Here is a 72,089-nt window from a genome sequence, read left to right as displayed (position 1 = left end):
GATCAGTTTCTGTGCAGAACTGTGCAAATGGGCTCATTCAGCACCCACTCCCCCCTCTTTCTAGCTTGACTTCTTGTACCATAGAAGCTGGGAAGCCTAAAATTGCAGGCTATATAATATAGTAATTGATTTGCTCCTAATGTTAACAGGAATGCTCCTAAGAGCACAGATTCTGGAGCCAGACAGTCTGGGTACAAATCCAACTCTGCCATCCATTAGCTGTTTGGTATGGAGCAATTACTTTCTGTGTCTCAGTTTTCTCATATGGAAAATGGGGACACAATAGGATCTTGTAAACAATAGTTAATATCTGTAAAAGCACTGAGAACAATGTCAGGCACTCAATAAGCATTGCATAGCATTAGCTATTATTGTTCTACTTCTCAGACTCCCGTGCAGCTAGCATTCAGCATTTGACAAAAGTTCTATCCAGGAGCTATAATTATGTATCACTGGGAAGGCAGAAGTGGGCACCATGAAGCAGCAACAGTGCCCAGGAAGCTTGTTCTTGTGGCAGAGACACTTGATTACTCTGGGGTGGTGGTTGTGGACTGCTCTCCAGTCCCCAGCATCCAGCAGTAACGGATTCCCCTAGAATGCTCCCATGATGTGATTGGGAGGTTTTGTTGTTGTTTTCTTTTTGTCTGTCTGTGTTTCTGTCAACTGTTTGGCAACCAGCCCTCCTGGTAATTCAGTAAATTACCTTAAACTCCTTAGTAAATCCCTCTCTACTTAAAGCAGCTAAACTGGCTCTATGTCTGACCAGTTCAGATCATTGCCTTATGTCAAAATAAAACCCAGATAATTAAGGATTTGGTTGTAAAAAGTAAAGCCATTTAAGAAACAATTAGAAAATAAATGTCAGCTCTTCAGTGACCTCAGCTTGAAAAAATGAAAAACTGTAAATATAGAAACACTGGAAGAAAATCTTAAGAGATTTGACCACATAGTTTATATGTTAAAGATCATAACTAAAATTAAAATACATGGAGAAGATCAAGAAGATTTCAAGAAATTTGACAATGGTCATACTCTTAACACATTAAAGTTTATATAAATTATTATAAATATATTAAAGCAGCAATAAAAATAAATCTAAAAAACAGCATCAGATAATTTATATCAAAATAAATGCAATATATAAAAAACATGTATTTACTGGTAACTTGAAAATGCAAATTAGAGCAAGGAACCATTTTTCTTCTTTGACAAATTGGCAAAGAAGCCAAAAAAAAAAGGGGGGGGGGATTTATCCTTATTCTGGCAAGGAGGTAGGAGGAAGTACTCTCATTCTCTGTTACTGGGAATATAAATTGGTAAAATCGTTTTGGAAGACAATTTGGTAATATTTACCAAGGCTTTATGCGATCTACTCCTGGCTTTAAAAGCAGGCTCCTCAACCATGCTTCAGGCTGTGGCTGGTACATAGAAAACAGCTTGAAAATAAAATGTTTCAGGCAACTGCCTACATCCACTCCTGGACTATTCTGAGTGTGGCCTGCTGCAACTCTCCATGGCCACTGAATCCCAGCTCCAAATACCAACTTTGGATTCAAAAGCTTTTGGACCCTCAGTTATACCAAACTGTCCAATCTTCTATGGTTTTCAGATTCAACTTGACATCTCACCCAGTCCTAAGCCCTCAGTGCTCTAGTTCCCCAGCATCTCCTTCCGTGTAGGAATGATGTCCCCTTCAATTTTCCCAACCTCATCTCAACTGGCTGGCCCATCCAGCTGGCTGACTTCCTCTCCTTTCCTCTTTATCCTCCTTCTCCTGTTAGGCATGGGATATTTGAACAGCCTGCACTCTAGATCCCAAGTTGATTAATTTTTTCCAAAAGCTAAAGTTGATACTATATATCTTCTAGAATAAGCATAATTGAAAAGGCTTCTTACATGCTAAATGGTGTTCTTTCTTCATTTTGATACTATCGTATATGATTGAGTCACTTATGTGCTGTCTCTTCTTGACCACTTTCAAACATGCAGTGTCTTTTACTGTGTTTTCTGCAGCATCTCTCTAAGCTTTTGAGGTGATTACCATTCCTCTCAAATACTTTTGGATCCCTCCTGCTCTGGGGAAGTAAAATTCCTCCCTTCTCATTTATAAATCAGTGGATTTTGTGAGTTCTTGCTTTAGCAATTTATTTTTTTAATTTAATTTTTTTATACAGCAGGTTCTTATTATCTATTTTATACATATTAGTGTATATATGTCAATCCCAATCTCCCAATTTATCCCACCACTACCACCACCCTACCCCCTGCTTTCTCCCCTTGGTGTCCATATGTTTGCTCTCTACATCAGTGTTTATATTTCTGCCTTGCAAACCAGTTCATCAGTACCATTTTTCTAGATTCCACATATATGTGTTAATATACGATATTTGTTTTTCTCCTTCTGACTTACTTCACTCTGTATGACAGTCTCTAGGTCCATTCATATCTCTACAAATGACCCAATTTCATTCCTTTTTATAGCTGAGTAATATTCCATTGTATATATGTACCACATCTTCTTTATCCATTCGTCTGTCAATGGGCATTTAGGTTGCTTCCATAGCCTGGCTATTGTCAACAGTGCTGTGATGAACAATGGGGTGCGTGGGTTTTTTTGAATTATGTTTTTCTCTGGGTAGATGCCCAGTAGTGGGATTGCTGGGTCATATGGTAATTCGATTTTTAGTTTTTTAAGGAACCTCCATACTGTTCTCCATAGTGGCTGTATCAATTTACATTCCCACCAACAGTGCAAGAGGGTTCCCTTTTCTCCATACCCTCTCCAGCATTTGTTGTTTGTAGATTTTCTGATGATGCCCATTCTAACTGGTGTGAGGTGATACCTCATTGTAGTTTTGATTTGCATTTCTCTAATAATTAGTGATGTTGAGCAACTTTTCATTTGCTTCTTGGCCATCTGTATGTTCTTTGGAGAACTGTCTATTTAGGGCTTCTGCCCATTTTTGTATTGGGTTGTTTGTTTTTTTTAATATTGAGCTGCATTAGCTGTTTATATATTTTGGAGATTAACCCTTTGTCTATTGATTCCTTTGCAAATATTTTCTCCCATTCTGAGGGTTGTCTTTTCATCTTGTTTGTAGTTTCCTTTGCTGTGCAAAAGCTTTTAAGTTTCATTGGGTACCATTTGTTTATTTTTATTTCCATTACTCTAGGAGGTGGATCAAAAAAGACCTTGCTGTGATTTATGTCAAAGAGTGTTCTTCCTATGTTTTCCTCTAAGAGTTTTATAGTGTCTGTCCTTATATTTAGGTATTTAATCCATTTTGAGTTTACTTTTGTGTATGGTGTTAGGGAGTGTTTAACTTCGTTCTTTTACATGTAGCTGTCCAGTTTTCCCAGCACCACTTATTGAAGAGGTTGTCTTTTCTCCATTTTATATCCCTGCCTCCTTTGTCATAGATTAGTTGACCATAGGTGCGTGGGTTTATCTCTGGGCTTTCTATCCTGTTCCATTGATCTATATTTCTGTTTTTGTGCCTGTACCATATTGTCTTGATTACTGTAGCTTTTTAGTATAGTCTGAAGTCAGGGAGTCTGATTCCTCCAGCTCCATTTTTTTTTTTCCCTCCAGATTGCTTTGGCTATTTGGGGTCTTTTGTGTCTCCATACAAATTTTAAGATTTTTTGGTTCTAATTCTGTAAAAAATGCCATGGGCAATTTGACAGGGATTGCACTGAATCTGTAGATTGCTTTGGGTAGTATAGTCATTTTCACAATATTGATTCTTCCAATCCAAGAACATGGTATATCTCTCCATCTGTTTTGTGTCATCTTTGATTTCTTTCATCAGAGTCCTATAGTTTTCTGAGTACAGGTCTTTTACCTCCTTAGGTAGGTTTATTCTTAGGTATTTTATTCTTTTTGTTGCAATGGTGAATGGGATTGTTTCCTTAATTTCTCTTTCTGATATTTCATTGTTAGTGTATAAGAATGCAAGAGATTTCTGCGTGTTAATTTTGTATCCTGCTACTTTACCAAATTCATTGATTAGCTCTAGTAGTTTTCTGGTGGCATCTTCAGGATTATCTATGTATAGTATCATGTCATCTGAAAACAGTGACAGTTTTACTTCTTCTTTTCTAATTTGTATTCCTTTTATTTATTTATTTTTCTTCTCTGATTGCCATGGTTAGGACTTCCAAAACTATGTTGAATAACAGTGGCAAGAGTGGACATCCTTGTCTTGTTCCTGATCTTAGAGGAAATGCTTTCAGTTTTTCACCATTGAGAATGATGTTTGCTATGGGTTTCTCATATATGGCCTTTATTATGTTGAGGTAGTTTCCCTCTATGCCCACTTTCTGAAGAGTTTTTATCATAAATGGTGTTGAATTTTGTCAAAAGCCTTTTCTGCTTCTATTGAGATAATCATATGGTTTTTATTCTTCAATTTTTTAGCATGGTGTATCGTGTATCACATTGATTGATTTTCGTATATTGAAGAATCCTTGCATCCCTGGGATAAATCCCAGTTGATCATGATGTATGATCCTTTTAATGTGTTATTGGATTCTGTTTGCTAGTATTTTGTTGAGGATTTTTGCCTCTATATTCATCAGTGATATTGGTCTGTAATTTTCTTTTTTTGTAGTATCTTTGTCTGGTTTTGGTATCAGGGTGGTCATGGCCTTGTAGAATGAGTTTGGGAGTGTTCCTTCCTCTGCAGTGTTTTTGGAAGAGTTTGAGAAGGATGGGTGTTAGGTTCTTTCCTTTCATCATTTAAAATATATTGTGCCACTCCCTTCTGGCTTGTAGAGTTTCTGCTGAGAAATCAGTTGTTAACCTTATGGGAGTTTCCTTGTATGTTGTCATTTTTCCCTTGTTGCTTTTAATAATTTTTCTTTGTCGTTAATTTTTGTCAATTTGATTACTATGCGTCTTGACATGTTTCTCCTTGGGTTTGTCCTGCCTGGAACTCTCTGCACTTCCTGGACTTGTGTGGCTATTTCCTTTCCCATGTTAGGGAAGTTTTCCACTGTAATCTCTTCAAATATTTTCTCGGGTCCTTTCTCTCTCTCTTCTCCTTCTGGGACCCCTATAATGTGAATGTTGGTGCATTTAAAGTTGTCCCAGAGGTCTCTTAGGCTGTCCTCATTTCTTTTCATTCTTTTTTCTTTATTCTCTTCCACAGCAGTGATTTCCACCATTCTGTCTTCCAGGTCACTTATCCGATCTTCTGCCTCAGTTATTCTGCTATTGATTCCTTCTAGTGTATTTTTCATGTCAGTTATTGTATTGTTCACTTCTGTTTGTTTGGTCTTTAATTCTTCTAATCTTTAAACATTTCTTGCATCTTCTCGATCTTTGCCTCCATTCTTTTCCAAGGTCCTGGATCATCTTTGCTATCATTATTCTGAATTCTTTTTCTGGAAGATTGCCTAACTCCACTTCATTTAGTTGTTTTTCCTGGTATTATCTTGTTCCTTCATCTGGTACATAATACTCTGCCTTTTCATTTTGTCTATCTTTCTGTGAATGTGTTTTTTGTTCCACAGGCTGCAGAATTGTAGTTCTTCTTGCTTCTGCTGTTCGCCCTCTTGCTTTAGTGATTTAGAAACTTCCTATCTTCCTTTTCTCCAAATTTTGAGCAAAATATGAATTGTCTTTAAATGGAGAAAAAAGTGGTAAAGGCACTTTTTATATTTATCCTTTATTCTTCACTGTAGCTGCACTTAATACAGGTCATTTTGTAATGGTTAATTCTCTGTAGAAATCAAAATGAATTTTGAAGAGCTAGTGAATGGGTTAGATTAAATGGCAAGTATAGCCAGTCTGACAGGTATCTCTACTTTCTCATTTCAGCAGCCTTAATAGTCTTTTTGAAGTATTCTGTTGACTGTCCTGTGGGGGGAGAGTTACTTGTGGTATATTTATCTGAAGATTGCCCACTTTAGAAGTTAAAATAGGAGAATAATCCCTTAGAGGGGACTTACCTCACTTTCTTAAATGCTAAAAACAAACAAAACAAAACCAAAACCAGAAAACATCTCTCTGGTCAAAATCAGCTTCCTCTTACTTTAGTAAAGTTTTCATATATATCAAATATCACAGTAGCTAGCCCATATTTGTGTTTATCTAAATTTTTACTGAGTAAACTTAAATAGACTCTATTAATCAAGAAGCAAGAAAATGAACTGATAAAAATAATCTGCAGCCAGCCAGGCTGTGCAGAAGCAAGGTTCATTATTGCTAGAGGCATATTCGTTCAGTCAACAGAAAGTTGCCAAATATCTTCTAAGTGTCAGTCACAACATGTTGGCAGGGGAGGGGAGAGGTGAAGCTTAAATGCAGGAAGTGTTACAGTTGAAATGGGCATAGAGTGTTATCAGAGTGGAGCAAGGTGGTGACCATTACTCCAGATAATTCTGCAGTTTTACAGATGACATTTGATGTAGAGCAGGAGGAGTCCAACCAGAGAGTACAAAAAGTTTACTGAAGAGAACGGGAATGCTGGAGAGTGGAAATGGCAGAAGCCATGGCAGAAAGGCAAGGGAGAATGACTTCTTGGGGCAATTTGTAGTAATGAGTACAGCCTCATGAAGGACTTCTGGGCAAAATAGATCAACATCCAAAATGTGTCCATACCCTTCTATCCTTTAGTATCCTTCCTAGATGACTATATATAATGTAAAAGAATAATAATAATAATAATAAACCAAGATGTGCAAAGCAATTAATAGCAGGTATTTAAAATAATAAAATATGAGAAATGATCCCCAAGTCCAGCTATTCAGAACACTTTATATTAAAATAAATATTATAAAATAAAGAGTTTGCAGTTTCATTAGAGTTAGGAAAGATTGCCCCACATGAGTAAATAATGGTGTGACTATTATGGGTATAGTTGTACAAAACCTAAAAGCAGAAGGATTAAAAGTAGGAAAGAATCATAAATGTTGCCAAGATAAGGAGTCAAAGTAGTTCTTTGGTTTTCATCTATAAGGTTTTAGGATGGTTTAATAGTCAATTTTTAAAACAGTTGTTACAGTCCACAAAAGAAGAAACTTCAGTCTAGTGAATTCTAAACTGCTGGACTTGGACTTGTACCTTGAGTCTAAATTTCCCATTTAGGGTAGCAGTCAACTATTAGTCAACTATAAACATTGTTTCCAAGTGCATATGACACATTCACCAAGATATACTCTATTGGTCATAACTTAAGTCTCAATACATTTCAAAGGATTGAAATCATACAGAAGGTATTCTCTTTTCAAACTGGAATTAAACTAGAAATCAGAAACAGTAAGCTATCTTGAGAGTATTTGCAAACCAAGGGACATACTTCTAAATAACTCTCGGGTCAAAGAAAAAGAATAATAAACCCACTAAACACAAATTATTAGGAGTGAAGGGGGCACATCACTACAGAGTCTACAGATATTCAAAGACAATGAGTATACATATAAAAACTTTATGCTAATGAAGTTAACAAATTACTGAAATGGACATATTCCTTGAAAATCTTCATAGGTGATTGTAATGCACAGCCAAGTTGATAATCGCTGGTCAAAAGGATGCCACATATTCATGTGACTGGTATCAGGCCATTTGTGCAGTATATCCCACCATTCCTCCAATCTGTTCCCATCTCTTTCTGACTTAAAATCTTTAAGGGTTCTAGTTTGCCCACAGGATAATTTCCTGTCTTCTTAATTTGAAGGTAAAAAAAACCAAAAAAAAAAAAGAAAACCCACACACTTCATGACCTGTTTCTTACTTACTTGTCCTGCTTCTTTTCTTTTCATTCTCTCCTGTATCTTATGTTCCAGCTATAAAACATACTAAAAATTAATTACCACATTTAATTGATTCTAAAGTATACATTTTTCACATTTCCATATCTCTGATCTCTGATATTGTGATGCATTTTGTGATCAGTGGAATCATACAACTAATTTGCACATTGTTTTTGTCTTAGTGGTACCTATAATAATAATGAAACATGCTTAGATGTTATGCTTTTTTCATGCGTAGTTGATTAAACACATAGAACTCTATCTGTCTTGCTTCTTTTTCCTTATTTTATGCAACTGAGCTGAACTCTCAACAGTTATCACAAATGTCATCTCCTATTTCAAATTTTCCCTAACAAAAAACTGCTATTTATTGAGTATCTATTATGTTCTAGGCTCCATGCTACATACTTTGCTTACGGCATCTCTTTTATGTATTATGATGACTTGATGAGCAGGAGGCATTGTCCAAGGTTCACAGAGGTTAACTAAGTTTCACAAGGGTCACATAGCTCACTAAAAACATGGCACGATTGGAACTGAACACAAGTCTGTTTGCTCCTAAAGCCTTTGCCCTTCCTATGACACCACAATGCCTTTCCTAAGAAGGCCCCGTTATTCTTCAAATTAGCCATACTTTTCTCAGAGTTCTTACAGTATCTATTTCACTGTATTGTAATGATTTTTCCTATCTTTCTCATTTATTAGGGAATAAAAATACTTTATTACTACGTCCTTAAGACTTAGTCGAATGCCTGATATATAGCAACACCAAAGAGTAAATATTTTAACGAATGAATGAGGTATCTTGACCGTGAGATTTTCCTGGTTCTTATGCTTCTTCCAACCACACACACTAGAGATAGCATCAGTGACACTGGAAAATTAAACAATTTAAAAATAGGATTATAAGCTAGAATTTAGAAGCCTAGACTTTTAAGGCAGTGGTAACAAATGACTTTCATCCCCATACTTACTCGTATCTATTGCTAGTTTATCAGAGTACTGGGCTCAGAAGGATTCTGAGGCTGTATTAGCTCAGTGAGAAGTACAGGGTTGATATCTGCATTGTCTCTCTTTTCTGTGCAGGGGAGGAAGAGTGGCAGTGTTCCTATGATGTGTTCACCATCAGCACTTGAGTCAATCTAGTTCTCTCCATCCTCGGGGCCTTTACAATTGCTGTTCTCTCTACTTGGAAAGATCTTCCTCTAGATATGACTCTCGGTCACTCCCTGATGTTCTTGAAAATTCTGGTTACATATCCATTTGTCAGAGAGGCAGACCCCACCATTCATTCAAAATAGCACAGTTCCCACCCCATCACTCACTATACCTTTTTAGTACTCTATTATTATTTCTTGCGCTTATGGGCATTTTGCATTATATGTGTTTTTTTGTCCACTTATTGTTTGTCTCCCCCATGTGAGCTCTATGTGGGGAGAGACTTTGTTCTGCTCACCCAGGCACCCCAAGAGTACCCAGCACATGGTCCATATTGAGTCAATAACAAAGTCGTCAGTGTGGTAATCTTTCTGTCCTTTTCTCTCATAGCCATAACAGCAGACAATCAGTATGAGAAAAGACACCTACTGTCCTTAAAGAATTTCTCATGTTTAAGGTAGATCAGTTTGTAAGTTGCATCGCCTTGGTGTCTGATACATCCTGGATCTCTGACCCTTTACAATTCTCTTATTCTTCTCTAACTCTTATACCTCTTACCCACCTTTCTCTTTACTGTTCTTTACCATTAGAGACTTTCTGTTTCTCCAACAAGAGAGAATTTCAAGACTTGTTAACTATCCAGTCCAAAGAACAGCCCTCTTTATTTCCTTAATGGATGATTTTAATGATTTCAGATGATTAACCCCTGCATTTTCAATCATTTTCTTTCCCAAGTATTTCCTATGAAAACAGTCCACCAACCAGCCCAGATTATGGTAAATTGGGCTGATTGGCCAACATCTCAAGGTTGGCGTGGGTAGCAACTCAGATGTTGAATTTTTTTCTTTCAATGTTGGGCCTCCTGCAAAATGCAGAACCAAGTTCAGAAGAGAAGAAAAGCAGTCCTGTCTTGAATGTTAACATCAAATTAAAAAACCTTAAGAAAGAGGATAGTAGAGTTGCCCCATTCAACCTCTATATTACAGATACTCTCCAACCATGGTGCAAGATTCCAATAACACATTTAAGAAGTACATTAGTTAGAATATAGTTTCTGTATCTTGTGACAAAAGTCCAAAGTGACAGTGCTCTACACAAGATAGGAGTTATTTTGCTTTTTCTAGAGGTCTAAGCTTCTATGGCAACTGTGTATCATGAATCTCTCAGGACCCCAGGCTCCCTTTCTCAACATTCTCTAATATTCCAAGGGATTTGTCTCTGTCGAGAAGGCCACATTGCTCACTACTTCATCTACATCCCAGCCAGAAGGAAAGGGAAAATAGAGGTAGAAGGACACACTGGTCCCTTTAAGAGCCCGGGCATGACGTTGAACATGTCATTTCTACTCTCCTCTCATTTGTCAGAACTTGGTCACATGAACACACCTAGGTGCAGGGAAGGCTTTGACACATCGTGTTTATTCTTGGAAGCCTTGTAGACAGCTAAATATGAGAGTTGCTTCTGCTATAGAAAGAGAGAAGGGTTATGGGCATACAACTACCAGATTTTGTCACAGGAAAAGAGGGTGGATTTTTTCTAGAGTCCAGAACCATCTGTGGAATACTTGAAATCCTTCTCATTGATCTCACTTGTGGTTCAATGTGTGTGATGGAGCAGTGGTTTCTACGACAACTAGCTGGTCATTTAGATGGAATCACTAGAAACTGTTCCTCAATTTTGTAGGTTTGGAGATATATGGGCATAGATTTATGCAAAACAGACTCTCAAAAGTTTAATATATAAACCAGATAAAGAATGTGATTTAGAATAAGAAACACATATAACTGTTAATTCACGTAGATAGTTTGTGTCAGGATCGTATGGGAAGCTACTAGGAAAGCCAAAGGGTAACTGGGAAGTTTTGCTGGTTGAGTATAAAGAACAAGAAAAGGAACCAGCTCTTCCTAACATTCAATAAAAGTTCATCAAAAAGAAGAAACTTAAGTGACTTCCTGGAAGCTCTTATAATAAATACATCGTCTTAGAACTAGGAGGGTATTTAAAGATTGTTTAATTTAGTCTCCAATTTTTAGAGATTAAAAACAGAAGTTCAAAGTGGGGAAATGACTTGCAGCAAAATAAATCTCATAGTTCATTAGAGGCAGAACCAAGGCAAAAACCAACCAAACCAAAATAAAACAAATCTCCTTATTTCCAGTACAAGCAAGGATTTTTTCCAGTTGAATTTACACTGGATGTCATTCATAGTTTCATTTATTTAGTCATTCATTCTGCAAGTTTAAACATTAAAAAACAACAGAACTTATTTATTTAAGTAGCAAAAAACACAACCCCATAGTTACCACCCAGATTAAGAAGTAGAATGTCATCAGCACCTCAGAGGTCCTCCTCATGCCCCTGCCATTCTACTCCCACACAAAGGTAACCACTATCCTTATATGTAACACTGTAGGTTAGTTTTGCCTGTTTTTTAACTTCTTCTTTCGGTCAACGTTAAGTTAGTGAGATTTATCCATATTATTGCATGTAAGTGTAGTTCATTGATTTTTATTGCTGTAGAATAGGCCATTATTTGGACACAGCACATTATTAATGCACTCTACTGCTGATAGAGGTTTGAGTTTTTCCCAGCTCTTTGCTATTACTAATAATACTAGTATTAATATTCTTGCACACCTCTTTTGTTACACCTGTGTATGCATTTCTAGGATCTTACACTTGTGTGGGATTGCTGGGTCATATTGTATGAGAGTTTCTAAATGTAGTAGAAATGGAAATTGTCCAAAGGGCTGCTGTCATTGTAAATGCCCATCAGTAGTGTTGATGCCATTTGTTGACAGGGTTCCAGGAGGTTTACATCCCTACCAGCCCTTGGTATTGTCAGTTTTTTTTTTCATTTCAGCTTGTGGTTTGTGTATAGTGAAAGTAGAAATAATAAGAACTTCCTTAACTCAGTAAAGAGTTTCTACTAAGAACCTACCTCAAACACTATATTTAATGTTGAAATTTTAGATACTCTTGTTTTAATATCAGGAATGATGTGAAAGTTCTTGTTAACATTGTTGGTATTTAATCTTATGCTGGGTGTTCTATTCAGTGCAGTAAAACAAATGCAATGAAATAAAAGAAATAAACAAGAGTACTGAGGAAACTTCTGAAAAGGAAGTAATGAGAGAGGCTCAGTCCTACTGCCTATTAAAATCACAATACACAGCTATAATAATTTATATAGCATAGACCTGAAGCATTAAAAGACAGAGTGACCAATGGAAAATAATACAAAAATCAAGAAATAGACCCACATATATATACCAAAAATGTAGCCTATGATATAGAGGGCATTTCAAATCAGTAGGGAAAGATGGCTGGGTTTATTCAATGCATAGCCATTATGATAATAAACTTGGATTCATACTTCACACTTCACACCAGAATAAACTGTGAATAAATAAGATATTTAAATCTAAAAAAATGAAAATATAAACCTACTGAAAGAAAGTACAAGAGAATTTCTTGAAAAGAAGAACCATTCTAAGTAAGTTACAAAATACAAGATTGATACATTCTATTCCACACTAGTATGGCAAACTCATCACAGTGCAGGGAAAAATATGTACAACTCATTCACAGACAAAGGTGTAATTTAGTCCTTTGTTCATAGGCAAAGGATTGATTTTCCTAAGATGTAAAGAGCTCCTATAAATTTCTAGGGGAAAAAATAGACAATCTTATTTTTAAAAAAGTTATTATAGTTGACAAAGTTTAGAAGTAAAAATAAAGATTTAAGATTGTTGGATATAAGATTGATACATAAAATTAATAGCATTTATCAAAATAGAATTTGTCACCAATTTTATCTTATTTAAAATTTTTATTGGAGTATAGTTGATTTACAATGTCATGTTAGTTTCTGCTGTACAGCAAAGTGAATCAGTTATACATATACCCACTCATTTTTAGATTCTTTTCGCATAGAGATCATTACAGAGTATTGAGAAGAGTTCCCTGTGCTATACAGTAGCTCCTTATTAGTTATCTATTTTATATATAATAGTGTGTATGTGTCAATCCCAATCTCCTAGTTCATCCCTCCCCCGCAACCCTGCTTTCCCCCCTGGTAACCATAAGTTTGTTTTCTACATCTGTGTCACCAATTTTAAATAGGTACATTCACATTAAATACAGCAAACTAAAAGATCTAGGACTCAAACTAGCAAAGAATACCACAAGATTTTCAGAGACAAAAATCTAAAATTCTATTAAAAATGTAAATATATCATTAATATTTATAATATATAAATCATTGAGAAAAAACTAGGATCCTATTAGACAAATGGACAAAGATATAAGTATGCAAATCAGACTAGAGAAACACAAATAACTAACAAGCACATGAAGAGATTCTCAAACTCACTGATGTTTAGGGAAATGCAAATGAAACCTTGAGCTCTCACTTTGCCACTGTGAGAGTGGGATAATTAGAAAGTTGGATAATGCCAAGTGTTGGTGGTAACTGTGGATACAGGAACTTGCGTGCTCTGCTGTGCGGGGTATGGATTAGAGCAATCACTCTGGAAAACAGTCAGGTAGTGCTTAGTCCAGTTTGATTTATGTCTACTCTGGGACCCAGCATTCTCTCTCCAGGTATACATCTTACACACGTCCATGGAGGGCATGAACAAGAAGTTTCTCCCCAGTGCTGCTGTTGTAATAATAGAAGTAGAGGCAAGCTAGGGGAGTCCACTGGTCAGAGAATAGAGCAGTATAGCAGGATGGATGCACAGGACAGAATATCAGGCAGCGCTCAGAAGTCATGGGCTAGATCTACACAGGACAACATGGATAGATCTCAAAAACAGTGTTGGGTGAAAAAAGTTAGTAATAATATGGGGCCCATAGCACAATATTATTTGTGTGTGTTTAACATATGTGCACACAAAATAAAAATGCATGCTTACATGACCACATACAAGTAAAGGAATATATATATCAAGCATATTAGACTGCTCTCCTATGGTAAGCAGAGAGGTAAAGGGAATGATTACTAGAAATAAAACGAAATCAATCAATCAATAAAGTTTTCACAGATCAATGATGATGTGCCATGAGCATAGACGTATGATAAACCCACCCTCCACAGCTGAGCATCCTTACTTATTAGCTCTTTTCATGAAATTGTGTGTGTGTGTATATCCTGAAATCTTTCGTATCCATTTACCCAGTAGCTCCATATCCAGAAATATATTTTAAGGAAAGAACTCAAAATATAGGAAAAAAATGTCTACTCAAAGATACTGCAGCATGGTTTTCAATACCGAACAGTATAAACAATGCAAAACTTAATGATAAAGATAATGATTAAATAAGCTATGACATATCCACTTAATATAATGATTTGCAACCATTAAACTGATGTTTACATGGAGTTTGTATTGATACTGGGGATGCTTATAGCATATTAACAATTAAAATATATAATATGCAAATTTATTTCTATGAATACAGCTAAAATGGAGATGTTATTTAATAGCATCTAAATATTATTAGAGGAAAATACATACAGGTGGATAGTGATTTTATATGGGTGGTAGGACTATGGACAACTTTTTTCTTTCTTCCTGCATTTTTCAAATATAATTTAATGAATAATTATTACCTTCAAAAATGTAAGACAAATTATACCAAGAAAAGCAAGCATTGCTCCCAGTTTAAATGCAAATTTCCTAAGAAATATGACCAATTATGAGCTGTCAGTACTTTTCCTGAGCACAAAGAAACAGAACAAATTATGAGCCCCCAGGGCTGGGGGAAGCCAGTGGATGCTGGTTTCTTTAAAGTGAATAACAGAGGGTAAAACTGGATGCTTTGACGAAGCCACTGAGATAGAAAAGAAATGGAACACTATAGTGAAAACTAGAAAAACACTACTGTAGTTGGCAGAGAACTGGTTTACAACTCTTAAACTCACACTGAGGACATTCAAGGGGAGAGGATTTTTAGGGGCTGCACCAGCAAGTCATAAGTCGTTCCTCCCACCCTGCCCCCCCCAAAAGGAAGTGGGATGGAGCAATCCTGCCTGACCTCAAGGGCAAAGAAGTTAACTGCAAGCATGGTGCCCATTAGCAGCAGGGAACACAGATAAGAGTGAACCGGTTCTCTATGAAGGATGGGAAACCAATTCCTGGAAAGTTCTCTGACCACAGAAACACACCCACAGGTGGTCCTTATAGGGTTCCATGCAGCTTAGACATAATCATTGAATAAAAAATTGGGTGGAGGTATTTGTCCTTCCTTTAATAGAATAGTTACTATTTCCATTTAAAAAGCACCCCCATTCATCTTCCTCAGAGTACTTGTATTTGGATGAATTTCAGTAGCCCTCTGATTTTTATCAAAAAGGTTTTGAACATCTACTACATACTTGAAATTATGCTAAGGGGGATAAAAAAGAAGTAAGACAAGATCCATTCTCTCCAAAGATTTACTATCTGCGTGGAAACAAGGCAAACCTATTCAGGAGTTAGAAAACCTGTAATCTCAGTGGTTAAAAAAAAAAAATTCACTTGATATCTTAACTGAGATTCACCTGATTCAACTGATTGCTTTTTATATGCAAAACACTGTGGGTGGACAATTTTACATCCATTTTAAAATTTAACTTCATCCTAACCCTGTGAGTTAGAGCTCATGATGTCCTTTTCAAAGGCGAAGGAACAGGAGCCCAGGGCAGTGATTTGTCCAAGACCACACAGCCAGAAAGCAAGGAGTCAGATTTATAGCCATGCGGTTTTCAAAATCTAGTGTCCCTTCTATTATGCCATCCTTCTGCTAGATGGTTTACTTACTGAATTGTATCTGTTCTGGTGTCTTTTGATCTCTAGTGAGTTCATGGTTCATGAGGAAGAACTAATCCCATTCAGAAATGGAAATGCCATGGGTTGAATCATAAGATATTCTTTCATGAGACTGACCATATGGATAACCATCGATTCACTGCAGTGTCTTATGGTAGCGCTCTCCTAGCTAAGTTAAACAGGCCTCTTTACATGTATAAATATGTCCTTCAGCCAGATCTCTGCAGAGCCTGACTCATGCCTTACCCTGCTGCTAGGACCAGCCAGCCACTAAACAGCATTAATTTGTGTATTACAGGCTATTGACAGAAAGATTTCATTACAATCATGCAAACATTTTTTTAAATCCAGAATTTTAGACTTAGAAGGAATTAGAAACATGGCATATATTGATTTGTTAGTGATGGTGTTCTACCTATTTTTGAAAGAGATTTCCCCCAAACGTTATAAGCAGCATCATATTTATTGAACAGTCCTCTGAGGACTGCCTTGGACCCTGGTGATAGATACAGACTCCCTGAATATCATCCAGTGGGTGTGTCTCTTTTTCTCAAGTTCAGGATGAAAAACAAAAGAATCACAATATTGAAGCTTGATTCCATTTTGGCTTTTAGACATGCATTTGAGACTCCATTCCAGGAGACAGAATATCAAGTCTAGGTGATTAGTGTATGTGTTATATGGCTGGTCCAGGGTTTGAATAGGTTTGTCCTTTTGAATACCCTAATACGTACTTCTCTTAGATACGTTACTTTGAAAAATGAAGAGTTCATCTTTTAAAATTGTTTTTGTTGAAGTATAGTTGATTTACAATGTTGTGTTAGTTTCTGGTGTACAGCAAAGTGATTCAGTTATGTACATAGATGTAGTTTTTCATATTCTTTTCCATTATGGTTTATTACAAGATACTGAATATAGTTCTCTGTGCTACACAGTAGGACCTTGCTATCTAAGAGTTCATCTTTGTTCATCAACTGCCACCAGAGGTTTAGTCTAAATACTCCCACATGTTAACTGGAAATATTGTGTGTTTTCCCTATGAGAACATAGTGGAAGGAGACATTTGATTATTCCAGGAAAAGTTTGTGAGATACAAAAATGTAGTGGCTTTGGATCAGAACACCTAAATTAAAGCACCGGTTCTACTAAATACAAGATGTGTAACATTGAGTTGAGTGTTTGCTCCCACCAAGCCTCAGCGCCCCCATTTGTACACAGGAGATAGTAAAACCTGACTGACACAGGTTGGTTGTGAGGATGACAATGGACTATGTAATCTACACTTCTCTGAGCAAACGTCAGTAGTTACTCTTCTGGTGATGTCAACTTATTTGCCTCCTTAGATGCATTATTATAGACAAATCGAGTATTTAGGACCCTATTGTAGGTAAAGAAAGAGTTTGCAAAAGAAACAAAATCACCCTGGCTTTAAAAGGTTGGAGACTTAGATATTATGTTAGTATTTGTTACTTAAAATTACTCTGATGGAAGGATTCTTGCTCTAAGTAGCCCATATGAAATTCCAAATGTAGCCCTATTGGAAGAATAGAAGTACAATATCAGCAGTTCTCCTTGAGGGGTCTTGTCAATTTGACAGATTTGACAGGCAGACAAATTTAATTTATTAAAATATTCTGTATGGCATTTTTAAAAGACAAGGGGTTTTTATACTGTAAATGGACTGTTTTCACAGTCTTATTAAAATAAATGCATAAAGTCAGCTGTTTTTCTTTGGAAATCATTAGCATGAGATTCGACACTTAAAGAATTGCTGTCCAGTCACTGGTACTTGTATACTTGGACATTTTGGCTATTTCTCAATCTTTGTTTATAATCTGGGATGTCTCCCTTTAAAGCAAATGGGAATTGCACATAAGAAGGAACATTTTGCCTGTATTATACGTTCAATTTCATGGAGATATTTACTGAAATTATTAGAAGCATTTAGAAAGCGGATGCTTTTCACCAAAGGCCATTGGGAACACCTAAGTAAATTTAGGGTTTCTTTAGACAAGAGGCTTAGGTTTGTTTTTCTTCAAAGAAATTCTATTATTTGTATTGAAGGAATATTGTCAAAGTTAATAGATTTCCTGGTTTTTTTCCCAAAGGTCATTTTAAAATTAAACACAATATGTTATAAATTGAAATATTTATACAGAGGGTGAGCCAGCATCATTTCTTAGAGTTGTCGGTTTCCTCTTAGCAATAGTTTCATCTCAACTGTTAATTCTATCTTGGAAAAATGGCCTTAATCTTGGCACATGTTTGCACACTGCATCCGACCAGTGTCCTCATGGCTTCTGACATTTTGGCTATTTTTTCTCTATAGTCCACCTTGTCGCTCAGGACTGACCAGTGGCCCTGTCCTCCTGGCTGTGGCCTTGGCCTTTCTCCTTGAGTGAGAGCTCCATCTCTCAGGCGGCCTAAGATCATCACTGCTTTGGGCCCAGCCTCACTCCAAGAAGCCCCTCATTTGCACAGCTTCTCATTAGAGAATTTGTCCTAACCCTGTGAACTAAATCTTAGGCAACCAGTGCATCAATCAATCAAAGATCTTGCCTACAGAGATGTGCTGGGAGGTGAATTAACTGGTAAATTAAATGCTAATAACCTGTCAGTCTCAGTAGTTCCACAGCAAAAAGGCATTGCTTCAATATATTTAAATCTCAATTCTATAGAATTTGTAGGACCAGACACTCTAAAAATAGCATTTTACATAAAAATGACAAAAGGCAGTCTATTACATTTACATAACATGAAAAATTGGTCTATCTTCTCAACTATTAATAAAGACTAAACAAAATTGTGTAATTATCTTAAAAACATCATTCAGCTCTTCTATTCCAGTCAATGACTTTCATTTCCTGAAGTTGATGTCTGCTTCCAAATGCTTCTTCCTTTGACCTTCTATGGTATTTTTTTTAAAAATTATATCTTTGCAATGACCTATATTCCAGGTTGTAGTGGATTATGGCTAATCGTGTGCCTGCCTCCTTTACCAGATTGAGTTCTTGAAGTCTAGACCGTGCTTTGTATCCAAATGACCTAAAACAAGGCTTGCCTTTACTAGGGACCCAACAAATGTTTAGGGAGTTGATCTCCCATTAGAACATTAATTTAAAAATAGCACTTACTGTTCTTGTAGAAGAATAGTTGCCTTTGAATTAAGTTAACTGAATTCAATTAAGTCAGCCTTGGTTGAGCATCTAATATGACCAAGATATTAGCTACTAAGGAACCAGAGATCAAAATGCCAAGATCCCCGCCTCAAGATAAAAAACGATTTCAGAAGGTAATCTGGTTCCCATTAACTTAAATAAATTGTATTTGACCTAGGTTAGGGGCTGAAAATCAGAATATGAAATGGGTGGAATGAATGTTAAATGATGGGTAAAGAGCCACAGAAGCTCAATGAGAAAGGAATAATTTGGCCCGCTGTTGTCCAAGTAGTGGGTGTTTCAGGAGAAGGAGAGTCTTCATAGAACAGCTGATATATGAACTGGGTCCTGAAGGATGAGGAGGATTTTGATATAAGGTCAAGGAGGGGAGAAGGATGTTCCACACAAATGAAACAGCATGAACAGAGGCATGCAATGTCATGGCTTTTGGAGAGAGGCAAGTGGTTTAGCACAGTTAGTGAGAATGTATGGTGAAGAGTCAGAGGATGAAGCTTCAGAGGCTGGGGCATAGGTGGCAGGATGGAGGAGAGCTCAAAGGATGCCATGAAGTCTGGATTTTATCTGGTAAGCTATGGAAAGTCCTTGAAGTCTTTAAGGATATCACACAGGCAGAACATACCTGGGCCGTCAAGCACTTATTTTGTTGGTCTGTAGAGGGTGGAGTAACTGCCTCTGCTCCCATTGCCTTGTGTAGACCCTGTCTCATAAAATTATACACCAATAAAACAGATGCCCACGAGGGGCACTGATTTTTTAAATCAGAATGGTGAGGCTGCATAAAGAAAAATCTCACCTGCTGTCTCCTCTGGAAATTGCTCTCTGGGCAAAAGCAGTGTTTTACCATAACCCGTATTTACCTGTATTTCTAATCCCAAATTAGTAATCTTTCATTCTCAAGATGTGCTCCATTCTTAAGTTTTAACACTTCTTTTCTCAACAGGATATTATGGTTTAAAATCTCAAACTAGAATGTTTTTCTGAAGTACAGATAACCGTAACCATCACCAAAACCATATTAAACTATATTAAATGTCCAGAGGTGCTAAAGAGAATAATAATTCCCTGGAGAAGCACGGGATGCTCTTCCTAAGAGTTCCAGGGAAAATATAATATATAAAACCATATATATTTTATAAGACATTAATTGAGTTACATTTTTAGCGCTCAGCTGCATCTCATATCATTTCAAATTATTCTCGCTGTTCAACCAGCCTGGAGGTCCACACATCACCTATCAGAGGGGGCTGGTTTCCCTCTGCTCCCTCTGCTGGAATATCAGGCAAGGGGATCCTTTTCTTCCTTCCACACGTGCTATAGGCGCATTTGCTTAGTCTAAGACTGGGAGAGATTTTACTTCCCAAAAGGGAATGGGACTGGGGTTTTCAGTAGACATTTTCTGTACTGACTTAACATGGCTTTCGAGGACCCATTTACTGAAGTGGCCCACATGGGAAATGCCTTGTCTCATCTTCACGTCTTACAAGTCACCCCTCCGCTGCCTTCTAAATCTGCAACTCTCAAAGCTGTCTCACCTAGGCAGAAATTAAATTACCAAGAGGAAAAACATCTGTATTTCCATCATAATGAAACTCATAAAGTTCATTCATTAAGAAATGCTTGTACAGGTATAACCAGGGCAGAGAAAACTTTGCAACTACATAAGGCTAATCTTCCATCATTTGTAGGGTAATATAATGCAATGTAGACTCCTCAGAATTCCAGCTAATTTTCTAAATAGAAACGAATTTTCTACTGCATGGTTCTCAGGGCGAAGTACGTATAAGTTAATAGGTCTTTATAGCCCATTCAGAGTGAGCTGGTGGGCCGATACGCTCACATACTTATGGAGCCAACTCTTCTCCCTTCCCTACTTCCTCCGTGCATCCAACAGACTCTGACTGGACGCCTAACACAAGAGCTTGACTTTGCAGCTGCAAGAATAAGTAAATCCCAGGGCCTTTTCTAACAGAGCTCAGTGTAGGGAGAGACAGGTGTAAACAATATTTACAGTCGAGGCAAGTCTGGGGGAGCTGTAAGCAAATTCAGTGGGAACACACAGAAGGAAATTACTAAAACCGTGCTAGGGGTAGTTTAGAGATAGGCCAGGAAGGGTGGTTGAATAAGGGTTTTCCATTCAGGAATCAAGAACGGCCATTAGGTAAAGGGGAACAATGTAGAAAGTCATGAAAGAATGAATGAACACTCCATGTTCTGTAAAACCCTGTGAGTCGAGAGAAATGCAGCTGGTTGTACATAGGGGTCAGACCATGGAGCACCCTGACTGCTTCCCCCTAGGACCTTGGCCTTTATCTTGTGAGCAGTGGGCCTGTATTGAGAAAGAGCGCTATGGCTGCAGGTGTTTGGAGAGAGAAGCCAGGGGGAGAGAGACAGGTGAGGAGGCTATGAAATAGCCAGGTGTGAGGTGAGGACCCAGATTGGGATAAGTAGCAGGTGGGATTAAAAACAGTGGCGTAGACACTGTTTTAATAGTTTAATACACCATATTAACAAATTGAAGGAGAAAAACCATATGATCATCTCAATAGATGCAGAGAAAGCTTTCGACAAAATTCAACACCCATTTATGATAAAAACCCTGCAGAAATTAGGCATAGAGGGAACTTTCCTCAACATAATAAAGGCCATATATGACAAACCCACAGCCAACATCGTCCTCAATGGTGAAAAACTGAAACCATTTCCACTAAGATCAGGAACAAGACAAGGTTGCCCACTCTCACCACTCTTATTCAACATAGTTTTGGAAGTTTTAGCCACAGCAATCAGAGAAGAAAAGGAAATAAAAGGAATCCAAATCGGAAATGAAGAAGTAAAGCTGTCACTGTTTGCAGATGACATGATACTATACATAGAGAATCCTAAAGATGCTACCAGAAAACTACTAGAGTTAATCAATGAATTTGGTCAAGTTGCAGGATACAAAATTAATGCACAGAAATCTCTGGCATTCCTATATACTAATGATGAAAAATCTGAAAGTGAAATCAAGGAAACACTCCCATTTACCATTGCAACAAAAAGAATAAAATATCTAGGAATAAACCTACCTAAGGAGACAAAAGTCCTGTATGCAGAAAATTATAAGACACTGATGAAAGAAATTAAAGATGATACAAATAGATGGAGAGATATACCATGTTCTTGGATTGGAAGAATCAACATTGTGAAATGACTCTACTACCCAAAGCAATCTACAGATTCAATGCAATCCCTATCAAACTACCACTGGCATTTTTCACAGAACTAGAACAAAAAATTTCACAATTTGTATGGAAACACAAAAGACCCCGAATAGCCAAAGCAATCTTGAGAACGAAAAATGGAGCTGGAGGAATCAGGCTCCCTGACTTCAGACTATACTACAAAGCTACAGTAATCAAGACAGTATGGTACTGGCACAAAAACAGAAAGATAGATCAATGGAACAGGATAGAAAGCCCAGAGTTAAACCCATGGACATATGGTCACCTTATCTTTGATAAAGGAGGCAGGAATGTACAGTGGAGAAAGGACAGTCTCTTCATTAAGTGGTGCTGGGAAAACTGGATAGGGACATGTAAAAGTATGAGATTAGATCACTCCCTAACACCATACACAAAAATAAGCTCAAAATGGATTAAAGACCTAAATGTAAGGCCAGACACTATCAAACTCTTAGAGGAAAACATAGGCAGAACACTCTATGACATAAATCACAGCAAGATCCTTTTTGACCCACCTCCTAGAGAAATGGAAATAAAGACAAAAATAAACACATGGGACCTAATGAAACTTAAAAGCTTTTGCACAGCAAAGGAAACCATAAACAAGACCAAAAGACAACCCTCAGAATGGGAGAAAATATTTGCAAATGAAGCAACTGACAAAGGATTAATCTCCAAAATTTATAAACAGCTCATGCAGCTCAATAACAAAAAAACAAACAACCCAATCCAAAAATGGGCAGAAGACCTAAATAGACATTTCTCCACAGAAGATATACAGACTGCCAACAAACACATGAAAGGATGCTCAACATCTTTACTCATTAGAGAAATGCAAATCAAAACTACAATGAGATATCATCTCACACCAGTCAGAATGGCCATCATCAAAAAATCTAGACACAATAAATGCTGGAGAGGGTGTGGAAAAAAGGGAACACTCTTGCACTGCTGGTGGGAATGTGAATTGGTACAGCCGCTATGGAGAACGGTATGGAGGTTCCTTAAAAAACTACAAATAGAACTACCATATGACCCAGCAATCCCACTACTGGGCATATACCCCGAGAAAACCATAATTCAAAAAGAGACATGTACCAAAATGTTCATAGCAGCCCTATTTACAATAGCCCGGAGATGGAAACAACCTAAGTGTCCATCATTGGATGAATGCATAAAGAAGATGTGGCACATATATACAATGGAATATTACTCAGCCATAAAAAGAAACGAAACTGAGCTATTTGTAATGAGGTGGATAGACCTAGAGTCTGTCATACAGAGTGAAGTAAGTCAGAAAGAGAAAGACAAATACTGTATGCTAACACATATATATGGAATTTAAGAAAAAAAAAATGTCATGAAGAACATAGGGGTAAGACAGGAATAAAGACACAGACCTACTAGAGAATGGACTTGAGGATATGGGGAGGGGGAAGGGCAAGCTGTGACAAAGTGAAAGAGCGGCATGGACATATATACACTACCAAACGTAAGGTAGATAGCTAGTGGGAAGCAGCCGCATAGCACAGGGAGATCAGCTTGGTGCTTTGTGACCGCCTGGAGGGGTGGGATAGGGAGGGTGGGAGGGAGACGCAAAAGGGAGGGGATATGGAAACATATGTATATGTATAACTGATTAAATTTGTTATAAGGCAAAAAATTTAAAAAAAAAAAAAAAAAAAAAAAAAAAAAACAGTGGCGTAGAGTATTTTTGGTTGTACGGGAAAGTATTGATCATACCCGCCAAGATAAAGGGTGGCGTGTCCTATAAATATAATCAAAAAGGTATAAGAATAGAGACACAGGAAACACGCCCCCATCCCCACCTACACATACACACAGCCAACTCTCTCAATGACTAGGGAGCCTGTGAACTCTTCTTCTGAGGCTTTTCTTGGACTGTATGCTCGTTCCTGGACCTGAATCTGGCTTTGGCCATAAAGATACGTGAGCAACCTGATAAGACTTCCATGATGTGGGTAGCAGGTGTGTCCTTTGTTTGTCAGCTCTAAAAATGCAGAGGCCTCTGTCTTCTTAGAGATGGTGAGGTCTTCCCTGAGTAGGGCTGCCAGATAATATATTGGACAGGAAGTTTTGTTAGAATTTCAGATAAACACATCATTTTTAGTATAAGTAGGTCCCCAATAGTACATGGAACATACTTATACTGAAAAAGATTATTCCCTTTTTATCTGAAATTCAAAAGTAATCGAGTGGCCTGTATTTTTATTTGCAAAATGGGGCGGCCCTATCCTTGACCTCAGTTAGCCTCTTTCTGGCTCAGACCCTGGGCAAACACTTCTGCTGAGAAGCACTAAAGTGTGTGCTGTTAGAAGTTGGGAGATGCTTTACAAAATCGCTGCCAGATCTGCTCATTCCCCAGGAGAATCTGATACCTGAAAACAGTGGGCTTCGCACTGAGCAAAGAGCTGGCGTCTTGTGGGACTGCTGGAGGGAAAAGTGATTGAATTTTAGAAGAACTTCTTTGTTAAAGCAAATATCAGTATATTTCTAATAAAGAAGCCCTCAAGTTTACCATTGTGGCCTGAGTAGAACATTAATGTCTATTTCACAGATGGATGGTAAGAATTTCCTTAGGAAGCGTACGAGCAGTAAGACCTTATATGATCCTTCCTATTTTTTGGAACACTGAATGTATTATAGCTGAAATTAACTTCTGAAGCATTTATTTTATGCTTAAAATTTAAGTCATTGGCTCTATCCACACCTAATATTTTACAAGCCTCTCCCCTTTGAACCAAATTAAGCTCAGAACTCATGTTCACATTAAAAAATAATAATTGGATTATAAAAGCCAATGGGCATAGCAATTATTTGGAAATGTTAATATGAGTAATGTTTATTTAGAAAAATACCCATGACCAAATTCCATCAAATCTAATTTTCCCAGAGAGTTAAGGTAACAATCTAGTAGCTTTCCCCCTGCACATCTGAAGATTTTTAGCAAGAGCTTCAATAATAAGCTTCCTTCTGAAGGAATAATCTTGTGATTTCATGCGAGAAAAATCTCTCCTTGAGGTGAATGAGAGATGAAGTTGTGGAAGTTTTTGTCAGAATTATTATTTCGCTTTTCCCTTTCCAAGCAAATGATAAGAGAACATTTTCTCTTTGGATTCTTTGATAGTCATTTTTTTGTTTTTGTTTTTGTTTTCCCTAGAAGCAAACGGAACATGCAGAATACCCTTTAACTGAAATCAGCCTTAAGCTTCATAAATTATATTTCTGTGAGCCTTCCGAGGTGGGAAACCCCTCCAATGTCTGTGAAAGAAATTTAAGTTTCCCTTACAGACAAGCCAGGTGGTGGGATTTCTGGTTTTCCTAGTGATCAAGTATCACTGAAAACCATGTCAAGTAGAGAAATGCCACAGTCTTATATTTATTGAGCACCTACTATGCGCCAAGCCCACAGTATGGGGAACTGTTCATCTGGGTGCTGCGAATGAATGCAATAATCACAAAACTCACCCCCAGTAAAGGCAGAGGAGACTATTTTTCCTTTTCCCTAAGGTATTCAAATGCTTAAATCTCTTATATTCCAAGTTCAAATGAGGTAAACATACAACCTATGAATTATGAAATCAGAGATTTTATAAATGATGAAATGGTTGGAAAATAAGATCGTAGCTTTTCTGTCTTCAGTTCGAATGGAGAACACGTATCCCCTGTGGAAAAGCTTATTAGCTTATTTTATCATCTCATAACCTCTCCACTTCATCTTGTGTCTTCTTTTGCAATTACTTTCTAACCTTTACAGCTTTCCTTTGAATCTTTTGTCGATTTTAGAGAAACAAGGAACATAGTCCTCTAAAAGTGAGACTAAAACTAACTGCAACTCCCACATTTTCTTCTTTGTGTTTATGCTTCGTTTTAGGCAGAGCTGCCTTGGTGTCCCAGTTACTCATTAGCTATTTTGCACCCTAGAATGTTTCCTCCTGTTTTTGTAGATCTCAAGTCACTCTCCATTTTATTTTTAAATAGTTTGCATGTATGTGTGTATATATATCTCTGAATGAAATCACTATTAGCTATAGGTAGAAATGTATATATATGTGTACACATGTACATTTGCATATATGACCTGTGTAAATTATATGTATGTATGTATACATATACATGTATAAGGATTATAAATGTGTGTGTATATAAACACACATACACACACACATATATATTCTGCTAATAGCTAGTAATTGTCAGCAAAAATATCGAGTTGGATCTCAGACAACCATTTTCTAAACACAGTTCTTAATGTTTCCAGAAATCTGGAAGCCTGTGTTTTTCACTTGCAGACCCTTTATGCACGTGGCAAATCATCTCTGAAAGGCCCACCTAACCAGATTCTTTTCAGTTGTCTAAAAACGAGAAAGCAGAATGATTTAAAAATAGACATGTAGATAAAAGTAAATCAGGTAGCTCTGTTACGTTTGTACAGTTAGTATTAATTTCACTGAAATTTGACCCTGCTCCATTTATTAGATGCCAAAGACACTGAATTCTTAGGGGTGTTGAAAGCACACACACAACATAATCAATAAGGTAATGTTTGAAAACTGTTAGGATAAACGGATTACTCAGGTAATTCTTTTGGAAACACCAATAGCATGCTTTTCTGGAAAAAAAATATTATTCAAACAAAAGTGTTCACCACAGAAACATGACACAAAGAGGAAGATAAACATCAAAATTCTGAAAGTCTAGTAAAATCAGGTAACATCATTGAACTTACAGCTGCTTCTGTGTTTGATGTTCTAATCTGGCACAAGTGTTTTATAACTTTCAGTGACTTGATGGTACTGCTTCATTTAATAAAATACAGTTATGACAGGCATTTAAATTTTTAAATACTGAGGAACTTTATATCTATTTGGCTCATTAATATACTTTTAATTTTTTAAAAAAGAAATGCAATACATGTAACTTCTACAGAATTTTTTTTTTATATACAAAGATATACTTTGAGAATAACAGTGTTTCAGGACTGGTTTTGTTTAAAGTAAGCCTAACCTCCCTTCTCCCCATTCCACCTCCTTTTTTTTTTTTTTTTAATTACCAAATGTGTAGCAAAGCACTCCCTGAAGTAAAAATATTCATCTTTTTTTAGCAGTTTGCTTTTCAGAATCACCTTCTGAAAATGAGAAAGAATGGGGGTCTATGGATAGTTTTCTTCTACACCACATCACTGACGGGACCGACCACCACCTAGGCCACACTCAACATCATGAAAGTTACTATGAAGCTCTGTTCTCTTAAGGATAACGAAAACCCAGACTAAATCCCTGACTTCTATTAAAACGTCAGGAGGCTTTTGGCTTAGTTTCTATAACTCTGATAACATCCAGAGATATTATATCTGCTCATAATAAAAATCAAGTCTACTGGTACCATCTTCCAAGAGACCTTCCACCTTCTTGCTGTCATTCCCATTGAGAACGTCCTAAAAATAGACACGTTTTCCAGCATAAAACTATTAGACAATATCTTGACAATAGCCTCTTCATGCTGTACTACAATTAGAATTATTCTGCCACTGGCTATTATTAACATTGACCAACAGATAACAGATATTTCAGGAGTAACATAAGGAATATACAGACCTTTCAAGTTCCCTTTGTAACTAGTGTTTTCCTATTGTGAATTTATAGAAGTATCATCATCAACCCAATCCTTAATAGACCAATATAGTCATGAGTGCTACTTTGGCTGCCAAACTCTTATTTTTATTGCTAATCTAGTCTCAGCAAGTGTCAAGCTAAGCCTCTGTTATAGTGACCCTCTTAGTAAGAGCAAAATCTGATTATGTGCCATCAGAGGAAATAAATCTCAGGTGTGAGAGACCATTCACTTCTTTTGCTAAAGTCCCACCCTCTGAGTGACAGGTAGAAGACAAGATGTCAAGAAGGAGTCCTGTTCAAACGAATGCTTAGGATGGTATTTAATACAGTAGAGAGCCAACATACAGTAGGAGGACACGGTAAAGAATGTGGGCTGTGTAGATACAATAAAGAATTTCGGTTTAGGATCCGACATCTGTTATTTGAAAGGGGAATAAGTTAGGGAAAGAAATGATTTCCAGTTCTCCATACATGCAAATGTTAAGTTCGTTATTACAAAAGTTTTGCTGTTGTATGTGCTGAGAGGAAAGCATAGGCATTTAAACATTTTTTAAAAAATAAATCACTCAATAGGCTTAAGAAAAATACTCTAGTTCATAGTTCATTGAGCTGACCTTTTGAGTCAAGATCAGGGAATGAATCCAGGCTGAAAACCAAAAAACAAAACAGAGATGAATCATTTTACCATGAAAACAAACAAAAGAAAGGCATTTCCAGTCGCAGCTAACCTCGACTAGTTTTTATTGCATTATTTTTGAAATGCCAAGAACCTGGCTTTGGCCGTAACGTTTGCTGTCCAACTAAATCACAACTGTCAGTAGGCGACTGCTTGCAACGATTAGCTAAACACCGTTATTTGACAAATTCCCCTGGAAGGGACGGGACGTAGATGCTGGAGGTGTGTCTGACACACATTGAATCAAGTAACAGTTAATCAGGCTGGGGCTGCAGCACAGGAGAGAAGTTGGTAAGTCCTTACCCAAGGAAGGGGTTTCAAACAGCCTTAATTTTTTGAAAACCATACGATCGACCTGATCCTAGAAGTTCTTTCCGGTTTTCAGGAATGAATTGGGGGACTGGCTAAAGAGAAGGGGGGAAAAGCCACCAATTCTACATTCGTTTTTTAAAGAAGATCAGGGGGAGAGGAAGAAAAATAGAAATGCACATGTGGAATGGTAGTGGTATACAACATCGAGAAATTAACATCATGGAACCTGCTAGCAATTTCCACTGAAGCAGTAAACCCCTTAAATGACGGAGATTCAGCACACTATACACATGGATTAACAACTCCACCGTTACTAGGGCTGCCGTTAAAGCCAAAAAATTAACTACAATATTCAAAAACAGAATTCTCATAAGGTTTGAGAAAAATAGAGTGAAAAGGCAATGTTAGCTAAGCTCTTAGCTAAATCCACTCTTAATGGCCCCCAGTATTTAAACTATCATGGATTAAAGCCATGAAAATTAAAATTTCAATTTGAAATTTTATTAGCATGTTGCTAAAATGGTCAATAAAAAAACATCAACACGATAGGCTTTGTTGACATATTTGGACAACTGCTTTCTCGATTTTAAGACTTTATTTCCACTTCCCCACCTTCTGAGATGTCTGTGTTAGGAAAAGCCAAACTAAATACACTGGCTATGGTGCTGTAATAATGCTGGTTTCTGGAATGTTGCCATGTCTTTTCCCTCCGTCTCCTCCAAACCCTTTAAAACTGTGGTTATTTTGGAAACGCAGCCCAAGGAGGGAGCCATCTAGGGTTGAGAACAAGCGCCCTTTTCACAGATTGATTCAAGTTCGCGGACACCTGGTGAGCCTTCTCCTGGCCAGGGGGGCGGGGCCGGCTCTCATCAAATTCGCTGCGCCATTATCCTCCGGGGACCGGGAAGGCATCCCGTCTGCCAGCAAGGGAGACTCACAGGCAAATGCCGGTGGGGAGTGGCGTTCGCTTCCCTCGGTGGAAAGAATGGGAAGCAAAACAAACACTGTCTAGCTGAGCCCGGAGACTGGGATACAATGTCAGGAGACCAGGGACTGGAGAGCTGAAAAAGTCCCGGGCAGCCTCGGGATAACCCGGAGTCCCGAAGTGCTTGCTCCCTCGTGGAATTATTCACAAGTGCATGAGGGACAGGCTCGATTTCTTGGAAATCCTGCAGCCTGGGAGCACATCCATACTGGAGCTGAACTGTGCCCTGAAAGGATCAATTCTCACCTCCCACCGGTCTGTGTGTGCACGTTTGGGGCGGTAATGGTCCCTTTCTAGTAGGTCGGGTGTTAGTCACTAGACCAGTGTCTCTTGGGGGGAGGCCTTGTCCCTGCTCCCCTCGGCCCGTTCTCCTCTCCCCACTTACAACCCAAGGGGCAAGCGCACGCTGGGTCTCCCAACACCATCATCCCCACTGGGGGTCTCAGCCGGGCGGGCGCGGCCCCTTCAGTCCTGGGGACTACCTGCCACTTGCCAGAAAGATGCGAGGCTGCAGCCTGGGCGCTGGCCGCTGCGGGCGGCCAGTCAAGGGGGTCGGGGGGTGCTGAATCGCCAGCCTGGGAGCCCGCGTGCGGGGGAGGGAGCGGGGCGCGGGGAGGCTGGAGGGCGGGCGGCTCCCCCCAGGCTACTCCTTGTCGTCCACAAGGTCGGCGAGACCCTGGAGCACACGCAGGCGGCCGCTGGCGTCGATGCGGCGCTTCTCGCGGATGAGGTCTTCCAGGCTGTGAAACCTGGCCGTGTGCACCTTGTTCTCACCCAGGTACACCTTGAGATAGTACTGCTGCTGCGGGGTCTGCGTGCCGGCCGGCACCTCCCCTCCCGCCTTGAACTCCCGCTTGCCGAAGCGGCACCAAGCGGCGAAGCTCTCCGAGTTCGTCCAGCAGATCTCCTCGCTCTTGAGGCCCAGGTGGCCGCAGGCGTTCTGCACCACCAGCTCGGCCACCAGCGGGCGGTAGCGGTACCAGCTATTCACCACCCGGCCCACGTTGGCCGCGCCCGCCTCGTACAGGCTGTCCTGGCGGATCTCGCCTTGGTGCAGGTGGATGATCTGCCCGCCGCCCACGTAGACGGCCCAGTGCGGGGCGGGCGCGGGCGGCTCTGGCGTGGGCTGCAGGCACAGCAGCTCCAGCAGGTCGCCGGGCTCGCAGAGCGCGGGCAGCGCCGTGACCGCGTAGACGCTCAGGTCGGCGCCCTGAGGGCCGCCGCTCATTTTGGAAAAGATGCATTCCTGGCCCCGAAAGGCGGAGAACTGAGTTTCGTTGAGGACCAGCTGGTGCAGCAGGTGGTGGTGGCGGCGACGGCTCGGGCTCTCCGGGCAGGGGGCGCGTCCCGGGGAGGCCTTCACGCCGAACTTGTCGGGCTGGCCTCGTTCGTCCAGGTCCTCCTCCTCGTCCGAGAAGAAGTAGGCGACCCCGACCCGCAGCTCGTCCTTCTCGATCCCCGACGGGTCCCCGGTGGGCAGCTCGCTGTAGCTAAGGTGGGTGATGCGGTCCAGTTGGTTGCCCATCAATGACGCGGCGAGGCCGGGGCCAGAAGCGGGGATCTGCGGAAGCACAGAGGAGACGCAGAGACACGATCAGAGTCGCGCTGCCCCTCCCCAGGACGAGCCGTGCCCCCGGGACCTGGCCGCCCGCGCGCCTGTACTGGAGTCAACCGCCTCCCCGGGGCCAGGACCGGCACGGGAGCCAGCAGTCCGGCGGGCGAGAGCGGACGCCACCACGCAGCCTCGGACCTTGTACCGGAACCCGGCCCAACGCCCACAAGAGAAGAGGCGGGAGCGCGGGAGGGCGTGCGGGGTCCCAGTGGGAAGGACAGCGCGGGGTGTGGCAGCGTGGGAGTCGGGACACCCAGGAAGGGACGGAGGGGTGGGTTGGAGGAAAAGGAGGAGCGCCTCAGGCTCCAGAGCTTGGAGCGCGCTGCGCTCCCATTTCCAGCCGCCCCCCTCCCCAGCCCACCTCTCAGTTTTACCCTAGGTCCGTGCTTCTCCCCGACAGCGCCTCGCGCAGAGACCATCGGACACGTTCACGGGCACCCACTTGACACCAGCACAATTTTGCACACTTGGGAGTCCAGACACTGACAGCCTGGTACACCGGTGTGCTGATGTCACGTACAATGACAAACCTTCGCGACGACACACTCAGACCCCCACCTTCGTACACGATTCCAACCCCACGCTGGCACGCTCGCCGGTGCACGTACACCCACGCACCCGGGCACACTTGCCCACACAGGCAGGTGCACTCTGCCCCTTAGTTCTCTCGCCTTCTCCCCAGCAGAGCCAATCTGGCTGCACCAGGGCGAGGCTGCTCTGTCTAAAATAACCTAACAAAGAGGCAAGGCGAGGATGGGGGAAGCCAGTGCGGTGTGTGTGTGCCGGTGTGGGTGCGGGTTGTGTGGCGAGGCCCACTTTCAGCCAGAAGTCCCCTCTCCCTCCTACCCGGCACAGGGTCCAAACAATCGGACGAAGAAAACACGTTTCCAAGGCAAAGAAAGCTGCCTCTTCGTACCCGTGATTTCCCTGCTCCCGAAACCCCAAACTCCTTTAAAGTCTCCTGGTCCCCATGGGTGCTGCGGAGGTGGTGGTGACGAGCGTGTCCTGGGCGGCGCGTGGGGCTGCGGCTCGGCTCTGCCCCGCGCGGATCCGTGCGGTGCGGTCCCCGCCGCGATGCCCGTGCGCCTGCCGGTCCGCCTGCTCCACCTGGGCAGTCCCGACTCCGTTCTGGTTTCCTACAGCCCAGCCGACGACTCTAAGTAGCCAAAGCCGCTGGCTCCAGGGCCCGCCCCCGGACGCGCTCATTGGTTGGGGCGGATGCCCAGGGCTCGTCAATCTCCGCCGGAGGGGGAGGGGAGCAGGGGCGGGTCTCCAGCGCGTGCCCCGCCCCGCCCTGCCCCCGTACACCGGAGCGCGCGCCGCCCCCCGGGGCTAGGTGCGAGCGCCAGCCGGGAGCGCGCGAGGGGCGGGGCGCTTCCATCCAGCATCTTCGCCTACTGATCGTGACTGGGCGCGCCGTGCGCTCGCGTTCTCCGTTCTGGTAGAACAGACTCCAGCGACGAAGCTGAGTCTGAGGGTGGAGAAGAATCCCCAGTGAACCCCGAGCCTTTTGCGCGGCCCGGGGCGGGAACGACGTTGTCAGAGGCGGGCACCCGGGGCCCTGCTGAGGACCCCTGAGCCTGGGTTCCCGAGGGCCCCTGGGCTGGTCCTCGGCGCACAGACTTTTTCCTGCCCGGCACCGATCCCTTTGACATTGTGCCTGCGGTGTTCCGTTCATCTCCTTTGACCTGTGTGAAGCTGCTGACCCAGCCCTGGCGCCTGGGTTAAAAGGAGCGCGGTGTCAAACGCGTATGAAAAGTCGGAGCCTTGACCAATCCCCTCCCTGACTGGGCCTGAGTTTGGCCTCCAATGGTCTGTCTGTGAAGGGGGCGCATGACGAATGTCGACAGTGGGACATAATCTTCTTTTCCGACCCCCAGAACTGCCATTGCTAAGGGATTTTTGTTTGGTTTCGTGGGAGAAGGGTGTCCATCAGTAATTAATGATCGCATTCCTGGTTGGAAAGTTAATGAACGTGCTCTGGATATGGGATGCTGAAAGATGACTTTCACACATGTGAAATTTTAATTATTATTATTATTTTTTTTTGCGGTATGCGGGCCTCTCACTGTTGTGGCCTCTCCCGTTGCGGAGCACAGGCTCCGGACGCGCAGGCTCAGCAACCATGGCTCACGGGCCCAGCCCCTCCACGGCATGTGGGATCTTCCCGGACCGGGGCACGAACCCGTGTCCCCTGCATCGGCAGGCGGACTCTCAACCACTGCGCCACCAGGGAAGCCCCACATGTGAAATTTTAGATCAACAGTTTAAAAAGCTTATAACGTTAAGTCCTGAAGAGTTCTTAGACATCTAGTTCTACTTTCAAGGCTGGGCTCCAGCAGTTTCTCGGTGGAGCCTATTCTCTTTACCCAGGGAAAACTGGGTGCTTCCTCTTTGTGCCCCCTTGGCAGCTGGTACAAACTCTTAGTGCTGTCATCCCATTTTATTACACATCTCTGTTGACTTTCTTCCTCTTTACAAAGTGAATGCCTTGAGGATTGACTTGTGTTCTACATAATTTTGTATTCTGGACCTTTTTAACAGTACTGGTAGAGAATGGGTTCCGTCAGCAGTAAGGAAAATGAAAACAGTCAACAAGTATTGACCACTTTCAAGTTGCTAGGCATTACGTTTTGATGTTTAAGTAAATGACTTAATCTCCCTGCCTCCGTAGGGGATTCACTAACATCCCCATTGCAACAAATGAGAAACTGAGGCCCAAATACCAGGGCCAGCAATCTATCCAGGGTCTATGGGATTTCAGGACCAGTCTTTAACCTGGCTCTACTGTTGGTTGAATGAATAAAATCGTGTTGCATAAGGTAAGAAAACTGGTGTTCCATAGAAGTTAGCTGATCAGCCCCAGGTTACATGAGGACTGATACATATTATAAAAAAATTTTTTTGATAGATGATTCTGCTTAAATATTCTAAAATTGCAGAGTCTCCAGTTCATGCTTGCTTTCTGAAGGCCTCTGTATACCCCCACAGCCTCCAAATACAGTGATTTATCAGATTACATGGTTAATATGTATTGATGGAAAAAGTGGCCTTAAAATGACCATCTGTATATATTTGATGTGCATAAACCTTTTAAAAAATTTTGCCATTGCCCACGTGCAAGTTATGAGAATACCAGTTGCCATCCTTGGAACTGACCACAGCTTGTGATGACCTTTTTTATACTTGCTATAAGTAATAACTCATTTTGGCCCTGAAGTCCAGAGAATCGAACAAGTGGCTTCAGAGATCAAAAATGAGTTATTGGCCTGGTTATAAACTGGACTTCAGGGATCTCTGCGAGGAGTATCTGAAGAGTTCATTACTGGTGTCTGAGAGGAGCTCAGTGAAAGTAGCTCAGGGCTTGACACTGAATAATTTTTTTATCCTCTGTCCATCCCAAGATCAAATCCTGTGCACAAACATTTACAATATATTTGCATGGGATGCTGTGTTCCGTCCTACCTGTCCTATTCTGCCCTGCTCCAGACTACAGAGTAAGCAGGCTGCTCTTCTTTGCTTAACTTCCCTTCATTCAAAAGGATAATTAACATAAAATGTTGCCAGGGCTTTGAGATACAGTGCCAAAAGTTTGAAATATCAATATGCAATATTTTGAAGCTCCTTTCCATCCCCTCCCCCTGCCAGGATAAAAGGCTTACTGCTTTCGTAATCACCAGGGAAAATAAATGCCCTGAGAATCCCCCCACCCCCCACCCCGTGGTCCCCTTGAAGCAGAAGGCAGAGAACACATTAAGTCTCTGAGGCATGGGGAAGAAAGAACTAAAAGTAAACTAAGGAAAATGCATCTACTCTTTTTGACCTTTTTGCAATTAGAAGGATAACAAAGTAAGAAATAGGCCAATCAGATATCTATATTAGAAAACCCCATTTTTATTTTCATTACAAAATATTGTTTGCTAATCGTTTTGTCTGTTATTTCTTACCCCATCCTGCCTTCTTTCACACTGAGGAAATACAGTGTCACCAGAGGCAGAAGACAGTCATCAAAAGAACAGACTCAAGAAGCCAACTACTGTAGTTTGAATTCTACTTCAATATTTTGGCTCTGGATAACTTTGAGTAAGTTACTTAGCTTTTCCAGGAGTCAGTTTCTTCCTACGTAAGTCGTGGGTAAATAGTATCTATCTCATTGCGTTGTTGTGAGTTCATGCAGGCAAGTATGCTTGGCACATAGTAAGCTTTCAATCAATGCTACGTATTATTATTGTTGTTGTTGGAAGAGGGGAGAGAGGAGAGGGTCCCATGTCCTACTTGTTATGATGACTGTCCAGGTCTGTCTGTCCTTTGCCCCAGGCAAAAGTTAACCCTAGATGAAGTGTCCAAGGCTGTCCCTGGCCAGGGTGTGGCACTGCTTCTGTCTTAAGGTGGTGATTGCTCTATCCTGAGACTAATTTAAAGACTGCAACTCTGTATAGATTTCTGTGTATGAGCCCTGGGGCTGATTACATCCTGTATCCCATAGTATTTTGAATTGTTTTTAAGTGACTACTTCATGGTTTGAGGAATATATATGGACAATGGTAAGCAGAGGAGTGATTAAGGAGTCAATTATATGTGTGTTACCTTTTCTTTTGGTGCCATCTGGTGTATCATCCTCCTTATTTTCCTCTTGGTTCCTTCTTTAGCACTGTATGAAATACTTTCTCCCAGATTTCACTGACCAGGTCCTTGGCTCAAACTGTCATCCTTTAAAATTGACCCTCTAGGTAGGGGTTCAGAAGGAGTGTTCATCCTCTCCGTCTGCTTTATATCACTGCTTGCTAAAAATGTTTTTTCTGCTTTTAATTGTATGCTCATGTTTGTTTGTTTCTTTCTTTCACACCTCAAAAACCTACAGAAATTTCTGGAAGAAAACTTTCCTTTAGTGAGCAGAGAAGTTTATGTGACTCAGAAGATTGTAACCTCTCGGGAGATAAAAATGTCTGCTCCTCTTTGCATGTGTAAACTTAAGAGAGTTGTCATTTGTTATTGTGATGGCAACAAAATTAGAGATAGGGGTAAATAATCACATTCCCTTGAAGTTACATATTGTGTTGCCTGTATTCCCTCTAGGTTGTAAGATGAACGAGGTCAGGAATCATGTCTATTTTGCTCGTTTTATCTTTGTACTACAATGACTGGCATATGGTATGCACTCAACACATATTTGCTAAATCCGTACAGAACAAATGAATGAATGAATCTAGATTACTTTCAGTTATAATGTCTTTATGATTTTCTATTACCTACAGCTCTTTAGTGCAACAATTTTAAGCAAAATATATTTCAAACATACACAAGTATTGTTCAGTACAGCTGCCTATTTTATTGTATGCCCTATTTTAGCATTTAACCTTTTGGGAACTGTCCCTTTCCCTGTCCTTGACTGCCTTAGGCAGTCAGCATACTCATCCTGATATCTTCTAAAGAACACTCTGTACCCATCTGGGGCAGAGGCAGTGCAGTGGCTCCACCAACCCCATTTCCTTTCCTTCTGGGCACACAGCTGAATGACATGTCCCCCTGTAATGTGCCCTTAGGTAGGTACCATGTGATGGAGTCTGGCCAATGGGATGTCGGTAGAAGTTTAGTAAGCCACTGACAGCACTAGCTCCAGAAGCTGAAACCATGAACCTGACCTTCTCTGCACTTTCTTTCCCCATTTGGCCATATGTAGAGGATTCATGGTAGAACTCCAAGGCTCTGAAAGGTGGAGGCACCACTAGATGGAGGGAAGTGCAGGTTCCTCAGTGACTGTCTGCATTGCATTGTGATGTGAGGGAGAAATAAGTCTTAATGAGTTAAGCCACCCAAAAAATGTTGTGGCTATTTGTAATAGCAGTTAGTCTATCCTGATAGGTATTCTCTCCTTTATTTTAGACCTATGTTGGAACACCAAATATCCCATCCTTCCCCCTGCCCTTTCTCTCTTAGTGTCTGTTCTCGCTGTTAAGATGTCTTTCCATTCATGGGATTCCTGCAGGGTCACAGCAGGTTCATATCACCCAGTTTTCAAAGAAATCAACAATGGATGCATCTGTAGTACCCTCTAGGTACTACCCCGTGTCTCCCTACTATTTTTTTTTCTCTAAATTTCCATTAGTTTTGTTGTGACTAACTTACCCATCTTTCTAAATATCTTACCTGCCTTCTGCTTCTTTTGGATCACAAAAATGGCAGCTAAGACTAAAGAGATTCCTAGTGACCTGCTTCCCCTTAACCTCTTTGCATGCACTGACACTCTGACTATCCATTTCTTACGTGACCTCTTCCAAGTTTGGCTTCCACATTTTCACATTTTCTGAGTTCCTTCCTATAACTGGATGTTCTTATTAAGGTATTTTTAGTGGCTTCTTATCATTTTGCCATTAAAGACTCGAGAATGTTCCCCAGGTAAAAACCTTCAGCACGTGAAGGTTTAGTATTTTGCCGGACGTGGATTATCCAAAGATGTTTCAGCCCACTGTTGGTCTCTCCACTGTGTTCTCTCCAGATTTTAGGAGAGTGCATGCCTTTTGCATGATAATGATAGTGGAGCTCTGGGTAGCCCTGGGTCACTTTTACACACATGCTGTTAGCCCTGCCTTCTGAAAATGTCTTTCCCCACCTGCTTCATCTAGCTTTGACTCAAAATTTATAATCCCTTCATGCATCAGGTCCACCCATATGTCTGTCCCCTCACCATTCTAATTGAGAGCGTTTTTTACGCTCCCATAGTTTCATGTATGTATTGGTCATGAGATGTGTCGAAACACTTATAAAACCAAATTGGTATCATTGTTAGATTTTCTTCTCTTTCCTCCTTAATAGACTAAGAATCATTTGAGGAAAAGCCCCAAATCTAGTTCAGATCTGTAGTCCCTTTGCCGAGCATGGCATTTGGTGCTTAATGGATACTCATTAGATGCACCTTGCCTGGCTCAGTGCCTGCGTGAACAATGGTCACTGTTTCATTTCCCGAGCTGGCAGTGTTTGGTTTTGTGTCGATTTTCACCAACCTGAGTACTCTGACACCTGGTACATGTTCTAAATTAGATGATGTACAGGAAGGTTTGCTCTTTGATATACAGCATTGGGTTTCCAAATTCTCCTCTGGCATCATCCGGGACCCTGATACAAATGTAGATTCCCAGGCTCTGTCCCAGATGTAGTGATATAATCTCAGGATGGGCTCTAGGGATCTGTGTTTTAAACAGTCTCGCCCAGCATTCTAGATGCAGCAGAGTAATTACTGGTCAAGCTCTACTCAAATGTAAGAAATTATTCTTATTCTCTTGGGACAGCCCTTGAAGATAGGTGCTTAATAAGTACTTGGAATTAGGTACTCCAGACATTCTGTGGTCCATCTCTGACAGAAGCTAGCCTCCTTTTAGGCTGCTCATACTAAGCTGGTAAATATATATGTTTTCATTCAAAGGTGCGTGAAGTCAAGTGGTTTTTTAATGTTATATTGTAGTCATGGGGCAGAGCTGAGGATTTTTCTCCTTTTTCTGTTGTTTGAACTCCTGTACTCCAGTTTGCTGTGCTAATAGGCTGTGGTTAGAGCAGAAACGTGAGTGAACAAGGAAACTCTCTTCTCCCAGGTGGTACATTCCTTGTTTGGCTGCTGACTGATTGATTGATTGATTGATTGATGAAAATCCTGGGTTTGATTTTCGTATTGCTTCTGAATTCCCTTCCTATTACTGTTCCTTCTCTGGCCCCATTCCTCTCAAAGACCAGTTCATCCCACCGGACTCTGAATGTCATCCCCTCGTGCCTCACTCTTTCAATCACCTCTTCTCTTCACCGTCATTTATGATATTACTTATTCTATTAGCTCCTTGCCAGTTGCATGTAAACACGTTTAAGTCTCTCCCACCTTAAAAACATCCCCTGACTGGGCTTCCCTGGTGGCTCAGTGGTTGAGAGTCTGCCTGCCGATGCAGGGGACACGGACGGGTTCGTGCCCCGGTCCGGGAAGATCCCACATGCCGCAGAGCGGCTGGGCCCGTGAGCCATGGCCGCTGAGCCTGCGCATCTGGAGCCTGTGCTCCGCAACGGGAGAGGCCACAACAGTGAGAGGCCCACGTACCGAAAAAAAAAAAAATCCCCTGACTATACATCTCCCTTGGGATACACTCCTATCTTGAAAGAATTGTCAATACACCTTTACCCCACCCCACCACAGGCTGCCTTCTGCACCCATCATTCCACTGAACAGCTCTCGCCGGGGAGACAGTGATCCATTGGTATTGAACCTGATGTATACTTTTGGGTTCTTACCTTACTTGGCTTCCCAGAAGCGGGTGATGCAGCTGACAACTTCCTCCTTATTGACATAAGTTCTTCTTTCACTTTCCACTGTACATGCTCTCCTGGTTTCCCTTCGCTTCTCTGGCTGTTCCCCCTACGATGTTTTGTGGGCTCATTTCCTTCAGCGTGTCCTTTCAATATTGATTTTCTTCAGAATTCTCTTCCCAGCGTCTCTTCCCAATGCGTTCTCATCCTGTGATCTTGTCTGCTGCTTTGACTTTCATATCTTACCGTGTCCTGACTTCCTAATGGAAATCTCCAGGCTCCGTCTCTCTCCTGAACGCCGGACCCAAATATCCAACAGCCTAGAAGACTTGACCCTGTGGCTGTCCCACAGACACCAAAAGGGCAGGATATCCCAAAACTGAGCACAGCTTTTATCTGGAAACATGTGCTTCCCCTTGCGTCTTTCCTTTTGGGGACAGGCACCAGTGCCCTCCTAGTTTTTCGAGCCAGTGCCTGGTCATCATCTATCAACTTTCCCCCATCCTCAGGTCACAGAGGACCATGCCGCCTCCTGCTGTTTCTCCTCGGTGAGTATCTCTCATCTTTCCTCTTTAGTCCATTTCTGCTGCTGCTCCCTTAGTTCCAGTCACCGGGAACTTCCCTCTACTGCCACAGCCAATGAGTTGTTTCTTCTGACCCCAGGATTGCTCCACAGTCCTCTCCCACACTGTAACCAGAATGATCTCCCCTTTTTTAAATTTTCATTTTATATTGGAGTATAGTTGATTAAAACTGTTGTGTTAGTTTCAGGTGTTCAGCAAAGTGATTCAGTGATACATGTATTATACATGTATCTATTCTTTTTCAAATTCTTTTCCCATTTGGGTTATTACAGAATACTGAGCACAGTTCCCTGTTACAGTAGGTCAGCGTGATTTCTAAAATGCACATTTGGGGCTTCCCTGGTGGCGCAGTGGTTGAGAGTCCACCTGCCAATGCAGGGGACACGGGTTCGTGCCCCGGTCCGGGAAGATGCCACATGCCGTGGAGGGGCTGGGCCCGTGAGCCATGGCCGCTGAGCCCGCGCTCCGCAACGGGAGAGGCCACAACAGTGAGAGGCCCGCGTACTGCAAAAAATAAATAAATAAAATAAAATAAAATAAAATAAAATGCCCATTTGGTGGGTGCCTCCCTTGCCTGACTCTCCCTCCACTCCTCAGTGACTCTACATCGATGTTAGGAAAACATCCCGAGTCCATGCAGCAGCTTCAAGATCCACCCTTGCTTGCTGCTCCACCTCGTCTTTTGCTACTCGCCCTCTTGCATCTTGCTTCAGCTTTCCTAATTCAGCTTGTCTGTTTTTACCTTGTCCTCTGCTTCACTGCTCTTTCTTGTGTTACTGCTTCTGTTCCCTCTGCTAAGATTCTTTCCTCCAATCTCCCCCGGCAAGAAGGTTTTTTAGGTTTCACTGCCTCCTTGGTGGCCCTCTCTGACTTACCACATCTGCCTTAGATTTTGTTCATGGTGCACTGTGGTCTTTCCCGATTGTATTGATGCTGCCTAGTTATTTATCTATGTCTATGAGCTCTTTAAAAGGAGGAACTGTATCTGTATGTTTCCCCCAGTATCCCCATCACTGAGTTCTTTCCATGCTGCAAGGTGGAAGTTCAATGCACAGGTGTTGAATAGAATTGAATGGATAGTGATAGCTCTTGGGAATCAGAGGAATTCTCTCTCTCTCTCTCTTTTCCTCCTTTCTTTCCTCTACCCATCCCTTTCCCTTCCACTTAAATTCCCCTACAACCTATACCACAGAGCAGGGCATCTCTGGTAAACTTGTAATAAATACATTGCTAATTGTTAGAGACACTTTAGAATTTAGTAAAAGGGGAAAAGTACTTATCTTAGAACAGTCAAGAGTGAAGTAGCCTCTTAGACTGACATTTCACTTGTTCTTTAGGGCTTTTCCTTCTGGCGTCATGGTGCATTGTTTTAACTGCCGATGCTGATTCATTTTGCTTTCTTTGCGCAATAATGATATTGATTGTAATGAGATATTTATTTATTTTCCAGTTGTCAAAAGTTTGGATCTGACTACAGACGTAGCACATAGTTCATAAAGTATGGTTTCTATTTAAAACCATATACTTAACATACCACTGCTATTAACACGTACTCAGCCTGTTTCTGAACTACCAAGGGCAGGGGGCTTCAAGTGTGCATGTTCTCCCGCTCCCATTCCATCATCCCTCTTGCTTTAATGTTGCCCTAATTGCTCTCCATGTCTTTGCCTTGGATCCTACTATCTGAGCTTGTCCTCTTTTCGTAGGGCAGGTTTTATGGATCGGTTCTCTTTTAGAGTGGCTAGACTCTGATGCTGGCTCCATTGTTATTAGCTGTATGGCCTTGGGTGAGATGCTTAATTCCTATGTGCCTCAATTTATCATCTTTAAAATGTGAATAATAATAATAATAATAGTATTTTTCCTTTAAGGGATTTTGGTGAGTATTAACTGAGATAATACATTAAAAGCACTTAGCCCAGAATTCTGTCTGGCCCAGAAAAAGGTCTTAGTAACTACTAGGTGTGATTAAAGAATTCTGCCCTACTGGGTTCATAGCATTTTCCTCCTCCATATTCCTCCTTTATAATATTCTGTACTATTCTATGATGATGATGATGATTATACTGGAGCTCATATTGTTACACCTGAATATGAGACCCAGAAAACACCTTAGATACTGTCCCTAATGTTAACTTCATGTTTGATTGAAAAAGCGTGTATTGAGCACGTACTCTCAACCAGGCATAGGGCTTGGGCCTGAGCATTCAAAGGTGAAAAGGACACATTCCCGGTTCTCAGTGGAGCTCTTGTTGTATGTGGAGAGTTGGCCGGATATAATCCAATGCAAATGAATGGAAGCAATAAAATGTTTTAAAAGCATGTAAACGCACAGAGGAGGGAATTATTAACTAAGGGAGGGATCGGGTGGAGGCTGTCTTACAGAAAGGCTTTGCAGAATGAATATGATTTTTTTCCAAGCAGGAAAGAGTGGAGACCTTTCTGTGGAAAGGAGCAGCATATGTAAATGCTCAAGAGTCATGAAAAATGTGATACGTCCAGAAAGCCTCGAAATGGTTTGGTATTGGTAAAATGTGAAGTAGATGTGGCCAGGTCAGGAAGGGTCCCTTATGTTTTACCATTTTATAAATGGTTTTTCAGAAGGTCATTCCGGCCCGCAGTGTCAGATTTATACTGAAGGAGAAAGAAGCCAGAGGTGGGGAGGAGATGGATGGGGATGTGGCGAGAGATAGCTCAGGCTTCTAGAACAATGACCACAGGCTGGCTTTGACAACAGACATGTATATCTCATGGTTCTGGAGGCTGAAAGTCCAAGATCAGGGGTGCTCAGCAAGGTCAGGTACTGGTGAGAATCTCTTCTTGGCTTGCAGACATCTGTCTTCTTGCTGCGTGGTCACATGTTGGGGAGAGAGAGAGTGAAAAAGAGTGAGAGAGGAAGAAAGAGCTTTCCTATCTCTTCTTCTTAAGGGCACTAATGCCACCGTGAAAGCTTCACCCCCAAGTCTCCATCTCCAAATGCCATCACATTGGGGATTAGGGTTTCCACATATGAATTTTGGGGTGGCACAAACATTCAGTCCATGGCACCAGGTAAGCAATCCTGAAGGCCTGGAATAAGGCAGAGTTAGTGGGGATGTAGAGGAATGTGTGGCTTTGGGATATCCATAGGAAGTAGACTCAATGGGGATTAGTGACCAGTGGGATAATTGGGATAATGGGATGAGTTGCATGACTTCAGCTTTCTGGATTGGACATCTGGGTTGTACTTGGGGTGACCTGGGCAGTCTGGCTTCACAGACCACAATGCTGCTCAATGAAAAAATATTTCTACTCCTTTTCCTATAGCTCCTAACTCTCCAAAATAGGATCCTCCCCCAGCTGCTTCCAAATACCTGTCTTCCATTATTCACTCACAATTGTTCAGCAGGGCCTGTTTTCTTACTGTTCTCTAAACACACACCACTCCTTCCTGCCTTTGGAGCTTTGATTGCAGTGTTCCTTCCAGTTGGCATCTGCTCTGTATTCTCCTCTTAATCCATCCTTAAAGGTGACTCTAATCATACCTCTCTGGGAGAACTTTCCCCAGCCGCTCAGAAGGACGCTGCTGTCTGTTCCACCTGCTTTTCTCCTACATTTCATTGGTTTTCTGTGGCAGATACAATGCTGTGTTCTCATTGCCGTCTCTCTTCCTGGATATGCAGGGACATTCTTTATCTCCAGCTTCCCTGTACTTAGAATTCCACCCCATGTGCCCAAGTCCTCCCTGATGGGAACGTGAGCAGATGTGCTGTGTCCCCTATAGCCCAAGGCAGCTAAGACTGCCTCTCCAGGTTTTGGCTCTTCTGTCCGAGCGTTTTGAATGAGGAACTCTAAAGTGGTGACGTGAAAATGGAAACAACCAGGGATGAGAGCTGCATAGGAGAGAGGATTGACTTTAAGTTACATTTTATATAGGTGACCAAAAACAACACAAAAGCTTTCTTGTGCTAAACTACGGAGATCTGGGGATTAATTTTGTTAATGCAGCAGATCATGGTCTACCCTGACTAACATGACCACTAATGTCTGGTGTCCTCTTGTGGAGTAGGAACAAAATCAGGGATCCCTTTTAAACTCATGCTGTGCTTTTCTTGTTTTCTTTGGTAAGTATCTTTTGAATGGAATTGAACATTTGATGACAATGAAAAAAAGACTTTCTCAGATTAGAGATAAGGTGATAACCAAGTGTTTACACTTTTGTTTGCCCCACGTTTTTTTTTTTTTAAACGCTTACCTCCTTGCAATTAATGCCTTACCTTATGTAGCTGAATGTGTTTCCTTCGGTCAGCAGATAAACAGTGTTAATTGGTTAGAATGTTCCACTGAATTATCCTTTGCATTTATGAAGAGAGACTGAAGTGATGAAACTTACCTGCTTCTGACTATTAAAGTCCTTTGGTAGATATAAGCATGCACTTGTATTATTATTATTTTTTTTTTGAGGGACACAGGAATGCTGACCTTGGCCAAAGTGTTGTTAAGTGTTGCTATGCTACTGATGAGATTGGGCCCCACTTTTCCCACTTGTGTATAACACAATCTTTTATTGCATTTTCCCTTAATATCTCTATTTTGGTGAAATGCCACCAATTTGAAATGTGTATATATTGCCTCCTGCCCTTGAGGACCTTCATCCAAATGAGATATTTTAACTAAAATGAAACACTAACAATCTCCTCCGGCCCTATTTATTTTGTCATCAAAACTCCGTGTCTCCATGAGACTGATTTTTCAAGTTTATTTTCTTAAAAGTGATTTTAGAAATATTACAAATAATAACACATGACTGAAAAGCAAAGGAGAGATTCCATCTGGATGACAGTAGCTATTTATAAAATCCTCAAGTTGTCTTCTCCCAGGTTGAAATACTAGTGGAATTTCTCAAGTAATTCTCAGGAGTGGTTTCAATAGAAAATTTGAAACCGTAGCACTTTCTGTTTTGTTTATGTTTTCTCATTGTTAAATACAAGTTGCATGTTCAAACTGAATTCCCTCTTCTGATTATGGAAAGTGTATGCTTATAATATAGGCTTTGAAATATTCTTTTTTTTTTTTTTTCCTGCTGAAGTTTCTTTCTGGAATGCAGGGAGAATGACTAGCAAGAAGAGTTAGTTTTCCTTCCTTTTGTCAACTCTGTTGTACTAATAAGAGGGACCTGAATCTGGAGTGGGAATCAGGAGATTTGAGTCCTTTCTTAGCCATGAAATCTGTGGGTGGCTTTGAATTAGCACGTGTTATGGTACTTGTTTATCATGTGAATTAGATGGGATCTAACTCCGTTATAAGGGTCAACCAGGAGTACACATGAAAATCAATCAGAGAACATATGTAAAACCCACATTCCTGGGCTCCATTCCAGACCTGCTGAATCGGAATGTGTAGGATGGGGGTGGGTGGTGAGATATTAGGTAGCTTTTCAGGAAACCAGGTTGGCATGGACTCATAAATTGGCATCCTTTGGATGCAGGCATTAGGTAGAGGTTTGGTGATGAATGGGAGAGGGAGGGGTCTGGAGCCAGAATTCAGAGACTCTGTGGGGACTTAGAGGCAGCCCTGAGTGGCTGAATGGCTGCAGACATGGACACCACAGGGCATGGAAGGGCTGGTGCTAAAGCTAAGCCGTACTTCCTTTACTATCTTGACCAGGATCTGTACGTGTTTGTTTGTCATGCAGTGTGCCTGTATGTGTCTGTTTGTAGTGGTGATGATTGTTTTTAAAATACAGTGTTTGGGGCCTCTTGGCAGTTTCCTAGCTGCTCTATGGGTGGGGTAAAACTTCTGCCCTGACTTTGCTCAGTTATGTGACCTGGCTTAAGTGGATCACTAACAGAAGAATTATAAGGGCATGGTGAGAGTAGAACCAGGCTGTGCAAATTGTCAAACCTGCCCTTTGTCAGGTGGTCAACTCCATTCAATCCAATTTAAATCAATAATTATCTCTAAGTGCCATCCTATGTAATAACTCTTAAAGTATAGATGTGGTTGGAAGGAAAAGGAGGGAGGGAAAAATGAATAAGCACAGTTAATGTCTTTCTGGACTGGTAAGTGAGCAAAGCTAGATTTACAAACAACTAGAAGATAATGGGGAGTGAAAGGCCCAGAGGAAGTACGGACTGAACAACGGGATTCAGAGAAGGAGCCATTAATTATGGCTGGTCACGCAGGGGAGGCTTCCAGAAAGGAAACTGTCTGCTAGACCAGAATTCTCTTGTGCCGATTTTGGAAGGGTCACGGAATAAGATTCTACTTACAGTTATTATGGTCTCTTTTATTTTGTTTTGCTCCAAAGCAATGGAAAATCCTTCCTCCTAATGGACTCATCTAAGAATGAGACATTGCTTTCTTACCCTCCCTGAAATGCTTGTATGCACTCTTTTAGAGTCATTCTGTCTTATCTGTGGTTGTGTCATTTTGTCTTGTTGAAGGCAGTGTGAGGGTCTGCTGCTTCTTCTGTGCCCTTCCTCTCCTCATTGAGCTGGGCACACAGTAAGTGCCAAGTTAATGCTAGTTGAATAAACAAAAGCATGATTAATGTAGATCAACGGAGTGATAATTAATTGATGAGGATATATATATATATTTTTTTACAACTTTATTGGAGTATAATTGCTTCACAATGGTGTGTTAGTTTCTGCTTTATAACAAAGTGAATCAGTTATACATATACATCTGTTCCCATATCCCTTCCCTCTTGCATCTCTCTCCCTCCCACCCTCCCTATCCCACCCCTCCAGGCGGTCACAAAGCACCGATCTGATCTCCCTGTGCTATGCGGCTGCTTCCCACTATCTATCTACCTCACGTTTGGTAGTGTATATATGTCCATGCCTCTCTCTCGCTTTGTCACAGCTTACCCTTCCCCCTCCCCATATCCTCAAGTCCATTCTCTAGTAAGTCTGTGTCTTTATTCCTGTCTTACCCCTAGGTTCTTCTTGACAATTTTTTTCTTAAATTCCATATATATGTGTTAGCTTATGGTATTTGTCTTTCTCTTTCTGACTTACTTCACTCTGTATGACAGACTCTAGGTCCATCCACCTCATTACAAATAACTCAATTTCGTTCCTTTTTATGGCCCAGTAATATTCCATTGTATATATATGCCACATCTTCTTTATCCATTCATCTGTCGATGGACACTTAGGTGGCTTCCATCTCCGGGCTATTGTAAATAGGGCTGCTATGAACATTTTGGTACATGACTCTTTTTGAATTATGGTTTTCTCAGGGAATATGCCCAGTAGTGGGATTGCTGGGTCATATGGTAGTTCTATTTGTAGTTTTTTAAGGAACCTCCATACTGTTCTCCATAGTGGCTGTACCAATGCATTTTATTTGGAAGAGATAAGGGTACGTTAATCACGTCTCTCCAGCATCACTCTGGGCGAGATCCTGGATGGTAGTGGCTCCCCTTTCCAGACAGAAGGACGGAGGCACAGAGAGGTACAGTGGTTTGCTTAGATCGCATAGAATGCAGTGCACCTCCAGTAATAAATACTGACAATTAGCCTCTTTCACTTGCATGTCAGTTGACTGCTCACAACAGTATGAGGTGAGAGACACAGGGATTATTTGAAATTTACAGGGAGGACCTCAGGCTCAGAGAGGGAGGAGTCAGGCAGGAGGTTACGAAGGAGGTGGTGGCGCAGGGAGATGATGCTACAATGAACGAGACACATAAGTGCTGATAGGTCCTGACAAAATGCTCTGGATGAATGGCTTAGGAATACATAAGGAAGGGGGTGGTCCTCCAAAGGAAGATGGGATTTGGATGGATTGGTGGGTGGAAGGAACATGGACCTGGAGCTCAGGAGATTTGGGTGTTTGTCCTGGCTCTCCCATAGATGTGTTACGTCAACTGGGCAAGGTTACTGGCTTGGTCTTGGTCTGTTTCTTTACCCACAAAATGAGAGAAATGGGTCAGGTGATTTGTGAAGTTACTTGTAGCTCAAACATGCTGACTCAAATATATAGAGATACCATATTGGAAAATAAGGACAGGATAAATTATTTTAGAACAACAGCGTGATTCTAAAAATTCTTTATAGGTAGCATTATGTTTAAATCAAATTATCCGTCTGAGATCCTATAATGTCGGGGCATATAAAGATGATTGAGAGATGCTTGAGACATAGAGTTAAGAAAAATAATACTGTTCGTAATATTTTTCAAGTCGCACGACCATGGCATGAAGGATGAAGCACTGTCTGTCTCCCAGGCTTTCTTCGTCTCTCCTGTCGCCAAGTGTGGTGATGGAATAGGAGTTGGTCACCTTGGCTCCACTAAGTCTATGATCTTGGATAAATGCTCAGTTTCTTTCTTTAAAATAGGAACTTAGCCCCTTCTCAGCTTTGCCCCTTCCCTTCCCATGTGATTCTTATGAGGATCACACGGGATAACCTGTGTGAGAGCATTTTATAAACTGTAGAGTGCGATCCACAGATTCTTATTACTGACTCCACATGTTCATGGTCTCCTGTCATTCATGTGGGTTTGGGGACAGGGACCAACTACCCTTGACTAGATCACTGGACTCTAGCTTCAACGTTGGGCTTAGGGAAAACAGTGAAACTATTTCTGTTAGTTTTATCTAAATCCCGGAGTTTGCTGGCTTGCTTCCCAGAACCTCATCAAAATGGAGCATGAACCCACCCAGTTGGCCAGCCCGGAAAGGAAAGTAAATACCATTCGCACCTCACCTCTGCTGGGAGCTTAACACAATTAATGGAGTGTTACTTACCCACCCTTATTACCAGCCCCTTTTCCTTATCACTTCGTGGGACCTTGAACAGGTCTCTTCCTCTCTGGGCCTGAGTTCCTTGCTCTTTCAAATTTTAAGGCATTAGACAGGATGATTTCTGGGTTCTTTCCAACCTCTTAATTCAGCAAGGTTTTTAAATGAAGGGTTTATTTACGTATAAGACAGAGTCAGGGACCCTCCAGTGTAATTGTGCTTGGAGCTAGTACTTCACTCTGCTACCAGGGGAGGGGGCACGGGGTGGCTTGGTGCTGACTTTTTCCTCTTCCCTACCACCACCCGCACCCCCAGCCCCCCCAGCTGAGACAAATGTGCTTGACTGGAGCACAGGCATGTTGTCAGATGTAACCATGAGTCCCGCTGGGCTCTCAGAGAGGTGACACCAGCTCCAGAGTCTTGAACATGACTTTTTAGCAGCTGTGAATCAGAGAGCTCTGGGCAAAAATTAGAGTCAAGTCCAAGACTGCTGTAGCGCTAGAAGGGCACTCACTAAAGCTCCTGGGCCCACTGCCTGCCCCTGGAAGGCAGCTCTGCCTTTTACCTGTGTGGGCAGGGCCACGGCACTGAACTCTGTACTCCAGTGTCCCCTCCCTAGGAGGGATGGTCATTGAACACCTACCAGTTGGGGAACTTTGATAATCAGGTAAGATAATGCATGAGCCTAGGAGGTAAAACCGAAAGAAAAGCAAGACCATTATTATCCTAATGAGAGCACAGTGGTTTCTGCTGGGTTGGAGGGAGGGAAAGCCTCCCTCCCCTCTGGTTCTGGTTTGATGATGTTCTTTTGATTTTAGTTTGGATGGCATTTATGTGGCAGATCACGGCCTGATTATTCATTAAACATGTGCTGTTTTATGCATCTTTGTGTGTCCATGTTTATGCACAGTTTCCAAGTGTGAAAATATCAGATAGTGCATGCAAAGCACATAAAGCACCTGGCAAAATGTAAGCATTTAGTAGATGTTTTTACGGGCACTGTTGTCCCCAGCTGACTGTAACAAGCCATAAATGAAACACTCCTCATTTCACAATCAGGCCTCATGGGCTGAAGGAGTTCAAGGTGAAGAAATGGCTTCATATGCAGTTTTGTGATCGAACGTTGAGTTCCAACTCTATCTCTGATCCTTAAGTCAGTATGGAAAATGTGTTTCTATCTGAGCCTCATTCATATTCTCCCTCTCTCTCTCACAGACATTATTAAGGTCTTTGCTGTATGGCCAACACCACTGGGTATAAAGCCAAAGATGAAATGACAAGGAATTTAGCCCTTTTGCGGGATTAGTTGTCTGCCATGGGTAACAGACATGTAAACAGATCAGTGTTTCTCATCTGTAGGCCTGAAAATGTATTTTGTAGGCATGTAGCACATCCTTGGAAATGATAGTTATCATTTTTAAAAAGTACAGTCAGTGGATTCAAGTTAGCAAGTCTGTGGGGCTGTGGGTTTGTAAACCGGCTTCTGAAGGACAGGTGTGGTGGTAATTGACAAAGCAGAGTGGGGAGAACGTTTCAAATCCAGTTTTTGCATTTCAAGCAGAGTGATTTTACCCTCCTCTGGACATGTCAAGGGAAGGGCCAGTGGCATAGACTGAGCTGCCAGGGCAGTATTTACCACAGGTGAGAAAAGGTGTGCTTACCTGCCCATGTATGCTGTGTCTCCTTTAAAACATGTTTGAGCATTGTCACTTTATAGAGAACCTCCTGGAACTTCAGAATAAACCGACTTCTTGTTTTTATAATCAAAAAAATAAAACAATTTCAGCCTCCCCAAATCATTGAAATTTGTATTAGTACTTAGTTGTGGATTTCCATCTTTTATGAGGTAGCATTTTATTTATTTATCTGTTTGTTTTATTTATTTATTTTTGGCTGCATTGGGTCTTCGTTGCTGCACGCGGGCTTTTCTCTTGTTGCAGCTACTCTTTTTTTTTTTTTTTTTTTTTTGCTGTACGCGGGCCTCTCACTGCTGTGGCCTCTCCCGTTGCGGAGCACAGGCTCCGGACACACAGGCTCCGCGGCCATGGCTCGCGGGCCCAGCCGCTCCGCGGCATGTGGGATCTTCCGGGATCGGGGCACGAACCCGTGTCCCCTGCATCGGCAGGCGGACTCTCAACCACTGCGCCACCAGGGAAGCCCGTTGCGGCTACTCTTCGTTGCAGTGCGCGGGCTTCTCATCGTGGTGGCTTCTCTTGTTGTGGAGCACGGGCTCTAGGCATGTGAGCTTCAGTAGTTGTGGTTCATGGGCTCTAGAGCGCAGGCTCGGTAGTTGTGGCACAGGGGCTTAGTTACGCCCTGGCATGTGGGATCTTCCCAGACCAGGGCTCGAACCCATGTCCCCTGCATTGGCAGGCAGATTCTTAACCACTGCACCACCAGGGAAGCCCCAGCACCTTGTTTTAACATAATTTCTTCCTTAAATGTGTTATTTAATTGTCTGTGTCCATTGTTAATTCTTTCTACGTCAGTGTTTCACCCTTTCATCTTCCCAGTAAAGAACAAAACTACCTTTAAAACACAATGATACTGTAGGGGATGATTTCCTTAATATGTAAGTCAATTCACTAAATGAATCATGGGACTCATTTAAAAAACTTTGGTGTATATGCTAATCCCTTGTTCCAGAAAGTTCAGCTAATGTGCCTGGATGCACAGCCAGCCGCCTTTTCACCAGGAGCTCAGTGGAGTACCAGCTCTGGTGGTAGGGCATCCTTATCTAGGGCAGACAAGGTGGTTTTCCTAGCCCTTTGCAAAATGCCAAATACACAAATGCTCGTCTTCTAGATATTCCCACACTCCTTTTGTACCTGGACACTGCTTCCGGGCTCCCTCCCTACCACTCTCCACGTCCTCACTGCTTTCCTGCTGGACCTGTTGGCCAGATCCCATCCCTCCAATTTCTGAACCCATCTTCCAGTTTCCTCTAGGAGGACCCCTGCTCCTTCCCAACCTCTCCTCCTAAATTCCTTCCTCAATCATCTCTTTTGTACACTTGTCCATGCCACACACTCCATGAATGCTCTGGAAGATCAAAAGGCTACTGTGACAGCCTCAACCCTCAGGGAGTCAATAGACCCGTGGAGGGAAAACCTTGAGAATCTGCTGAAAAGTACAGACACCTTTTTAGGAAAAATTACACGTCCATCACTTTAGAAAGTCCTTGTAATCTCTGAATTACAGCACCCAGAAGCCTTGTGAGAACTGACGTAATAGAAAGATGTGTGTGGTAGAATTGAAGCACTTCCCAGCTAAATTCCTATTCATTCAGGGTTTGGTCTCTGAGTTCTATGACAGAAGAAAACATAGTAGATTGTGATAAATATAAAACAAGGTAGAATTAAAACAAATGAGATAAGGCGTATCACTGCATGACCCTGTCAGAGTAAGGTATTATTACCTTTAACCAATAAGTAGTTGATGTAAAGACTGGTGGACTTAGGCTTCTTTGATGGACATTAGTAGTATCACCATTACCTGCTTCTCCTTCCCTTCCAAACACATAACGACTGTAGGCCTTAGTCTCCTTGCACTTGGCTACGACAGTGCGGTTAGTCTTGGAAGTGACATTTGTCACCCCAGGCTGAGACAGCGACAAGCCTACCTGCAGTTCTCTGGCCCGCAGTTCTCTTTCCCTGTCACGCAGGAGGCTTCATGTTGAGACAATGCGGTTGCACAATTGAAGCAGGCTGCACTGCTGAGCAAACGCAAGGATGCCACTCAGACCTAACCGAAAATGGGCATGAATCACATAGCAACCTTTATGCAAGTTTTGGAGTTGTTTGTTCCTGCAGTATAACCTGGTTTACCTCCGCTAAGGCATCTGCCAAGGGGCCTGGTACAGAAGAAGCGTGCTGATTTCCATGGGTCTCTGATTTGCCGAAGCGATGCTTTTGAGCAGCTGCTTCTTTCTTGTGTATGCTCTTGTTGTCCTCCTCTATCTAGAGCAGAATACAAATGTCAGCCACATCCATGCGTCAAGATAAAAATAGCCCCGTTTTGACTTCTCTAGTCTGAAATGTTAGTGACTCCCATTTTGAAGGAATATTTGGTTCCAAGGTGCCTTGCAACCATTCTTAGAAATGTGTGTCCTAGTTGGTTCTTTCCCCGGGAAATTGCACGAATGGCTTGAGGGAAAGAAGAGAGTCAACACTGACCACCAATGTGATTAATTAAAGGACTTCGTATAAATGACCAATGGTATTTACAGGTACCTTAGAGGGATGAACGCTGGCTAAGCACTTGGGTAGAGGAAGCAGATTAATGAATGATTCAGCGTCTGGGTGGGAGGGGTTGGAGCATTTTTCAGTGGAGCCATTAATAAGCACCTCTACCTCCACATTACATGTGAGGGATCTCACTTTAATCCTTTAAATGCTTTCACTCTCTGTAATTAGGTAATTCGTTTAGGGAACAATATAACAAGTACACAAGGAGAAAGAAAACGAACAAGTGCATATGAATAAGTAAGAGCCTTTTATTTTATAACAAAGCAGTACTTTCTGGTTCTTTTCTTGGTGAGGTGTAGCAGTCTCACTGCTTTTCCACAAAGATGGGGTCCAGTTTTGTGCCCCTAAATAAAACACGGCAGGTCCTCCAGACCTGGGAACCTCATGGAGCTCCATTAAGTGCCTTTCAGCTCATTTCTAAGCAGGCTGTTAGAGGAGAGCTACAGCCTGGGCCCTGGAAGGCTGTCTGCAAGGTGGACACCAGATCTTAAAAGGGCCTTGGCTAAGTCTCCTTGATAGAAGAATGCCCTTGGTATACTTTGTGTAGCACTCTGATTTGGAGGCCTGCTCCTTCTCTCTTTTTCCTCCCTTCGATTACTGGCTTCTTTATTCCTTTCTCTTTCTGTGACCTTGTCTTGCCTTCACAGCAGGGCTAGCTGCTATGAGATATTTAAGACCTTGCCTTTGAGAAGTTTACAATTTACTTGGAGCTTGAGGAATAAGACGGAGACATGAGAAATGAACTCATTACGAAACAGTATGAGCTTTGTACCAAATCAGTGAGGCATGCAGTGAGGTCTACACAGGCCTTCAGAGCACCGGCTCCAGACCCATCTCTTCTCCTTTCTGCTTCTTCTAACCCTCTTGCAGCACACGCCTTGATTTTCTTCTCCAGATCCATAGCCTGTGTCTGCCACAGTACAGCTTTGATCTTTGGTGATAATCAAGCCACAGATCGTTTTTAAAAGATATCATTTTGCCTATGTGTAAGTCACATAAGGACAGCAGTTATTAACCTGGAAAGATAATTTTCAAAAAAGGTTCAAAAAGTGTGATGAAGAAATGGCTGATTATTATTTATTTCTTTGCAAGTGATGGGACATCTTCTTTGGGAGAATGAACAGAAAGGCTAAGAGAACCCACAAAACAGAGAGATTAGACGGGTTGGAAAAGCAAAGGCCATGGTGAGAGGTTTTTGGCTTACCCCTAAAGGAGGCTACGTCCTTAGACAGAGACTAGTTTCACTTTTTAGGTTTTCAAGTCTCTTATTTTGTTACTTGTCCCCGAAGCAACTATGCAAAGCTCTGCTGGTTTCTTTCTTTCTTCCTTTCTTTCCTTTCTTTCTTTTCTCTCTTTCTCCCTTTCTTTCTTTCTTTCTTTCTCTCTCTCTTTCTTTTTTTTTTTTTACAGGGAAGCAAATTATAGTAGTTAGCATTTATTAGTGCTTAACGTGTGCTACACTTTCTTTCTTTATTTCACTGTCTTTCTTTCTTTCTTTCTTTCTTTCTTTCTTTCCTTTCTTTCCTTTCTTTCTTTCCTTCTTTCTTTCTTTCCCTCTCTCTTCTTCCCTTCTTCACTCCCTCCCTCCCCCCTCCCTCCTTCTTTTCTCTCTTTCAAACACTTAACATGAGATTTACCCTTGTAACAAAATTTTTAGTGCACAACACTGTATTGTTAACTACAGAGCAGATCCCTAGAACATGTCTATGGATGGAAGAATGGATAAAGAAAAATGTGGTATACAGCATAATGTTATTTAGCCTTTAAAAAAAAGAAGGAAATCCTACCATTTGCAATAACATGGATGGAACTGGAGGACATCATGCTGAACGAAATAAGCCAGACACAGAAGGACAAATCTGCTTGAATCAACTTATATAACAAATCTGAAATAGTCAAACTCACAGAAGCAGAGTAGAATAGTGGTTACCAGGTGCTGGGGAGGGGGAAATGGGGAGCTGTTGTTCAAGGGGTATAAAGGTTCAGCTCTCTTGGTTTCTTTGTATCCCAGCAGCAGCCCCTTGACAGGGGCCGGGGACCAGGCCTGGATTCTCAGCCTCTGGTTCTTCCCAGATAGGCCAGTGCCCCCTGGAAAAGTGACCAGTCACCTCCTCAAGAGCTTTCAACTCTCATTCATGTTTCTCATGGCTCTTTCCCCAGTGAGGTGTGTTTTCTTCCTGGGAGCTTGTGGAAAATCCCAGTCTGCTCTTCAGAAGGTTTGATTTAACCCTTTAGTCTCCCACCCCATGTACCTGTGGAATTTAGTACATCTTTTAATGGTGAAAACACACTCTTTGAGGCCATGCCATGCCCAATTTTGTCACTGCAGGTTTTTGCACTGACATCGGCTCCGCTGGTTTCAGTCTCACAGTAGAGGCCCTCTGCCTGCCCCCAGCCCAGGTTCTCAGCTTTCAGCCTTCACCCATGATCAGTAGACATCTCTCAAAAAGGCAGGAAGTCCCCAGTGCTCCTCTGCAAGGGGCTTCCTCCTCCAGAGTTTTACAGTCTTAATCTTATTCCTCATGGCTTCTCTGATTCTTTGAAATACCCGTTTGTTTGTTTCAATTTATCTTGCTTTTCTGATTGTTTTTGGTGGAATAATTGTGGTGTCTTGAAGATTTCTCTTTTTCTCAGAAGCAAAAGTCCTCAAAATGTATTTTCAAATTTGCTGGGGGTAGAGATCTAACATTTTTGCCTCAAAACATTACTACACTGTGTTGGGCAGAACCAACCAATCAACCAACCAACAGATAAATAACTTTGGGTGGAGGTGTCAAGATTTCACAACCAGTTACTATGTAGCTAACTGGGTATTTCTAAATCAACAATTGACATATAACTTTATACATATATATATATATATATAGCATTGAACAACTTCTTGGACCCAGTGGCAGAGCTGTTATTAATCTCTACATTAGAAAGGGATTTAAATTTCTTCCCTGCTCCATTTTTTTAAGAAAAAAAGACTGGACACCAAATACCACCTGTTTCACCAGTACTTTTAAAACATACAAAAGAAATAAAAGGGAAAAAAATGAAGCTACTAAATACTTCTTGGAGGAAAGCAATCTTTCTTATTTCTCTGATTTCTATAAGACCCATTGCTTAACTGTAACACTGCTCAACTTTGCTCTAGATGGCTAGCATCATTTTGTGAGGAAGGAAAATTCTACTGTCCCAGTCTGGGTCTCAGTGTGCCTGTCCCCAAAATGAAGGGGTTGGATTACATGAGAGCAAAAGTGTTTTTTCTGTGACTTCCTTTATGGGATGAGATTTCTTTTTGAGATTCACTCTATTTTTCCTTAATAAATCAATTTTCACAACCACACTTACTTTTAAAAATTCCATATCAGGGAGTGTAATGCTTCTTCCCAGCCCCAGGTTTATCCATTATCTAGAACTTCTCTAACTTAATAAAACTATAGTAGTACATTCCTAGTAGAGAAAATCTTCATTATTATCTTTTATTCTGCTCTGCACAGCAGGATTCCCTTCAGAAACTTTCTGGGGCTATTCTAACGAGGACTCAAAACTGAACAAAGCTTTATTCATCTGAAGCTAAGCCAAAGTTGACTTAGACTTGAAGTTTAAGTTGATGCAGTGATTAACTGGTTAGATGAAACAAACATTGAATAATACATATTTTAATGCTTAAAGACTATAATTCATTTTAAACATCATATTATGCTTTATCTTTTTCTGGAAATTTTTAAGTGGCTTTTGAACATCAGAAATAAAATTTTGACCTCCATCATCTGTGATCAACAGACCCAAAGATGTTCATCTGTCAAACAGACTGTTGGGCGTTTCTTTTCAATGGTTGGGATGCAGTGCAGGCGGTCTAGATAATCAATGTAGCTACTCCATGATGCGTTATAATCCTGTGCTGCCCTGCTCAGGAAGCCCAAGACAACATTCAATGATTTAACTTAGGAGGCTTGGATTCTAGCCAAGCTTCATCATCAGCCAACTCAAAGACTGTCCAGAATCACATGTCTCCTCTGGGCTTGACTTAATCTGATCTGTAAAAACGTGATGGGACTTGGGGTGGATGTTGTAGTCTCACTGGTTCTCAAGAGGAAACAGAGAGGGGATAATTTGACTTTCCTAGGAGTTCTGGGAGTCATGGAAGGCAGTTGGAAAGCCTGAGATGACATATGTTAAACTTTCCACATGGAGAAGAACTGTTTCAACCCAAATGCTCCTGAGTCCTTTCCCTTGGGAGAAACACCAGCAAATGAGCGCTCATGTTGTTTTTCTGGCATTAGTATTCTTTTATTTTTGGCTGGGCAAAGACATTTACAACACTTTCTTTCTAGTACCCCAAGTGCAAGAAATCCTATAAATTGGTAGGAAAAGACAGTCCAATAGAAATGTGGATAAAAGAACATAAGTATGGGGCTTCCCTGGTGGCGCAGTGGTTGAGAGTCCGCCTGCCGATGCAGGGGACACGGGTTCGTGCCCCGATCCCGGAAGATCCCACATGCCGCGGAGCGGCTGGGCCCGCGAGCCATGGCCGCGGAGCCTGTGTGTCCGGAGCCTGTGCTCCGCAACGGGAGAGGCCACAGCAGTGAGAGGCCCGCGTACAGCAAAAAAAAAAAAAAAAAAAAAAAAAAAAAAAAAAAAGAACATAAGTAGACGTTTCACAGAATGGTAACTTTAGATGGCTAGTAGACATCTGAAAATTGGTTGAAAAAATGCAAATGAAAGCAAGAATGGAATACTATTTTTTTTAACCCATGAGATTGAAAATTAAAATGGGTCATGCATCCCTGTATTGCTGGTGAGTGAATTGCTGGAGATTGGTGTGGCAAATGGCATTGGTATTCTTAAGAAGACTGCTCTGGGGGCTTATTCTGTCTTTCCCTAGCAAGTTCACACGAATTCCCCTATTCTCATACTAGAGACACCTTTCTAGAAGTCACAAGAATACCCATCGGGCTTCCCTGGTGGCGCAGTGGTTGGGAGTCCGCCTGCCGATGCAGGGGACATGGGTTCGTGCCCCGGTCCGGGAAGATCCCACATGCCGTGGAGCTGCTGGGCCCGTGAGCCATGGCCGCTGAGCCTGCGCATCGGGAGCCTGTGCTCTGCAACGGGAGAGGCCACAGCAGTGAGAGGCCCGCGTACCGCAAAAAAAAAAAAAAAAGAATGCCCATCTATAAATTTCCCAGCTTTCCTTCTTCAGACTTCTCTGAAGTTATGTCAGGATTGCAAACGTTTTTTTCTCTAATCATGTGGTTATCAAGCATGTAAACTTGCTTCACTCTCTGGTCATTTTCATTTCCAGAGTCTGATGAACTGACTCTGGGTTCCTTTTTCTTCCCCCCGGAAGAAAAGGTCATGGGAAGCATCTTCCTTCTGAGTTGGAGGGCTCCTCACCATGCTAAAATGCCTTTATTTTCACAACCCTTTTCAGTGATTCTTTGTTCCATGAAGCCTCCTCTTGACAGTCTGCCCAAGGGGCTTAGGATGAGGTTTGAGGAGAGTGGATGGGAGATTGAAGGGCTGGGGTCCAAGGTATTGAGCCAGGCTTTCTTGTTCAGCTTCCTCCTCCTTAACCCCTTATCCTTCCACGAAGGTGGACATGGCCCTTCTCAGTAACTTCCAACCAGTGTTTACCAGTTTGAGGAAGTAAGGCACAAACCAAGGGAAATAAAACTTGCTGAATCTATCAATATCCACCCTTGACAACATCCTGAGAGAAGTTTTGCTGCTTCTGTTGATCCCTTCCCCCTCCCCCTAGTGGCTTCTCCCCTTGCCATTCCCCTTCAGCACACCCAGTGTTTCCTCTGTGTTTCTTCAAGCTCAGAGCCTCCTCTGGAACATGGTCTTGCTGGTTCTTTCAGTCAGTGTTTATACCTCACATATTCCCAGGCTCTATTCGCTATCAAATGTTCCATCTTAAAAGTTCAGGGCCGGAAGGTAACTCTGCAGTGATCTGAAACCGCGACCTCATTTGACAGATCAGATCAAGGCTGTCCATATAAATATAAAGTGAGTCACAATGGTAATTTTAAATTTTCTAATAGCCGCATTAAAAAAATACAGTAAAAAGAAATAAGTGAAATTAATTATATATTTTAATCAACTCAATACTTCGGGAATAGTATCATTTCAATGTGAATTCAATATCAAATGTATTGAGATACTCATATTCTTTTTCTCATTTTAAGTATCTGAAATTGAGTATGTATTTTATATTTACAGCATACTTCAGTGAGGGCTAGCTGCATTTCTGGGGCAGAGTTGTCAACTGTGGCTAATGGCCACCCCTGAGATGGCATAGGATTATAGCAACAAAGTTTAGGGGGAGCAAATGACTTGCTTAAGGTCATAAACTAGTTGACAACAGAGCCAGTCTCTTCATCTCTGCTCTGATGCTTTTCTTGAAACAATGTCTGATTCTGACAGTGATGATCCTTAGGATGTGCCTTGAAGTGGAAAATGGATTATATGAATCTAGAATGATTTGGTGGTGAAAATCTATAGTGGTTTTAGTGTAAGGCTAAAAAGAAGGTTATACATTTTAGTAGCTTCTGTTTTATGACATTATTGTTATAAGAGAAAGATTGTGACCAGAAAATTTTATTTCCAGTGATATTGATGGACAAAAAAGTCAGTTTGAATAGCAGTGTGAATATCTCTCTTCTTTCAGATCTGTTTTGTTAGTCTGTTATCTATGTCAATGTCTAAGTACTAGGAAATTACTGCTTATTTCCATGAAAATCTATCAAAATGTACATTTTAACAGTGGCTTGTATGTGGGGGGAGATCACTGTAGCTTCTCCATCTATGCTTAATGACCAAGCCTCAGGGCTTGGCTCTGGCTTTGCTTTTTTGTTTTCTTTTTGCCGTGCCATGTGACACGTGGGATCTTAGTTCCCTGACTAGGGATCAAACCCATGGCCCCTGCACTGGGAGTGTGGAGTCTTAGCCACTAGACCACCAGGGAAGTCCTGGGCTCTGGCTTTAAAACTCCCATTATATTAAGCCTCTTTCAGGACTACCTGTGCATGTGGGACTCCATAGATAAAGCCTTGGGGGTCTAAGAGTTCCACACCTAATTCTGAAGTATGAAATTTGATTCAGGCCAAAATAAACATTCCCAAAATCTAAATTGCATTATATTCAAAGTGATTAGGAATCACAGTGAACTAATGTCTCTGGTACGTGGCTTGAAATCCTCACTCGTACTTGCCATATGCTCTTGAGGATATCACTTTCTTTAGTATCGGTGCCCTTTATAAATGGCAAGGAATGATATCTACCCTACTTACTATGTAGGACTTCATTTTCTAAGGTGTGTTTTAGACCCGGGGGATGCACTATCAAAAAAGAGATTCTGTGGTCAACTGAACTTGAGAAATTCTGAATACTCTTAGAGATTCAAAATGTGTAACAGTATTTTAAAGATCTGGGTAGTCTTGCAGACAATTTTTTTAATTTAACTTAACATTTCCTAAATGTTTTTAAGCCGGAAATTATTTGATCTTTTTCTCACCCACCACCTAGTCCATGGAACATGCTTAGAGATATGTTGTCATGGAGGATTTTAAAGGCAAAGTGGACAAAGATATATGAAAGATATTTAGATGTCTAATAATCATTTCTCAAGCATAAGTTGTTAAAACACACATTTAAGAGCATCTTCCTGTCCCAATATGTACCTACAGATTCCCCAACACTGCACTTTGTCCTGGAAACACACAAAGTTTAATATTACTACCTATTTGCTCACCTTCTCTTGACATCAATTAAACAACAAACGTAATACGGTAAGAAAATGTTGGCCACACAAAAAGCCAGATTTCAAGATTCTGAAACCATCACATTCTTGAGTATTTCACCCCATACTCCCCTCTTTCTCTCCCTCCTCTCCTGTATCTTCCACTTTCTCCATCTTCTCTTCCTCCCCCCACTTCCCTTTTCCCTTTTTCTTCACTCTCTCTGATGACCCAACATAGCCTTTTGGTCTAGATCAACTAAGTTTTATGAGCCCTTAGTTATTGAGAAGAGTGCTATGCTAATTCTGGGATCAAAAAGAGATATGACCTAGACATTGGTCTCAAAACTCTTACTTTCTGGTAAAGAAGATATACATGTAAAACATGACTCTAGCTGAGTGTGACCCATGTAATAATGGGATTATCTCTAAGGTACAGGAAGTAGCCTTGACATTGGAGGGGCTGACCTTGCTGGGAAAGTTGGAAAGGACCTTGTTCATTGAATGCTTCACAAAGCAGGGGATGTCTGAGCAAGTGTGTCAGCAGTTCCTAGGCAGTCAGGGATAGGAAGGTGGATCCAGTAGAGAGAGCAGAGTGTGGGAAGCCACTGAGGCATGAAAGAACAAGGTGTACACTGGACATGCAAACCATCCAAGTAATTCATGGAACTATGGAGAGAGGCAAGCTAAGGTTACATTATGAGGGGCCTTGTATCCCTACCGCCCTTTGGTGAGTGGCCTTCTAACATTTTTAAGCCTTGAAACTCCTTGACATTTTATCTGGAAGCCCAGAATTTGCTTGGCAGTTGGTCTAGCGGAAACAAGGCAAAGGAGCTTGTACAGGGTACCATTTGAAAGCCATTGCAATGAAACATGGTCATATTTGTGTTTTCTAGCAGAAACTTAGTAAGTTTTTGTTAGAGAATGAAAGTTTTCCCAAACCAGGGAAAAGGAAAGGGGCAAAGGAAAACATTCACTTTCTCGGATGCTATTTTAGATGAAAGGCCAGGATGCATCTTTCTGTTCAGTCACACACGGAAGCAGCTTTCAAGGAAAAGAAGTGCTGATGTACATTAGCTCACTCTGTTATTAAGTGTGCTGGAACATACTTTAAAAACAGTTTAGAACTAAAATCGTATGCATTGATGTCTTCTATTCCTTTGAGGACTTTTAGTGGCAGACGAGTCTGAACTGTGTTTATTCACGTGGGAGCAGAATTATCTTTGATTACCAAGTGCTTTCTGCTTCCGTGAAAGCTATAATAAACCACTGCCGGGTCCATTGGGGTAGGTGTGGGCTTGTGAAATCAAAGATGGGGAGGGTTTGGGTGAAAGGAAATTTCTTACGAACATTATAAAAATTGGTTTGAACTTGAAAGCGTTAGAGAGAGAAAGCTCTGGGTTACTTTTACTGACATCCCTGGGTTGGCGTCCCTCAAGAGACAGTGCCATACTTACATGGGTGTCTTCCATTAACCTCCACCTGATGTGAAGCGTCGTTACATCTTTAGCTCCGCTCACGGCAATGCCAGAGGCAAACACAGAAGCATATTCTGACCTGGCTTCGTCAGTTTTTTAATCCATATCTTGGCTCTTTTGTTGTATATAAACAGAAATGCAAAACTGAAGCCTTGGTATGTTTTGCCTGTTTCATTTTTAAATTCCTTTTCATTTTTTTACAGAGTAATTCATCTTCACTATGGGTTAGCTTAAACAACCTATATACAAAGAGAAGAAATTAAAATCTACTGGTAATAATAACTCTAGAAATAACTACAATCAACATTTTCCAGTATATCTTTATATCTTCCTAGATTTTTTTCCTTACACATTCGTATTACAGTGTTTCTTTGAAAAACGAGATCATGTGGCACAAATTGTTTTGTTACCCACTTTCCTCATTTTAAATACATCAGAAGCAAAAATAATTTTAAAGTCAATGTAGTTCGTTCTACGACATCGCTCTTATGTGGATGCGTGCTATTTGTTTATAAAGGGAGACCCCAATTTATTTAAACAAACTCTTATTTGTAGACATTTGGCTTCCGGGCTTGCCCTATTATAACAGTGCTAGGAAATATCCTTCTAGCCAAATTTTGCCTTCATTTACCCTTGTCTCCTTAGCATAATCTACTCAAGTGGAATTTCTGGTTCAAAGGCTCTGTATACTGTCAACGCTGTTGGCATGCTTTATAAAACTGTCCTCAGGAATGAAGGTTATTCTTGTTTATATTCCAAATGTGAATGTATGAGGGCACTTATTTCCAATCAACATTACCAGTTCCAGTAAATATTGTTTGGGTCAGTTTAATACCATTTTAAATTCCTGGGTCTCCCAACTTCTCCCACCTGTTGGGTCTAATAGAACATGCTCTCCAAAGGATGGGGTGAGAAGTCAAAGAGATACAAGAAGGGCTGTGAAGGAGGGGCTCAGTGATGTGTTCACAGTTGATTTAAGTTCAGCTTGAAGACTCACCTCATAGAAATAGTTCATTGATGGGCTTAACGTTTGAACTGTAGAAGCTGCAGCATGAGGAGGAGCTTATTTACAACCAAGGTGATTCTCTGCAGCCCGAGGGAGGTCCTTCATCAGGTAAAGAGAAACGGATGCCTCCGGAACTCTGAAAGTCAGTTGGAAGCAGTGCAAGTCAGAGGGGCTTGAGAAGTGGTGCAGGGAACCCAAAAGGGTGGACAATTTAAACGTGAACCTAATCATTGGCCAAAGCTTGGAAATACAAAAAAGAGAAAAACGATCCCCTGTTGGGCTTTTTTTACTGAACTACATTTTGGCATTGTGCCATTGCCCTGTCTGGAGCGCTGCTTATTTTTTTCTGGATTGAAAAGCAATAAGGCGTGATGGTGAACCATGCTGGGTGTGGAGAGGCTGAATTCTGGCCCTGCCATGTGCCAGCTAATCGAGTCTGAGTTCTTCTCTAAACTGTTTCCAGGTCTATGAGGAATGATGATGATACAATGTAGGGCTGTGTGAGGATTAGATGAGATAGTTTGCAGGGGTCGGCACAGAGCCTGGAATTAGTAACCCTCCCTCCACTGTAGCTGTTATGCTTACTTTGCCACTGTGTCTTCAACTCACACAGAGGCTGCTTGGATTCCCTGAGGGTGACTCGCTGGGTCACAGAGGGCGACAAACTTTGCCCCACTATTTACCACCTTCCACAGTGTCCCGATGAGCAGAGAACATGGGAGAACTTTCTTTCCTGTTTTCTTAAATGGAATCATTTTGCTTTATTTTCCTGCGAATGCTTCATTTTGTCCTCAAAATGAAGTAGAAGCCACATCATCTACTGTGTCTCCCTCTCTGTGTTGGTGGCTAGAAAGCTTAGGGGTGAATGTGTGGTCGATCTCTGTCTACTGTGTAGGGCTTCACGGAATTCATTCCACATACCAGCCACCCTGCTGGCTATAGCTTATCTTTCTTATATTTATTCCTCATCTACTTACATTTTCTCAAATTTAATTTTATCTTGTATGTATGCTGTAAACAACTTTAAGTTGCTTTCAGAACAAGGCAGGGTAGAACGAAAGAAATAAAAGTAAAAGAGAAAATAAAGCTCATCACTGGGGTACCCACTCTGAGGTAAATCCTGTTTACATATTGTAACTTTCTTCCTTTCCCCTTCCTTCTCATTGTCTCTTCATCCACCTATCCATCTAGCTTACCTGCAGGCAGGCAGTATGTGATTTTCACACAGCCTTAATCCATAAACAGTTTCTTTCATCATAAAAAGTTCATTGTAAAATGACTTTTAATGGCCGTCTAGACCTCTATCATATAGATAAGCCACAGTTTAATTAATTAATTATTTATTTGTTTTTTATTTTTTTGCGGTACGCGGGCCTCTCACTGTTGTGGCCTCTCCCACTGCAGAGCACAGGCTCCGGACGCGCAGGCTCAGTGGCCATGGCTCACAGGCCCAGCCACTCCACGGCATGTGGGATCTTCCCGGACCGGGGCATGAACCCGCATCCCCTGCATCGGCAGGCAGACTCTCAACCACTGCGCCACCAGGGAAGCCCCGCCACAGTTTATTAATTATTCTTCTGTCATTAAATATTAGGTTTTCTTCCCTTTGCTGCCTAACATTTATCTTTATAACCGTGATCACCACCATTCCCTATACATTTTTGCATAACCCTTTACTTTTGTTTGTTATCAGACCTTCATATACATTACTGGCGATCATCTTCTTCCTATTCAAAGAAATGAAATTCCTCCTATTCAAAGAAATGAAATTAACGCATATAATCATCTGTGCCTATACAGCAGAGTTAGGAGCCAGGAGAGTGGTATTCCTGCATCAGCAAGGAAGCAAGTCTATGAAACATGGAATGAAAGTATCTTCTCCCTTTGGCATGGCAGAGAGCTTCTCCAGGGAAGTTGTTGAGGAACACAGATTAGGTTTAGGGATGAATCCTTGCTACACGGTACTTCCCCTTCCTCAGACTTCCAGAGGCCGTCCCTGACGATTTCATCTAGGACGGGGGAGAGAAGCCTCGCTGGGCATTGCTTCGGGTGGGCCTGGAGCTCAGAGACTTCATCAGACCTTCTTCAAAGACCTGATCCCTCCTTACCTGGTTTTCAGCCAAAGCTAGAATCTGACATCCCCAGATATTTCTAGGGTTTTGAGCTGGCTATTTTCCCCATTCAGTTGGGCAAAGCCTGAAGGGCATTTGTAAACAGAGGATCTTTGAGTCTTCAGATTTTATCTTTCATTAAAGATTAGGAGCAACATTTTAAATTCCTCTGCCTCAGAGGTCCCTGCCTGTAGCTTCCATGCCTTGTGACCTGCCTCTGTGATTATGGGAGAATGTTCCATCTGCAGCTACTGACCATAGTTGTCCCTCAGTGTCTGTGGGACATTGGTTTCAGGAACCCCCGAGGATCCCAAAATCTGTGGATGCTCAAGTCCCTTAAAATGGTGTAGCACAGTATCTGTGGGTACAGAGGACCACCTGTATTTTGTTTCCCACCTGCTGCTGAAGTCAGACTCAGGTCTGCTTCAGAAACTACCGTGCTGTCTGCACAGATCCTTCTGGTGGTGATGAGATCTGTGTTGGCAAACACAGCCCTTGCTTGTGCTATTTTCCAAGAAGCAGGTCTGGGTGGACCCAAGATGGGTGTGCTTATCAGCGGTGCCACCTTGAGCACCAGTTATGACCTCAGTTCTCGTGTCTGTGACAAGCAAAGTACTCCCTCCTCATGGTGGTGTGGTGAAGACTGAGATATATGTGGCTGAAGGAGACATTGTGAACATGCCTATCACTTGACCAATGCCTCTTTTACCATAATTATTCGATTTTGATTCAAGTGTTTGACCTGGGCACACCTGGGAGGCGTCTCCAGGAGAGCAAATAATGACCAAGCACTTGGTCTGGGGCTGTGACCAGCCCCAGGGCCTTCTCAACAAGCTGACAAGGCAGATACTATCATCATCCCCGTGTCCATGGAGAAGTTACGAGACTCATCCAGGTTTAGAGCTAGAAAGAAACAAAGCCGCGGTTGAAACTTAGGCAGTCTGGTTGTAGAACCTGTTCTCTTGTCTACCCAACGGTACTGCCCCAAACCCAGCAAATGGTTAAGAACATGTTTCTCTTTAAAGATGCACTGAAGCCCTGAGTGCAGTTGGCCGTGGGTAACCCCTGGCCTGGTATCGCAACCCACTGCCAGCCCGTATCTTCCCCTTCCCTCCCTCCTGGTCACAGTCCCATCCTGGATGGCATTCCTGTGCCAGCAGCTCCATTTATTCCTGACACAGTGTAAACGGGGACCCATGAACATGTGGTACCACCAAGGTGTTTACTTCTCAGTAGAGCCTGGCCCCAGGACACCCAAGGGAATCAACGCCTCATGTTCCAAAGAAGGGGGGCCGTGGCCCAGCACATGGGCTATGTAAACTGGGTCTCGTTCCATGCAGGAAAATCCTGTGTGGATCCTTCCAGAAGAGACTGTCAAACTTTTATTTTTTAAATCTTCAATCATGCCATATTGTAATGGGTACACAGTGCTTTTACTTGGCATCCGTTATGAGTTGGTTTTGAAACAATTCAGTATTAAACCAGCGGGGATGATTACTGATCTCTCCATCCCTTTGGGGCAACTCTACCAACAGGGGACAGGTTCCATTCTATTCCAATTTGTGTTGCTGTATATGCCCATCCGGCAACACAGAAAGTGGCTCCATTAGCTAACACAGCGTTACCATATTTGTCATGGAAATCAGGTGCCTGCTTCAGGTGGCTCTGTCTTGCCATTGTTTGCTGAATGCTTTGAACTCAGAGGCAACTTAGTGCATTTTTGGCCAGAGGAAACATCGCGGAGCTGAAGATAGAGCGGCAGCAACGGCAGCTGCTAGTTTTTTGCACCTTCACGTCAAGTACCCTTGCAAAGAGTTCTGAAAACGAGACTGTCAGACTTCTCGCTAAACTTCCAATTAGAGGCTAACTTTTATCCCACAAAACTTTTGAACTTACACAGCAGTGTTTAGTTCACAAAGCGTCTTCCCCACTTCTCCCTGTGGGGTCACCATAGAAAGTTCATGAGGGAGGCCAGCAGATTTTTCCCTCTGTCCCCGGCTCTCTCTCTCTCTTCCCCGCTCTTTGCTTTATTGAGTTCCTACACTGGGCTAAGTTTTGAGAATTAAAACACAAAAGACAAATCTTTCCCACTTTCCTGTTGAGTTCTCACAGGTTGTAAGTAGAGCTGTGTTTTAGAACTTGAGTCTCCCAATGGCCAGGCCAGGACACGCTGTCCACTCAAGATGCCTTTCCAAACGGTCACCAAACTCTGCTTTCAGCATTGAGTCCTGAGCTCATAGGAGTCTCTTATCGGGATGATGGGCTCTAGGTCTGACGTTCTGTGTCCCTAGGGAATGGCTCAGAGCAAAATTAACTTGCATCTGATCAAAATTTTCTGAGGTCATAGTTAAGACTGACAGTCGCTGGTGGTGCCAAAGTCACTTTAAAAAAAAAACACTTTATTTTATATTGGAGTATAGTTGATTAACAATGTTATGTTAGTTTCAGGTGTACAGCAAAGTCACTTCTTGCAGAAACAGGAATGGCTAAAGTCAAGACCGGTGTGTCCTTCTGGTGCCTTAAAAATAGGACAAATCTCCTATAAGCATAATTAATCCATTCATCCTTTAATTAATTTGTTCCTTCTGAAACAGGGATGCCCCCAGCATGGTAATGGAGTGTGCTTGCTGTGACCATTCTGTCTCTAGAATACAAATGCTCGCTCTCTCCCCTGTCCCCATCACACCAGCCATCAATAACGAGTAAAAGCCCTGACAAGTATTCAGTCCTCCCCTATAGAATCTTCCTCCTCCCGGTACTGGGTCTTGCAGCCAAGGGTGGAAGGAGAGGACCGTTCATTTCCGGTTGGCACAAGAGGCGCTGGTGGCTGAGAAGGAGTTGACCTTGGTGAGTTGCATCCATGCACAGTAACTGGTCCAAGTACCCCTCCCACAGTGGCTGCAGACCCAGGGCGTTGTCGTCATTTTCTGCTGCAGTGAGTCTTCAGTTTAGGGCTGCCCACTCCCCACTGCTGTGCTTAGGGGAGAGGGCATTTGATTGAAAGGGCACTCAGCAAAGACTTGGGCCGAGGCAGGCCAATGGTGATATGGGACGTCAGGAATGCTGGGTCGCAAGGAGGCGGGCAGCGAGCAGGTCTCTCCAGCAGAAGCCTTGAGCTATCAGGAGGAGAGGCTCTGAAGGCTGACCCAGGTCAGAGACTGGGTCCACTGCTGGTGCTTCTATGCTGGTCTCTCAGGTCAGAATACGGACAGTTTTAGCTCGACCCGTTAACTGTGAGTTTTCAAGCATTGCTACCTCCTCCAGTGTCGGAGCCAAGACATGTTCAAGCCTTCGTTACTTTAGGAACCCAGATCCACCCCTTCCTTTCCCTTACTGGGGATGAGCTTTTCTTTTTAAAACTTGAAAACACAAAGGGTCCCATCAGATCGTCTCGCTCAAGAGATGATCCTACTGGTCACCCTTCTGAGTAGAGGCCACCCAAGGGGTTCCACAGTGATTCTCGTTCCTGCCACTATTGTGACATGATTCGTCATATTCTCTTGAAAAAGAAGGAAAAGAAACACTATGCCCACAGATAATCTGCCACTGTCCATCTATTCATTCATTCATGGGGCAAACCCCAAGGGCCTTGTCAAAAAACCATGGATATTCCAGACCTGGGCCCAGTGATGAACTTGGTCTTTTTCACATTTCTCACATTCCCCAGGATCTGCCTGGCTTCTGGCACCTGGATTTGTTTCCTTTTATTGGCTGGAGCGCACTTCTCAGGGTTGGTGGCTGAAGTGAGTTTCTTCAGCTTGATGCTGGGCGCCCTTAGGACACAGCTTGTACTTGACTTCTTGGCCCTTTGCCCTCCTGGTTCCTCTGGGCAGCTCCTCTGCATCCCCGGAGCCTTGAACTTCACTTGGGCTAGCCAGGCCTCCCTCAGCATCCCGGAAGCGGCACTGCTTATTGTGCCTTCTGTGAGAAACTGTTCAGAGCCTGATAAACCCTGGGCAACACACTTTCTGACTTAGTTTATTTCTAAAGTGTGTCTTTTGAAGTCATCTTTTCATGAGGGATGGGGCTGGGGGTTAGCCCACCTTGTTGGTAGATTATGAAAGATAAGTGGCACTTGAGTCCCTTTGAAAAACGAGGACTCTCCCTTCTTTCCTTTCATCCCTGCCCCCAGCCCTGCCCAGTGTCCACAATGCCCTTGATCCCAGATGGCTCAATGAACCATGAACCATAAAATAGAAAGAATTTCTCTTAACAAAAATGAATCCTTGCAATGACTAATTTGAAAGAGCACTAATTTACCACGAGGGCTGCTTCTTTGAGACCTGTCTTGGTCACCAGCTCGCTAGGAGACCTGCACAGTCATTAACCTCTGGGACCCTCTTGTCCACCCTTCATAAACAGAGGACACAGCATGAGTATTCTAAAGGGATGTGCATCATAAAGGATCAAACACGAACGAATAACCAGACCTTCGATTATATACAATTTTGTTTTTACTATTGGATAGACCTTGATATTTAGAGAGTAACAGAATTATGTTGCTCTCTGTATAGCCATTTGAAGTTAATCAGGCAGTGAATCTTAATTACCTACATTAGTTTAGCCTTAAAGTAAAATGAAGCCATTTCCACACATTGTCTTTCAATCTGCCATTAACAGCAGAGAGAGCCAAATATTCATACACTTGGTCAGCGACCACTGACTCCAGGGTGCTTTAATTCACGGCTGTATTTGCATCTCAGGCTAACAGAGTTTCCAGTTCAGGATAAGCCTCAACATTCTCTCTCAAAATAAGATTGAGAGAAGCATAAGGACTCAGTAGCACGGAGGACCCCACTCCGGCACAACATGTGAAATGGCAGCTCTTAAAAACCTATCCTGGGCTTCCCTGGTGGCGCAGTGGTTGACAGTCTGCCTGCTGATGCGGGGGACGTGGGTTCGTGCCCCAGTCCGGGAAGATCCCACGTGCCGCCGAGCGGCTGGGCCCCTGAGCCATGGCCGCTGAGCCTGCGCGTCCGGAGCCTGTGCTCCGCAACGGGGGAGGCCACAACAGTGAGAGGCCCGCGTACCGCAAAAAAAACCAAAACAAAACAAAAAAACAAACCTTTCCTCAGGCTATGAAACAGCTCTGAGTCCATCACATTCCTCTTCCTCAACTCTTAGAATCTTGCATGTGCAAATATCTCAGCCTGAAATGACTGTCAGAGTAGGGAAATATCTGGGAGTAAGGTCCTCCTTATTAGAATAGGATGCTTTACAGTATCTGGATTTGGATGGAGAATTTCATATGCCCCTTCTCCACTACATAGAGCCAAAGAATTTTAGGGACCACCTAATTCATCTCCTTATCAGGTCCATTTTGCTGATAGGAAAACTGAGTCTCAGTGGGGTCAAATGGTTTGTCCACAGTCCTGCAGCAGCTAGTAGCAGATCTAAAACTAGAACCCAGGCTTCTGACTCCTAGTCCATTACTAAAAAGTGTGTGCTTGGTTTGATGAAGGAATTTAAAATTCTGGGAGTGGAAGGGAAAGAATTTCAAAAGATTAACCAAAGAAAAGAAAGATTTTCCCAAATGGTCTCTAAGACCTTTGATGTAGGCAAAGCCTTGGACATGGATCTTGGTTAAGTTTCCTTGTGCAGCTGTGCAGACTTACACTTCTCTTTGTACCTGGGAACATGGTGCATTTTTCATGCAAACAGAATCTATTTGTTCTGAGACTTTGCAGAGAAGGAAAACATAAGTTAAAGACAAAATTAAGAGAAGAATTGATCACGGCTGTGCTTTGGCAGAGCAACCCTGAACAGCCACCTTAAGTTAGATGTGGAAACCCTCCTTGGAAAAGGAGCCCAGGTGAAGACCTTAATGAGAGCAGTTCTATTGATGCATCTAGAATCCTACGTGCAGTGCTGTGCTGCCTCTGGTGTCCCTGCCTTTCAAGTTTGAAGGCATTTAAGTACTAGACACCTCAGTGGAAATGATGTGAATTCTTTTTGTCCTTATGGTGTGTTTTAAATGTGCAAAATAAGTAAATGTGTTCACGCTGTAAGATGTTAGGATGGTTCAGTGAGGTAGGTTAGAGGGCTTTATAAAATGGAAATATCTGAACGTGGAAAGGATGACTATTAACCACTCAGTAATTAATAGGCACTTGCTTAAAGTCCAGGCACTTGCCAGGGATCACAGTTTATTAAATATGTGGAACAGAATTTCTCAACAGGTGATTTCACGTGGACTCAGCTGACTCATCTAAAGCCCTTGACAAGTCAGACCTAGCCAATTCTCTGGGGATGCATTTGAACCTTTGCATTGCTAACTTGCTGCCTGGGGGCTTCTGATACAGGAGACTACCCTGGAGGATGGAAACTCTTCTGCTTTTTTATTCACAGTTGCTTACTTCGTAAGCATAAGTATCTATGTTTGATGCATAGAACTGAACATGAGCTTAAATTAGGTCGAAAGATGGTTTGAGGCAAGTTGTGACTGGCTTTGTTTTCCATGCTAGATAACTGAGGCTTTACTCAGTAGGAATAGTTAGCTAAGCACTATCTTTGAGCAAGGTAGAATACTAAACTTGATTTCTAGAAAAATAAACCTGGTAGACAG

The 72,089-nt window shown here is 42.0% G+C and overlaps 1 protein-coding gene and 1 pseudogene across 2 annotated transcripts; both read right to left on the bottom strand.

The window, feature by feature from the left end:
* Positions 1–30,386: 30,386 nt before the first annotated feature.
* Positions 30,387–32,323, bottom strand: LRATD1 (LRAT domain containing 1; the record flags this gene model as incomplete). Its single annotated transcript, XM_082642980.1, has 2 exons — positions 32,272–32,323; positions 30,387–31,304 (listed from the first exon to the last, which is right to left on the bottom strand). Exon 2 carries the CDS (start codon positions 31,266–31,268, stop codon positions 30,387–30,389), a length of 882 nt encoding a protein of 293 aa, XP_082499106.1. The 5' UTR covers positions 31,269–31,304; positions 32,272–32,323.
* Positions 32,324–67,016: 34,693 nt separating this feature from the next.
* Positions 67,017–67,261, bottom strand: LOC309815786 (cytochrome c oxidase subunit 7B, mitochondrial-like; annotated as a pseudogene). The gene has a single exon. The product of its transcript is annotated as a cytochrome c oxidase subunit 7B, mitochondrial-like (transcript).
* Between the last annotated feature and the right edge of the window lie 4,828 nt (positions 67,262–72,089).

Source organism: Mesoplodon mirus (genome assembly GCF_964341445.2).
Source record: "Mesoplodon mirus genome assembly, chromosome: 14".
NCBI lineage: Eukaryota > Metazoa > Chordata > Mammalia > Artiodactyla > Ziphiidae > Mesoplodon > Mesoplodon mirus.
This window is presented reverse-complemented; position numbering and strand designations above follow the sequence as displayed.